The 72,089-nt window shown below is 46.5% G+C and overlaps 1 protein-coding gene across 1 annotated transcript; it reads right to left on the reverse strand.

Moving 5' to 3' along the window:
- Positions 1 to 44,838: 44,838 nt before the first annotated feature.
- LOC309601998 (dnaJ homolog subfamily A member 1-like) lies at positions 44,839 to 56,533 on the reverse strand (the record flags this gene model as incomplete). The annotated part of the gene is made up of 8 exons (XM_082335270.1): positions 44,839 to 45,151; positions 46,446 to 46,546; positions 47,104 to 47,219; positions 52,515 to 52,629; positions 54,070 to 54,297; positions 54,409 to 54,513; positions 55,773 to 55,950; positions 56,402 to 56,533. The coding sequence occupies 8 exons, from the start codon at positions 56,531 to 56,533 to the stop codon at positions 44,933 to 44,935; spliced, it is 1,194 nt and encodes a 397-aa protein (XP_082191396.1). The 3' UTR covers positions 44,839 to 44,932.
- Positions 56,534 to 72,089: the final 15,556 nt, after the last annotated feature.

Here is a 72,089-nt window from a genome sequence, read left to right on the forward strand (position 1 = left end):
AGGTCCCAAACCATTCTTTCAGGGCCTTCACCGTATTCTCCCCTGTTGCCTTAGCGCAGGCTTTAGCCTGTGCTAGGCCAGATACTATTTCAACACCCACTAATACATAGCACTTCCCTTCTGATTTACGGAACGGACCAATGTAATCAACCTGCCAGGCCTCCCACAAACCTTTTCCCTCTCTCAAATGTAGGGGACTGTCTTCCAGGGGGTGCCTGTCTAAGCGGATACGACATTGCTCACAGGCCGAAATGCAAGTTTTGCAATTTTCTCGGGTAACCGGCCAGCCTCTGGCCTGAGCCTCTCGGTAGAGGTCTTGGGCTCCAGTGTGCCCTCTCTTAAGGTGCAACCATTCCAGGAGTCGCTCCCAATCCTCCGCTACTGGATCACTTTGCAAGGGGGCAAGGCGGGCCAGCTCATCAACCCTATTGTTCCAATGACCAGACGGATCTTCTCCCGTCTGATGGGAGGCTACCCATCCTACCGCAAAGTTCCCCTGTCTGGCAATGGTTAAAATATCTTGCCACTTTTCCTTTTGCCATACAGGTATTCTGTTAACCTCCCACCCATTGTGTTCCCAAAAGGGGAGCCACTCTGTACACCCTTTAAAGACAGCAAAGGAGTCAGTGTAGATATAGATTGGAGAGGCAGATTGGGCTTCATGTTGAAAGACACTCCATACGGCCACTAATTCCCCTACTTGAGCGCTGCCTTCTCCTTCGGTAATTATTTTTTGGTCGGTCCTTATCTGTAGGGCGACAGCACGGTATTTCCAAGTTCTGCCCTCTCGTTTAGCAGAGGCATCAGTGAACCAAGCGTTCTGTAATTGTTCTGAAAATGGGGGGGCTACCTGCACAGCAGAAGGGGGCACGTCACCTTCCCAGTCTGGGGCCACTCCCTCTTGGATAACTAAATTTTTGGCAGCGCCCTCAGAAACTTCAAAAATACCACAATAATGTTCTATTTGCGCGTACCATTTCCGCACCGAAGCTCTTTGTGCCACCCCGTCAGGGGGAGGTGTCCCAGTTAAAACTGGTTTAATCACTTTGAAAGGACCTCTGAGCACTATTGGTTGCTGGCGAATGGTGCTCTCTGCTTCTCATAAAGCCAGGCTGACTACAAACAGCCCCTTTTCCCACGTGGTGTACCGTTTTTCTGCATCCTTGAAACTCCGAGAATAAAAGCCAATGGGCCGGATGGGCCCTGCCGGCCCCCGTTGCCACAAATGAATCGATAGCCCGGTTGCAGCAAACCCCCACTCGATCTGCACCGGGTCTGTCGGGTGGATAGGCCCCAGGGCTTGGTATGCATTTGCCTCGAACACCAACAGCCGTAGCGCCTCATCGTGGACCGGGGTCCACTCCCATTGCGCCCTTTTCCGTAGTAAATCATATAGGGGTCTCGCGATAATTGAGAAATCAGGGATATGCTTTCTCCAGAACACAAGCAGCCCTAACGCATGCTGTAAGTCTTTTTTTGATTCTGGTATCTTAATTTGGTCGAGGGAGGAAAGGGTGTCTGGTGGGATACGTCATCCCTCCCTTCCACCAAATTCCTAAAAATTTCACCTCACTTGAAGGGGTTTGTATTTTCTCAGGTGGGATTGTCAATCCTATGCTCTCTAGATGGGTGATGATGTCCTTCTGGACTTCCCCAACCTCTTCCACCTGATTTCCCCCTATGAGTACATCATCTATATATTGGTAAACTTCCACCCCCGCCCTTATGGGAATTGCTTCCAGCTCCTGTGCTAGAGCGTGGTGGGCTAAGGTGGGGGAGTGCTTGTATCCCTGAGGGAGCCACGTAAAGGTGTACTGTTGCCCCGCCCAGGTAAAAGCAAAGCGGTCCTGGTCCTGCGGCTGCAGGGGGACCATAAAGAACATGTCTTTAACGTCAATAGTCGCCATAATAGGGTGTGATTGCTCTTGAATGGCGGCTATAAGCTCGGCAATGTTCCGTACGGCAGCTGTTAATGGGCCTGTGTTGGCATTCAGCCTCCAGTAATCTACTGTCAACCTCCACTTGCCATTTGGTTTTCGGACAGGCCATACCGGGGAGTTAAAGGGGGAGTGGGTGGGAACTATAATCCCCCTCCCCTTTAAGTCCTCCAGCACTGGCACGATTCCATCTCTTGCTCCTATCGGTAGCGGGTAGGGTTTCACGTTTGTCAGTTTGGAAGGGGGGAGGGCAGGCGCCGCTTGCAACAGGTGCACCCCCACGCCGGGGGCTTCGGCCAGCCGCCTGATCTGCGGGACGCCGAAAGACCACGAATTTCCCTGGGCGTCGCGCCACTGTCTGCCCTTTAAAACGTCTATGCCCAAGAGGTTCATTTGAAAGGGTCCTATGGCCGCCATGGTGTTCACCGGACTCTCATCTCCTGGTAGCCATAAGGTTACCGGGGTCATGGGCACAGATTGGGTTTTCCCTAGGGCGTTTAATACTATCAGGCGCTTAGAAGGAGTTGAGATGCCGCACCGTTCTGCCTCGCTTTGTTTTATTGCTGTAATTTGGGCCCCCGTATCAATTAAAAAGGTCATGGGCCTCTTCCTCGGCCCTACTGCGACGGTAATGAGGAGGTCCCCTTTATTGTTGCAGGTGAGTTGTCTAATAAACATCCACCCCCCGCCTCCCCCCTCACCCTGAGGGGGCGGAGGTCTTAGTTTCCCGCCACCCTTTCATCCCCCTTGAACCCCTCCTCCTTATCCAGTGCCGGCACGGAGGGCGCGTTTGGTTTGGGAGAGGGTCCTTGCCCGGACCACCTCCGCACCAGGAGCTCTAATTTTTTGGTGGGGAGCCCATCCATTAGGTCTCGGGGCACACCCTTTTGCAGTCCCTTCTGCCACAATTCTTGTCGGAGCAGGGTTTTTTCCCTTTTTGTTGGGTCGGGGCTTGTCCCCGAAAAAGCCAGCGGTTTATTTGCCGGCTCCGCTGCCCGCACGGCCCTAGTTTCCACCTTGTGGTAAGTTCTGCCTACTGGCCCGTATTTCCTCCCATAGTTTATCAGTTCCTGAGCTATCTCCCCCTAGGTCCACACCTTCCTCTGCCGCTGTTCCGGTGTTACTGTTCCCTCCAGGGCAGCTGCAATTCGCTCTTCGTGAGGCACATTTTGGATTCTCCCCTGTAATTGGATCCCGATAGGTTTTAACGAATCGGGGAGTCCTCTTATTAGCGGTGTCAGCCGCTCGGGGTCTACCGGTAACAACATCGGAGAGCTTAAATTTGGTTTAAGTTCCCGGTCATACATCATTTGCAGGCATGCTGCCTTTTGTACGTTTTCTAGCAGTTGCTCAACCGAACCAGTTATAGCTAGGGGATCCCCCCTCTCTAATGGGTTCAGCCCCCCCGCCCAATATGCTGCCCTCTGGGTCAGAGACCATGGGGCCTGGCGATCGCCCGTGGTGAGGAAGACGCCGGGGCCCCAATACCCCTCTGCTTCTTTTTCCGATAGCATGATCCCGTCCCCCCCGACAGGGATATCCTCCACACATATTCGGTTTCGGACTCCCTTGCCGTCCTAGCAAAATCCTTTCGGAGTTTAGCCAGTTCGGTGGCGGTAAAAGGGATTTCTTTGGTTACAACTTGGGGACGGTTGTCGCTATCGTCCTCATATATATATTCCGTTTTTACCAGCGGGCACATATGGGGGGGGTTATCCACAGTCTCCCTTAATTGCTTTAGGTCTTTCTGGGGGTAGATTTGGCGTACCCCTTTCTCCTCCAACATTACCTCCGCCTCAGCGAGGGTGTCTGCCTCCCTCAGGAGCTGAACCCTCAGCTCCTCCTTCAAAATCATATTTTGGCGCTTCTCCTCCTCTAGCGCCCGTTTGGTCTCTAGTAGTTGCTCTCGCAGCGGCGCTATCGCCGCTTGCAACGAAGCGGCCACAGCCTCCGATTGGCAGGGCGCTCGTTTCTTGTCCTCCACCGCCGCTGCCAGACACGCTCCTAGCACAGCACAAACAATAGCCTTCCCTTTTCCCTTCTTCGCTCTAGCTTCTTTATGCAAAACCGCTATTCGGTCCATAACACTTTGCAGTTGGAACCAATGGTCCCGTGCCCAATCTCGTCCCGGGGGTGAGGGGCGAGAGCGGTATGTTTCTAAAAACTCATATAATTTCTCTGTCTCTTCACAAAAATCGCCTGCCTTTTGGGCGGCCATATCCTACAAAGGGGAGTTCGTCCCGGGAGGGTCAAACCTTAGAAAAACCACGTTTCCCCTATACGCTCCCAGGAGGCCAGTCCGCACACTACTACAAGACAAAGACGAGCCTACAAAGGGGAGATCGTCCTGAGGGGGTCACACCGTACAATCCAAACTTCCCCTATACTCCCCCAGGAGGCCAGACCATAAACTAGTGTGAGACAGAGCAGAGCCTACAAAGGGGATATCATCCTGAGGGGGTCACACTATAAAATTCAAGTCTCCCCTATACGCCCTCAGGAGCTCAAATCACAAACTGCTACGTGCGTTTCAGTGCAAAGGTCTCAACACCCACTCCTTCCTTGCGCTTCGTTCGTCTCCGGCTGCTTCCCTCGCGGGAGAGCAGAACCGCGGATCGGAACTCCGCACTCGCTTCGTACTTATTTGTACGTCTCGTTCACACACACTCGCTCAGCACACCATAAGGTTGTATGACACTCTCGTCTCAAGGGATCCTGTCCGTGACGCCAATTAAAATGTCCCGATCCGATGTCGGGAGAGGTTTCGATACGATCCCAAGGACGAGATTAAGACGCAAACGAGGTCAAATGCCGTACAACCTTTTGACTTTATTTTGGCGAATGAAGGGGCGAGGACCGGGTAGGGAGATGGGGGGAAAAAAAAAGAAAAAAAAAAAAAGAGAGAGAGGAAAAGAGAGAAAAATAGAAAGAGCGTGCTCAGGCGGGTGAGAAAAGAGCCACGTAGGGGAACTAGCTACCGCCACTCCGAGTCCGGCGTTGTCCCGTCGATCAAAGGTCCAGTCGGTCCAGTCTCTGTGTCCGCAGGAGCAGCTTCCAAGGAGGTGCGCGGGGAAGGACGAGAAGAGAAAAGAGAGAGAGAGAGAGCCTCAAAAGGCGCACGCGGTCCTTTTATAGGGCCATGCACATGCGCAGAACAGGTCTGCATACATGCAGTTTGCGCTTCTGCTTTTCGCGCCCTGGTCTCTGCGCAGGCGTGCGTGGAGTCCATGGCCCCGCCTTCCGCGTCCTGGCCTCCGCTTTTCGCGCCCTGGTGTCTGCGCAGGCGTGCGTGCAAGTTCATGGTCCCGCCTTTCGTGTCCTGGTCTCTGCATGGGCTGTGGTGGTTTCGTCGGGGGCTGGATGTCGGACCCAGAAGATGGCGGTAGAACGGCAATGTCGAGACAATTCTGGTTAGTCCTCGACACTCATCATCAAAGTACCACATTTATACAAACACCTTTATTATTGAAGATTGAGAGGGGAAAATAAAGAAAGTTTTGAAAAATCTACATGTGGTTTTCAAGTTACAGAACTGACTCCCTGTCTTAGTACTCCCTGGTCAGCTGTTTATGGATCAACACATCTGAATAACAAATAACTGGTTTGTTATTGTATAAACATGGTTTTGAGGTCACAAGATGGAACTGTTCTCAGTTGGGGGGGAGTATTTCATTTTTTTTCCCTTGATGTCTTTGTAACTTTTGAAAGTGGTTGCGTGGGTCTGTCTTCACAGAGCTCACATGGGAATTATTTATGAATGTGGCTTTTTTTAAAATGGTCTCCACTTGCCCCTGCTTGTCCCAAAAGCAAGTCATGGGCTTTGAAATGCCTGGAATTCGGAGACAGGGTAGAGAGTATCCCTGTGATTCAAAGCACTATCAGACCAGATAGCTAAAGGATCAATTAAAAATATTTTTTACCGCCTTTGTATCATGCGTAGTGTGGTTTGTTAAATCTGTCGAAGGCTGAATGAAGCTATTTAGCATGATAGGAATTACTGCTGTGCTGAGAGTTATGGAATTAGATAGAAAGAAGCTTCTGATTGTGATATAAGCACTGTCTGCGTGATATGCAAATAATTTTTAGTTAAGTTATATGCAATAACGTGGGGTTATATACTCATGTGCACATTGCTGTCATATTACTATGTGGAGGTTGTAGCATGCGTGTGTAAAAGTCAGTTCTCCGCCAGCGGAGGAGGGACACAAGGACGCTTAGCATAGAAACACTAAGGGAATTTATTCTTTTATCTGCGTGCATAGCAGTGCCCCAGCCTAATGCATGGGGGACCCCGACACAGAGGAAAGCAGGTATCGTGGTTTAACCCTGACCGGCAACTAAGCACCACACAGCCGCTCGCTCACTCCCCCCCAGTGGGATGGAGGGGAGAATCGGAAGGGTAAAGGTGAGAAAACTCATGGGCTGAGATAAAGACAGTTTAATAATTAAAAAGAAATTTTAAAAAATTGTAAGGAAAAGAAAGCAACAAAGAGAGAGGAAAATAAAACCCAAGAAAAACAAGTGATGCAAATGAAAACAATTGCTTATCACCAACCTGACTGATGCCCAGCCAGTCCCTGAGCCAAAACGAGTACAGCAGGGTTGATATATGTTACAATACAGTGGTGTAGACCAATCAAATTACTCATGTTAAGGGGTGGGCTAATCAGTTACTATTGCTCACGTAATCACTATGTGCTTGTCCCATGCAGGTGGTCAGTGGTGTGTTAATGTTCATTGTTCTAAACCCATGTCCCATGCAGGTGATGGGGATTTATACTGGATTCTGGTCAGTTGCTGTTCTGGCCATGGTTATACGCCTGGGTTTTTTTGAAAGGTAAATCTTCTATTGTTTTATTGTTGGTATGGGGTGTTCTCAGCTGGTAAGAGCTGGCTTAGGTTGGCTCACATTGATCCTGAGGTAATAGCTCATAGTCTTGGGTAGCGTTTTTTCTTCTAAGCAAGTCATATAGCAGTTAGCATCTTGCCTTTCACAGTCCCTCCTCTTCTTTTGTCCCTCAGGACCTATTTACTTAATATAATACTTGGGAGTTATAGTATCACAAACAGAAAGACAACATTTAATACTCACATAAAAGACAACAAAAGCAGATAATGTTATTAAGATCATTATAAGCTTTTGTGCCCCTTGAGCAATATTAGGAAACCATGACGTTAACCAATTTAAAGCATCAAAAGTTTGTTCTTGTCCTACTTCATGTAGGACTTGCAAATGAGTTTTAATTTGTTCAATATCTGCCTTTATTCGTTGATTTTGATTGACATAAAAGTAGCAGGTAGTATTAATTAGGGCACGTACTCCGCCTTGTGTTGCTAAAATGTAATTTAAGGCCAATCGGTTCTGAATAACTATTTGTGAAGGCACATTTTCATGAATTAGGTGTTTCTGTCGTAGGATCAGTTTTTGCCATCTGGTCCCTTTTTTACATGGGAGCGATGAATCCAGGAATCTCTACCCTCCACCTTTATTGCAGAAAAAGAGATCAGTAATACAAGATAGGGTTCTTCCCATTTTGGAGACAAACCATTTTTCCATTTATGTACCTTTATCCCTACCTTTATGTACCTTTATTCCCTGGGGAAAAGGTATGTAATGATCCCTCTAGCGGTATTGGCTGTGCCAATTGGTCCTGATTCTGATTTTGGTTTATAGTTTGTTAAATATTTAGGATATATTGTGTTACTTGTTCATCCCCAGCTAACAGGCTTGTAAGCGTCCTTTTATTTTACAAATAGAGCTGTTTTCTTGTAAGAAAACTATATTATAGCTCGAATGACCAAAGGGGAGAGCTCCTCTCCATGGATGGGATCTATGCAACGTGCAGTGGGAAAATCCGTCCGGTCTCTGTCCAGTGCTGCACGAATGGGGGATTCCCAGCATCTGAAGGGACATAAGATTTACTCACTATCTATATTCCTCTTTTTGTTCTGTCTTATTAAGCCAGCTGTTTTATTAAGCCATTTGGTTTTAGGCCTTTCTTACTGAGATCCAGAAAGAACCCTGCATACTCTCTCTCTCTCCTCAGCCCCTCCCCTGCCCTGTGCAGAACAATCCCCACATACAAAACTTACAGTGAAAGGTCAAATATGCTTTTCCTCAGAGCAGTTTCTATAAATCTAGAGAAATCACAATTTAAAAAGCATTAACCCATGAGTGATTACAGTTGCCTCTTTATAATCTCATATCTAACACCCTGAACTTCCCATCGTGTATCCCTTCCATTTTAAACCTATGCCCTCCTACAGTCTGCATACCTCTCTGACTGCCAGGATGCAAGCAATGCAGAGAAAAGCCTCCTGGTAAGTAAGATCAAGTAGGCATAAAAAAGATAAGGTACATTTTTATTAATATCATACAGTAAAAAAGATGCAAGAAATACACTGTAATTTCCAGACCTGCTGTCTGATTGGAAAAACAACTCCTCTTACAAGTGTCATACTGTCACCCAGTTCTGGATAAAATTACTGATTTTTTTAGGTCTACCCAGCTATTTGCCTATCTTTTTGATGGCTACTGTTTGTTGTGGGTGATGAATATTTCGATAGGATTAAACTCCTTTTCTCTCACCAAAGAGAAAACTTCCCCACACTTTTATTTAGAATTAACTAGAGCTTCCCTAAAACAATCGCACAAAACCACACCAGAACAAAGATGCACACGCACACACATGCACCAGAAAGCCTTTCCAAACCTTTCTTCGTTCAGCTGTAAACATTTGTAAACATTTTCTGTTATTCACACTCAGGCTAATGTGTCACTTAAACATCTGCATACTAAGGTAAAAAGAAAACGCTCTTTTTCATAGCAATATGAGGCCAAGTTAGCTACTTGCACAACTGCAGTACATGTGGCTAGGAGGAGGGGATGGGGAAATGAGATGAGGAAAGTATAGAAGAAACATGAAATGAGAGACTTGAAAAAAGGAATCTAATGAAAAGCAATCTGTTCTTAGTTTATCTCAACTGGCAAGGAACCAGTGTGAAAGATATTCTGGGAATGCATATCCCCTCTATAGCTCAAACAGAATCAGAATTTAGACTGGAAGCAGGCCAGCATGCGTTTCCTTACCATAAATTACAAAAATATAAAATACCCTGTAGGCAGAACCATCATCAAGAAAGATGATTTTTCTCCATTTCTTTTTTTTCTTCTTCACTAAGGCATTAGAAAGACATCTCCAAAACCGAAATCTCCTTGTTAGTTGCCCTGTAAATCTACTTGTGAATGACAGAAAAATGTGATTGATGGGCAGAAATTAATTTCAGAACACTGAGTCTGATTCTGAGAGCATGGCATGAATAAATTGAGTGTCCTACTGTGGTGGGTTGACCTTGGCTGGCTGCCAGACCCCCACCTAGTCGCTCTCTCACTCCCCCTCCTCAGCAGGACAGGGAGAGAAAATAAGATGGAAAAGCTTGTGGGTCGAGATAAAGACAGGGGGATCACTTACCAACTACTGTCACGAGCAAAACAGTCTCGACTTGGGGAAGATTAATTTAATTTATTGCCAATTAAAAACAGAGTAGGATGGTGAGAAACAAAAACAAAACTAAAAACACCTTCCCCCCACCCCCTTCTTTCCATGCTCAACTTTACTCCTTCACTCCCGACTCTTCTATCCCCCCCCCCCCCCCCCCCGAGTGTCACAGGGGGGATGGTTAATGGGGGATGGTTAATGGAGGATTTGCAGTCAGTTCATAACACTTTTGTCTCTGCCACTCCTTTCTCCTCACACTTTTCCCTTGCTCCAGCGTGGGTCCTTCCCATAGGCTACAGTCCTTCACAAACTGCTCCGGCATGGGTATGTTCCATGGGATACAGTCCTTCAGGAACCAACTACTCCAGTGTGAGTCCTCTATGGGTCATAGTTCCTGCCAGTAGTCTGCTCCAGCATGAGCTCTCCACAAGCTGTGGCTTCCTTCAAGGCATATCCACCTGCTACGGCTATTTATCTGTGCTTGGTGTACAGGCTTTGGTTAGGGCAATTAATTTGGCTGCTTGTGCACTTAGTCTGGAGCTAAGTGGCTTGCCTATTAACACTTCGGTTTCTGTAGTAACTGCAAAGCCCGTGATGCGATGTCCATTTAGGTAATATGAAGAGCCGTCGATGTATAGAATCAAAGCTGGATTTGCAAGAAGGGTTTCTTGGAGGTCTTCTCATTTTTTTTTGGATTCTTGTATGACTTCTATACAGTTGTGATGTGGAAGTCCTTCGTGGGGTAGTGGAAGTAAGGAAGCTGGATTTAAAGTGTTGCAAAGTTTCAGTGTAATGTTGTCAGCTGTTGAGTGTTGCTTCATATTTTTGAAGGCGTTGAGAGGACAAGGCTTGAGTTACGTGATTTGTCAAGACTGTTTCAACTTCATAGGGTACTTGAACTTCTAATCCCTCAGGGGTCCGTACTTCCCTCAGGGGTCCGTACTGGGGCCAGTGCTGTTCAATATCTTCATCAATGACATAGACAGCGGGATCGAGTGCACCCTCAGCAAGTTTGCAGATGACACCAAGCTGAGTGGTGCAGTTGACACGCCTGAGGGAAGGGATGCCATCCAGAGGGACCTTGACAGGCTTGAGCGGTGGGCCCGTGCGATCCTCATGAAGTTCCACAAGGCCAAGTGCAAGGTCCTGCGCCTGGGTCAGGGCAGTTCCTGGTATCAGTACAGGCTGGGGGGATGAAGGGATTGAGAGCAGCCCTGAGGAGAAGGACTTGGGGGTACTGGTAGATGAAAAGCTGGACATGAGCCGGCAATGTGCTCTCGCAGCCCAGAAAGCCAACTGTATCTTGGGCTGCCTCAAAAGAAGCGTGGCCAGCAGGTCGAGGGAGGTGATTCTGCCCCTCTACTCTGTTCTGGTGAGACCCCACCTGGAGTACTGCGTCCAGCTCCGGAGTCATCAGTACAAGAAGGACATAGACCTGTTGGAGCGGGTCCAGAGGAGGGCCGCAAAAATGATCAGAGGGATGGAACACCTCTTCTATGAGGAAAGGCTGAAAGAGCTGGGGTTGTTCAGCCTGGAGAAGAGAAGGATGCGGGGACACCTTATTGCAGCCTTTCAATACTTAAAGGGGGCTTATAAGAAAGATGGGGACAGACTCTTTAGCAGGGCCAATAGTGATAGGACAAGGGGTAATGGTTTTAAACTGAAAGAGAGTAGATTCAGACTAGACATAAGGAAGAAATTTTTTACAATGAGGGTAGTGAAACACTGGAACGGGTTGCCCAGAGAGGTGGTAGATGCCCCATCCTTGGAAACATTCAAGGCCAGGCTGGATGGGGCTCTGAGCAACCTGATCTAGTTGTAGATGTCCCTGCCAATTGCAGGGGGGATGGACTAGATGGCCTTTAAAGGTCCCTTCCATCCCAAACCATTCTATGATTCTATGATTCTAGGGGGTGTCCTAGGACTATATTTTTCACTTTGTCTATTAAAGTAGCAGCAGCAGCCACGGCACGCATGCAAGGGATAGATCCTCGCATGACTGGATCTAATTGCTACAGGCTTTGGTTGCCACCCCCCCCCCCCATTTCTTGTCTCAGTACCCCGGAGGTGGTTCCTTCTCTTTAATGTACGTATAAGGTGAAAGATTTATCATCATTCGGAAGGTCGAGTGCAGGGGCTGTCAACAAGGCTCGTTTAAGTTTGTCAAAGGCAGTCATCTGGTCCACATTCCATTGCAAGGGTTCTGCTTGATCCTGATGTGTACTGTTGAGGAGTGGCTTTGCTGATTCTCCAAAAGCAGCAATCCATGGTCTACAAAATCCTACAGCTCTTAAAAAGGCTCACACTTTTTTTTTTTTTTAGTTTGTGGCCAGGGTATATTTTGGATTGTTTGGATGTGATCTGGGGACAAAAGTTGAGTTCCTTCTTCTAAGATATATCCCAAATATTCCACTTTTGATTTACAAAATTGAAGTTTATAAGGAGAAACTTTGTGACCTTTATCAGCCAATGCAATCAATAATGCTAGAGTATCGATTTTGCACGTGTGGGAGTCGGGACTAGCTATAAGTAAATCATCAACATATTGTATCAGTACAGATGCCCTGGAAGTTTTACATCCTGTATATCTTTGACCAATATCTAAGAAGAAAAAAATAGTTGGTGATCCTGCAAAGCCCTGAGGTAATCGGGTCCAAGTATAACTGGTTTTGCAGATTTTAGGAGCCCTACTTCAATATGAGGCGGGTGGTTTTGCAGTTCTTTTGGTAGGGTGAAGTCTCTAGGGCTTTCCTGTAATGCGGCAACTAGTTTAGATAAATTTTTGACAGGTATCTGGAGCCGCATGCCCTGGAGGGAAGAGTTTAAATTTGCCTGCAATTTACAGAGTAAATCTCTCCCTAATTAATTAGTCAGGCTGTTTTCAAGTAGTATAAAAGAATGTGTAATTGATAAGGGCCCTATCTGGAGGGGTGTCTCTTTTAACAAGGGTATGTGTTGGGGGCTTCCTTCAATTCCCATGATATATTTTTGTCCCACTGTGTTAATGTTTTGTGGTCGTTTGTTTAGAGTCGAATGTGTAGCATCTGTATCTACTAGGCACAAGTAATGTCCCCCCCCTTAAGGGTCAGTTAGAGCTCTTGGTTTGGGTTTACAGTATTTAAAATCATGTGGGCATTACTCATGGTTGCTGCATAATAGGTTCCCAGTAATTGTCAGTCTTGGGTATAATTATGTTCTTGTGTGGGGGCAGGGGAATTGAATTCGGAAGTCACAGTTAAAACGGGCATAGCTTGTGGTGTCAGAGAAAAATGGGGTTTATAAGGGGCAATCTTTTTTCCAGTGTCCTAATCGCCCACAGTAGTTGCAGCAATCGACTCAGGGAATTTTAGGGGGGGAAAGTCCTCGCGGTTTACTGCGTCCCCATACTTGGCCCCTCCCTCTAGGGAAAAAGGGTCCTGAACCCCTAAGGGCTGTGGCCACTAAGGAAACTGTTGTTTTTCCCTCAGTTTTTCTTGTTTTTCATCCCTGCCATTAAAGACAAAAGTCGCTATACTAACAATTTCATCTATTCCTTTCCCTTGCCATGCTGGAGCATGTTTGGAGAAATATTTGCGGATGTCAGGAGTGGATTGGTCGACAAAAAGGGAAACAAGTAATGATCAATTTTCAGGGTTGGCCCCTCTGTACATTCTAATTTGCGTAGCTAATCAAGCATAGAAATCGGATGGGTGCTCTGTCAACCCTCGATGACGTTCCCTGACTTTACTCCAATTTGTTGGTTTTCGTCCTGCTCGCGCCAGGGATTCTAAAAGTCCATCTCTACATTGTCTTAAGGTGTTCCTTCCTGCTTCTGTATTATGATCCCACCCTGGGTCAGCCATCGGCCACGGTGTTCTCCCAGCAGCTTCTTTAGCCTATCTCTGATTATGTTCCCAGATTCCTATACATTCATCCAGGGTAAACACTGATTCAAATAATTGTTGGATGTCTGCCCAAGTTGTAATCATTAAATCATTAGGGTTGAAAGGAATGTGAACAGTACATAAAGAAGTCAGATGTCCGGGAACCTGCCTGGGTCCCACTACAACTTGTTTTAGAGGAGACTGGGTCTCTGGTGCACTAGGAGACCTGGGGTCCTCAAAATTGAGGGAAAACTGAGGGGGTTTAGTTTGTAAAAATTCCCCGTTCACCTGACCGTAATGATTGAGTGGAGGGGGAAATTTCTTTCACCAGGTGCAATTATTCCTAATTATCCCAGATGCACCAATAATCCATCTGTCTGGGGACTGGTCCTCTAATTGTAGACGCAACAATCGCTGTCTACCTTCATCCAGACTGCCCATCTTGGGCCACTGTTGTCTGCAGTTCCAACAAAGGTCACCTCAGGCAGGTTTAATTGTCGTAACTCTAATGCCCTTCTTTCTCGAGAGGCTATGAGTCTTGTCTATTTTTGGCCAATCCTTTAGAACTTCTTCTAAGACTGATCCCTTCACTATACTAAGTTCTCCTCCCATCATTAATGCATTTCTTTCAACACCCAAAAAGGATTCTTCTACTTGCTACCCCCTGTATTCAAGTTCCCAGGTGAATTTACCTTCTTGTCGGCAGTGGGACGTTGAATCACAGGGGAGTGTAGCAACGTGGTGAATCGGGCAAGTCGGCGGTGTCCCATCTGGGTCGCCAACTGTAAAAGTCAGTTCTTTGCCGGCCGAGGAGAGAGACAAGGACACTTAGCATAGAATTACCAAGGGAATTTATTCTCTCATATTAGCTATGCGCATAGCGGAGCCTCAGCCTAATGCATGGAGAGGAAAGCAGGGCTTATGTATGTTACAATACAGTGGTGCAGACCAATCAAATTACTCGTGTTAAGGGGTGGGCTAATCAGTTACTATTGCTCGCATAATCAGGATGTGCTTGTCCCGTGCAGGATCAGTACGTGCTTATCCCGTGCAGGTGGTGTGGACGTATGGTCAGTGGTGTGTTAATGTTCATTGTTCTGAACCCGTGTCCCATGCAGGCGTGTGGGGGGGGTTATACTGGATTCTGGTCAGTTGCTGTTCTGGCCGTGGTTATATGCCTGTTGGTGTGGGGTTTTTTTTGTTTTTTTTGTTTTTTTTTTTTTTGAAAGGCAAATCTTCTATTGTTTTATCATCAGTATGGGGTGTTCTCAGCCGGTAAGAGCTGGCTTAGGTTGGCTCATATCGACCCTGAGGTAAAAGCTCATAGTCTCAGGTAGTGTTCATTCTTCTAAGCAAGTTGTATTGCAGTTAGCATCTTGCCTTTCACACATGTAGATGAGAAGCTGTACTGGGTCTGGCTGGGATGGAGTTAACTTTCTTCATAGCAGCCTGTATGGTGCTGTGCTTTGCATTTGTGCCTAAAACAGTGTTGACAACACAGCAATGTTTTGGCTATTGCTGAACAGTGCTTGCGCAGTGTCAAGGCTTTCTCCCTCTCTCCCCTTGCCCTCCCGCACACACACACACACACCCCCCCCCCCCCCCCCCCCCGCTCCCCAGTAGAGTAGACTGGGGGTAGGCAAGGGACATAGCTGGGACAGCTGACCCAAACTGACCAAAGGGATATTCCATACCATATGACGTTATGCTCAGCAATAAAAGCTCGGGAAAAGGAAGCGGAAGAGGAGGGGTGTTCATGGTTATAGCGTTTATCTTCCCAAGCAACCACTACGCGTGCTGAGGCCCTGCATCCCAGGAAGTGGATGGGCATCTGCCTGCCAATGGAAGTAGTGAATGAATTCCTCTTTTTGCTTTGCTTGCGTGCACAGCTTTTGCATTCCCTGTTAAACTGGCATTATCTCAGTCCATGAGTCTTCTCGCCTTCCTTCTATTTTCTCCCCATCCCACAGGAGAGGGGAATGAGTGACAGGCAGGGTAGGTGTTTGGCTGATGGCTGGGGTCAACCCACCACGTTAGTCCTTTTTAGCAACAAGCTAAAAAGTTTGGGACACGAGATAACAACAGTTTTGATCTGCTCTAGCTGTTGTAGTTGTTAATTGGCAGGTTTCTGTGCAGGTCACAGAGCTTGCTTGCTTTACTGTCTGTTAGAGTCTAGGGCTTGTTACTGGCTACTTTCAGCTCTTGCTGATTGCCGCGCTGCTTATCACTCTATTTTGCTGTGCCTGGGAAAATTTTGGTAAAAGCGATGGCCATGTACTTGGGTGGCATAGGGCCCCGACACTGATGCTGTTCCTGTGCTGGGTGTGCTATTTTGCAGAGAGAAGGAAGGATTACACCTCCCTCCTCCTCTGGGCTTGATGTGGCTAGGTTTGTTGAATGGGCTCCCGAGAGGTTTTTGTACATCCTCATTGTAAGGATATGTGGAAGGAAAGTGCCTCTCCTTTAAGGGCATCTGGTCAAAGGAGCCATAAACAAGAACATACAGAGACAAACCTTACTGACACATGATAAGGGAGGTCATGATGAGAACAAACCTGGCCAGTCGCACTAATTGGTAAGGCTATGTGGAGTGAGAATGTTTATTTTCACAGCTGGGAGGATAAGGAAAGAGGGAGACAAACACACAGAGACATAAAACCTGGCCAATTAGCATTAACACAAACAATAGCCAGAAACCTGGTCAGTCACACTAATTGATGGGCTATCAAGAAAGTGCAGGCAAACCCGGGCTTTGCAACTGATAAGGATCCAGGGTCCAGGATGTTGGAGGGGGTCAGTGGGACTATGCCAACTGATGAGGCAATGTGCAGGGGAAGGGGGAGCAGGGAGGAACAAAGAGCAGGGGTAGACAGAAAAGGGTGTAAAAGCGGCCGTTCGTATCTAAAAAGGGACCAGTCAGCACGCTTGTCTGACTGAGCCCTGCACCTGATCACCTCAGTCTTTCCTATCTTCTTATATCTTCTTATTAAATCTTTTCTTAACTACCTCTCTGTGTAATATCAGTCTCTATCCCATGTGTATGTGTGCTGTGAGGACTAAGTGCCAGCTCCTGGGAGGACTGGTGTGAGTGGACTGGATGCCAGCTACTGGAGTCAGACCAAGGGTATAGGTGGCCCTGGCCTGTGGTGTGAGCTACTGGAGTGAGTGGGGTCTCAGTGCCAGCTACTGGAGAGGGTAGGTGCCTCAGCTGCCAGCCACTGGGGTGGGAACCGTGTGTGTCCCAGAAACCAGCTACTGCGGGGAATGGCATGAGTGAGGCAAGTGAGGGGCTCAGCACCAGCGGCTGCAGGGGGCCAGGGGGTCACAACCCATGTGCCTGGTGCCAGCTGGTGGGGGGGGCCAAGTGTCTGTATCTTCCCTGAACCAGGTGTGCGTGGGGGTGTGCATGTGTATTCGCTAGCAAACTTCAAGCTGGACTAGCTGGCAAGTAGGAGACCCTGGGTCCGGGCAGGGGGGTCAGGCGGGCAGGGGGGTCAGGGGGGCAGAGGTTCCATGCTGGTATCCGTGGGGACCCATGAGTGTGGAGTCGCTGTGGGATGAGTGTGTGAGTGCTGTGTGTTTGCAGCAAGCACCAAGCTGGACTTGCCAGCGAGTAGGAGACCCGTGGGGCAGGTAAAAGGGCCTGGGATCTGGTCAGGTGTAATGGGGTCTGTGGGGGTAATGGGGTTTGTGCCGGTACTCGAGGGAATCCGTAAATATGCGTGTTATTGTGAATCTAGAGAGTGTTGTGTGTGTGCCTTCTATCTTTACCAGTCAAAGAGCTGTCTATACTTTTGTTTAATGTGAGTCCTATATGTAGGTGCTGTTGAAGGCAGTGTCTTGTCTGTACAGGCAGTCTGTGTAACCAGCCACGTTAGTGTCCTGTGTGTATCCATGCATGTCCATGTGTGTCTTTGTATGTGTGTTGCTGGGATACATGCTCAACTTTGCTACTGTTTGAACCTGCAAATGGGAAAGCAGCAGCCACATCCCTCAGCCTGGGCAGAGACCCCAGGGCCCCGGGGGACCGGCTGACTCCAGCGGCCAGGCAGGAGGGGTCCTGGGCTGGAGCAGCTGGAGGCGGCAGTTGCTTCTTAACATCCCTTAACTCTTATGTAAGCTGTTTGATCCTATTACGTAACATCACTGGCTTTTTGTTGGGTGTGTGGAACCTGGTTTCATCCTGGCATAAGATTAAACAACTTCTTGGTGAGGCCACAGAGAAACATGCCCCGAGGCGGTCGGTCCCTGGTGGCAAGGTGTGTGGGAGGATTTGGGCAGGTGCCTAGGGCATTTATCACAGCTGATAGCCTGGGATTTTATGCCTGAACAGCCATGTAATCCTGTTGAATTGGCACGCCACCTGATGGAAGGGTGTCTTGCCTACCCCGATGAGACCCAGCAGCTCCTAGCACTGTTTTGGGGCTTGGTCTGTGCCTATTGAGCCTCTGTTCAGCTCCATAATAGGAGCATGGGAAGGAGGGCCTCTACATCTGACGACACTGTAGTTGAGACAGGGACCTAACCCCTATACTACAGTAATCTCTCCAGTAGTGAAAAAGAAAGACTGGACATGGAGACGAATGGGTAGGGGAGAAGGAGGAGGAGGAGGAGGAGGAGGAGGAGGAGGAGGAGGAGGAGGAAGAAGAGTCCGATCAGGAAGCTGGTCCTTTGGCAATGAAACAGGAGGAGGAAGTGACAGAAGTCACCCAAGAGGCGGAAACCAGCCAGTCCCTAACCCTGAGCAAACTTGGAGATATGTGGAGAGATTATGGCCGCCAACCAGGCAAGTGGATTGCTGCCTAGTTATTCTGATGCTGGGATAGTGGGGCCAATAGTCAGGAATCAGAGGGTAAGGAAGCCCAGCAGCTGGGATCTCTTGCTAGGGACCGGGGAATTGACAAAGAAATCAGAAGAGAGGCGACAATCCACAGCCTCTGGAGGGGGCTCCTGTTGAAGGAAAAGGCGAGGTATCCCCTCAAGGATGATCTTGCAAATTACCGAGGGAAGTGGACTACCCCGGAAGAAAGTGCCCAATATCTGAGAGAATTAGTGGCGGTGGAGGCTGTCTGCAGTGACCTGGACAACAACCAGGTCTCCAAAGATCCAGATGACATCCAGTATGCGCGGGCCATGTGGAGGACGTTGGTCCGAAATGCACCGGTGTCATGCACCAACACCCTAGCGATGATGGACTGGCCAGACCTCAAGATACCAACTGTGGAGAGACTGGCCTGCCGGCTCTGGTGTTTCAAAGAGAATCTCTCTCCCTCCTCACATGCACGCCGCGTGGCACTGTCTGGTTCTTCCTGTGTGACCAGGGGGAGGACATGAGGAAGTGGGATGGAGAGCCTGCCTCGGAGCTAGAAGCCCATATACGTGAACTGCAGGAGAAGATAGCTGCTAAGAAGGGGCCATCCAAGAAGGCTGTTGCTCCACTTGCTGTCAAGACAGTGGAAGGCAACCAGCAATCCCCCAGATGAAGAAGAAAGGCTGAGAAAGCCTCTCCTCTTGATTTTGGTGAAGGGACTTCTGGTCTGACACTGCAGGGGTCAGATAGTGAATAGTCCAGCCAGGAGTAGAGGGTCCCTGCCTCCAGTCAGGCGGAGGAAAGGGACGACCGGGTTTACTGGACTGTGTGAATTCGATGGCCTGGCACATCGGACCCAAAGGAGTCTAAGGCTTTGGTGGACACCTTACCAGCTAACAAAAAAGAAACCCAAGCTTTCCTAGGCATTGCAGGTTTCTGGAGAATGCGTATTCAGCATTACAGTCAGCTTATGAGCCTTCTCTATTGAGTGATCAAAAGAAGAACTAATTTGAGTGGAGCGCTGAGCAACAACAAGTCCTTGAACAGATCAAACAGGAGACAGTTCATGCAGTAGCCCTTGGGCCCATCCGTACAGGATCAGCTATGAGAAACGTGCTCTACACCAGAGCTAGGGAGCATGGCTTCACCTGGAGCCTCTGGCAGAAAGCACACAGAGAGGCCCAAGGTTGATCTCTAGGGTTTTGGAGCCGGGGGTATCGAGGATCCAAGGCCCACTACACAAAAACTGAAAAGGAGATACTAGCAGCATATGAGAGGGTTGGAGCCGCTTCAGAAGTAGTTGGTACAGAAGCACAGCTCCTATTGGCACTGCTGTGGGAAAATAACAGAAGATTGGCGACGAGGATTGTATACTAATTGTTCTTTGGCCTTGTGTGTTGGACAAGTAGAACATCTGTGCTTAGATAACAGGCCTGTGACAGACTTAGAGGCACCCTATCGAACATGCTTGAGATTCCTTCCCTGCTGTGGGAAAGATCCAAAGCACAGTGGTAAACTACGCCTGCGTGAATCCCTGATATACAAGCGAAAACAGCAGATTCATTGGGGCCTGTGTCCCTGCTTGTGTGCCTCTGCCCGGGTGCTGCTTCGGGGATCCCCTGGTTGGCGAGGTAACGAAAATAAATTTACCTTTTGCATTTCATCCGTGGTTTTGTGGTTGTTCCTGCGTCCTTCCTGTGCCAGCTCACACAACTGCGATTGCCCGTGCTGTACTGGATGTTCAAAGGAAATGTCCCCTCTACGCATCATGCAACCGATGCTATGTGGAGTAAGCGTGTTGATCACACAACAGTCTTGAATGGGGAAGCCCAGCCGCCCAGGAATCCTGGAAGAGGTCATGGCTGGTCAGAAGGCAGAGATTTTGGACCATCACCCAAGGCGGTGACTCATGCCCAAGATGCGCCACCGTGTAATGAGTTATCAGAAGGGGAAAGCTGCTGTGTGGAATCCCACACAACAAGTTGCAGAAACTGTTGAAGGAAAAGGCTAGTCGAGTGAGTTTGCAGAAGTGAAAGCCATCCAGCTGGCTTTGGATATTGCTGAATGAGAAAAGTGGCCAGTGCTCTATCTCTATACTGAGTCATGGATGGTGGCAAATGCCCTGTGGAGGTGGCTACAGCAATGGAAGCAGATCAACTGGCAGTGCAGAGGTAAACCCATCTGGACTGCTGCATTGTCATAAGACATTGCTGCCCAGGTAGAGAACCTTGTCATAAAGGTACGTCATGTAGATGCTCACCTCCCCAGGAACTGCGTCACCAAAGAACATCAAAACAACGAGCAGATAGACCAGGCTGCCAGAACTGAAGTGGCTCAGGTGGACCTGGATTGAGATTGTATGGGTGAGCTACTCGTAGATTGGTGGGCCCATGAAACATCGGGACTTCTAGGTAGAGATGCAACATACAGATGGGCTCGTGATTGAGAGGTGGACCTGACCATTGAGGCCATCACGCAGGTCACTCATGAATGGGAAACATGCACCACAATCAAGCGAGCCACGTGAGTAAAGCCTCCCTGGAATAGAGGGCGGTGAGATATCAATACGGGGAGGCCTGGCAAATTGACTATATCGGACCACTGCCATGAAACTGCCAAGTGTTAATTGCTATACCATGGTGGAAGTGACTACTGGGTGGCTGTAAACAGCTAGCTCATGCCACTGCCCAAAACACCATCCTGGGCCTTGAAAGCCAAGTTGTACGGTGACATGGTACCCCAGAAAGAATTGAGTCAGACAACGGGACTCATTTCCAAAATAACCTCATAGACACCTGGGCCAAGAAACACAGCATTGATTGGGTGTATCACATCCCCTATCACCCACAAGCCTCTGGAAAGATTGAGAGATATCATGGACTATGCTGAGGGGGTTGAGCGCCAGGAAATGGAAATGGAGATATAAATTTAGCAGCAGCCACTTGGCTGGTTAGCACCAGAGGACTTGCTAACTGCCGTGGCCCTGCCCAAACCATGCCCCTACATACTGTGAGAGGAGATAAAGTCCCTGTAATGCACATAGGAAAGTGGCTGGGGAAAGCAGTGTGGGTTGCTCCTCCCTTGGGAAAAGGCAAGCCCATTCGTGGGATTGTCTTCACTCAAGGACCTGGGTGGACTTGGTGGGTAATGAGGAAGGATGGGGCAATCCAATGTGTACCTCAAGGAAATTTAACCTTGGGGGAAAATAATTCATAATTTGAATTGTATGTTATAGGAAGCGATGCAGCAGGAATCACTTGAGCCTCACAAGGCGAGTACAGCAGCGACCAAACCCAAGCCTGTCTTGGCACCCAACAATCCAACTCACTGCCTCTCCTGTCCTGAGCGACCACCTTGACAGATGGGGCCCAAGTCATCGACTGTTCTTATGGACGTTTGGCAGGGTGGGGCACGGAGTGGGGGAATAATACCTGTGCATACATCAAGGGACATGTGACGACCACGGTGGAGCAGGTAGTCCCTGCAGCCTGTGGGGGACCCAATGCCGGAGCAGATGGATGTTTCTTGAAGGTACTGTGGCCCATGGAGAGCCCACGCTGGAGCAGGTTTATCCTGAAGGACTGCAGCTTGTGGAGGACCTGCACTGGAGCAGGGGAAAAGTGTGAGGAGGAAGGAGCAGTAGAGAGGAACTGTTATGTACTGCCTTTAACCCCCATTCCCCATCCTCCCTGCACCACTCGGGGCACGGGGAGGTAGAGGAGTCAGGAATGAAGGACTGAAGTTGAGTCTGGGAAAAAGGGGGTGGGGGAAGGCGTTGTTTTAATTTGTCTTTGTTTCTCACTAGCCATTCCTGTGGTCAACCCACCACACCCAAGCATACTCATATGGTGGAAACCTATTCTTGGCATTCTTGAACATCAATTGGCACAATGTGATTTGGAATAGAGGGGTCTACCCAAGGAGAAATCAAAGCATGGGTCTAAAGCCTTCCAGCCAAAATAACAGATAGAATGATTCCTCAAACATATTGGGTCCATGTAGGCTTCAGTCTGTGATTTTTCCACCCCTTGGACTGTGTTGACCCGCTGTAATGGGGTTAATGTGGTTAATTTGATGACTATACATAGAGCAATATCTCAAACCTCCTGTAAGTGCAGTAGTTGGCCCCACAGATGCTCCTAACTCAGTCACAGTGACTGACCATTCACTGATGAGGCCATGTTGAGGCAACATCTGCTCGTGCCTCACAGGTGTTCTGGAGCAGGTGGGTCAGTCCCCCAATAGTGTGTTGTAATCAGCAGAACATACACTACATGCAACTACATGAAGTTAGACAGCACTTAACACAATTCATATAAACAACAGTACATTTGGATATGTTTTCACATGTAGCAGCCCTGTGGCCTTAAGGGAGATTCAAAGGAGAACATTTTCTTTTTATATGTACAATAGGCTCACGATTGGGTGGTTTTCGATTGTTCATAATCTTGGTGATAGATAACCTATGATCGTTTAGCTCTTTACTCATTTGTTGACTGTTTTACAAATCCCTCATTAGTCTTACTGGTGAAATGGTGAAGAGGGTAGTGTTAGAGGAAAACATACCACGCTGGATCTAACGGTCCGAGATAGGCGAGGCTGCCACCACTCCATGTCTCCAGGTCCAACCAGCAGCGAGGCTGAAGATGTACTTCCAGCAGGCACACACACACACAGCACACAGATACACTACATACATACATATGTATATACATGGCTGGCCACACAAATCACAGACAGACAATCAGAGCACCCACATGAACATAGCACCAACAACCTCACCCTGCTCCCTTCTCTGGCTGAGCAGGATGGAAGTCCACTAGTGAGAATATATATATACACACATATGTATAAGATGGATCCCTCCAGCAGCTAGGCTCAGACACTCAGTCTGCCCAGTACCTGGTCCCTGGATCCCAGCCTCCCCAGTTGCTGGCACCTGGATATCCAAGCCCCTGGGACCACAGCCCAGCTCCAGTTGCTGGTACAGACCATCGCGTACACACACACAGAGATGGCCAGGCCTTTCCAGGTCCCCATAGACAATCCCCCTGCACTCTTGCCCTTAGAGATACACAGGAGGTCTCACAGCCAGAGCTGGTGCCTAGAGACCCACTCACCCCCTTACTCCCAGGCCACTCTGCCTTAAACATCCCATAATAAATTCTGTGCAATCCCGGACAGCTTTTTCCCTGAATCCCATAATATGTTCCATCCCTTGGTAGCAACTGCCTTAGTCCAAAAGGTGATTTGGAGAGCTGCTCCCAATGACTCCTTGTGATAGGTTTCACACCTGGACAACGGGCTGATGGCTCTGCTGGGACAGCCCTGGGAGGGGCCTGGACAAAGGTGTGTTCCTCTGGAGTCCTTGATTTGGGTTCCTGCCTGCCACTGTGTGCCCCTGTGCTCCTCTGGACTTGTGTAGATGGGCCTTTGATGGGCTGATGGCCCCTGTGATGGGCCTGGGAGTAGCCTGGCAGAGTATTGTTTGGGCTCCCACTCCTGCCATTGTCTCTCTGAGCTCCTTTGTGGGTGTGCAGATGAGCTTTATAACAACCTAAGAGGTAGCAGAGATATCAAAGGCCTTGTAGTTAGGTCCAAATCTCACAGGAGGGTTTATGCGACTCTGTCAGCAATTTATCTCTCTCCACATTGTGCAGCACATAAAGTGATACTCATAAGTACACACACATAATGTACATAGATCAGTATCTATAAGGTTGGGATGAGTAAGTTTTCTGTGTTACCTACTGAAGATAAGGTTACCAAAAGATTGTTGTTAATAGTTATTTTTGCTCCCCAAGCTGGAATATTTCCCTTCATAGCAGCTTTTGGTATGAAATCACTTTTTTTTTCTCATCCATCTCCCTGTCTTCTCTATACTAAACAGGCAAACTTTACACTTTAGCTAAAATCAGCAGTTGTTATATTTGTGCATAGATTTTACTGTCCTCTTTCTTTCCTTTCAAGGGAAGGTGTTAGCGCCTTACTTAGGATCATGCAGTATACAGGGTAAACTCCTAGAAACACTAGAATACATCTGTTAAACTTGGTTATCAGACAGGTATGATTATCCTCTAAAATTTATCTGTGCCGTCTTCCTTTAATGTTACTTCTATTCTGGTTCCTAGATGCATTCTGTTACACTTGCCTAAAAAAACCAGACAATTCTATCGTTATGTCTGGCTGCTTCTTTTCAAGTTGTTGTTCTTCAGAGGCTCACTCTGTAAAACAAAACAGAGACCTACTAAGGCCATTAGGGTGCTATAGCTTGCCTTTTGACTGTTGCTGATGAAACCATTTCTCTTAAGATTATAGTTAGGGAATTTTTATTGTACCCATTGAGGTGAATTAAACACACGTTTGTGCTTAAATATAAAAAGATTTAATGAACAATGCATTGGACAGAGTCTTACCGCCATAAGCGTCTCCACAAGGAGTCCACAAAGATGTGTCATGAGTCGATGCCTTCAATCATGTGAGTGTCATCAGGCATCAGGTGCCTTAGCATGGGTTGGGTTCGGTTCAGCCAGCTCTGTTGACCAAAAGTGTCCCCTGGGCACTCATTCCACGATTGCTACAAGACAATACTGCAACGTTTCTTATCTCATCACCAAGGGAAACTTCACTCCCTTGCAAAGAGTCATTAGGTCTCTGGCATTCCTGCTTCCAGCCAGTTTAACCTCTTCTGCAGTTGGGCCTTCTTGCCCTCCGTGCCAGATCATTCCTTGGTCACGAACTGCCATTGCTGAGCAGTTAAAATTTGAATTTCTCCTTCATTGCTCAAGGTTGCATCCCTCTTTTACTTGAGTTTGAACTGTTTCTTTACATTGAATTTTCCTTATAATCAGAGATATATACTGCATCTTGGGCCATTTCCCAGCCCTTTCTGGTTTTCACTGTTGGTAATTAAAGATGCTGGCTCTTCACGTTATAGGCCTTCTTTTGTTTTGCAACTGTGCTCCTGGGGCTCTTATCTGTTTCTCCCATTCTTGTGATTAGCCTCTGCACCAGGACAGCATGCATCAGCTATCACTTCTCCAGGAACTTTGACTGCCACCCCTCAACATTTAACTCTTCCATCTCTGTTCACTGTTCCTGTAAGCAACTCTTTATCACTTCATTTTCTTTCTGCGTTCACCCCCTTAAGTGAAGGATGCTACTTTCTTTCGTAGGATAATGGGGTTAAGATTTGTACCTTTTTCCTCCCAGAGGTATGGTTTTCAACACAAATGGGAGTTTTGATGTCTTGACCCATATAGGTTGATTTTTCTTTTTAAGTGAGGAAATCCTTTTGCAATTGTTTATTTCTTAAGTAACTGTTTTTCCAACTTCCAGGGAGCAGAGCATAGAGGGCCTATTTTCTTGGGCCTTTGTCTCCTCTATGACCAATACAGTTTGCTGGTTCAATAGTTGGGGTGTTCCTGAATATACTCCTTAAGTGAGTTATACAGTTTGATCATCAGTTGTAACACATGACCTGCACAGAGGCGATATTGAATTGTCTTTGAGGAGGATGGCTCTTTTCCAAGCTGATCCATCCACCATTGCTCTACAGGTTTCTCATCAAGGAGAAATAATAATGGCAACTGGATTGCTCTGTCCTCAAGAAAGGATCATGACACGGTGTCACAGGCAAAACAGTCTCGACTTGGGGAATTTCACTGAATTTTAGTTTATTGCTGTGGTAGGTTGGCCCTAGCTAGCAGCCAAGAACACACACAGCCACTCACACACACTGCCCCACCCCCCCACCCCCGGGGGAGAAAATGGGAGGAACAGGATCAGAAAAAAAATCATGTGTTGAAATAAAGACAGGGAAATCACTTGCCAAGTACTGTTGCAGGCAAAACAGACTCAACTGGGGGAATTTAACTTAATTTATTGCCAATTAGCGTAAATATTTGAGTACTGATTTGGGTATTGGGAAACAAAGAAAGATGACAAACATTTAAACACTTAAGGAAAACACCTTCCCTCCCACTTTCCCAGGCTCAACTTCACTCCAGACACCTCTCCCCCCCACCTTGTTATGACCGCAGGTTACACTCAGTTGCTTTAGTAAGGCAATGAGCAACTCAGGGTGGGGGGTTGCAGTCAGGGTGTAGCGTTTCTCTCTGGTGCTCTTTCCTTCTCACTTTTTTCCTGTGTTCCAGAGTGGGATTATCCACAGGCTGCAGTCCCTTTGGGGAAGTATCTGCTCTGCCACCAGCACCTCCTACTCCTCTGACCTTTTTGTTTCCCTCCTCCCTCTCTCTCTCTCTCTCTCTGTCTCTGTTCCCTCCTTCTCTCCAGTGTTCTCTCCCCCTCGGTGTTTACTGCCCTTTCTTAAACTGATAGCAACACATAGGCAGGACATGATGGACAGAGAGGTATAAAGGTCATTATGCAGCCATTATCACCTGCAGCTTGCTGTCTCCTGCAGCCATCATCCTTGCATATTGATTGTCTGGCATTTTCTTCAGAATCCACTAACTTATGGAAATGGTATAGGCCAAACTTCCAAGCTGGAAGGTACAAATACCTCAGCTTACCCAAAAAGCTTTTGAAGTGGATCCAACAGCAGCCAGACTGCTGAAGCTTTTGTGCTTCCCGGTGTGATACAGGGGACGCCCGCACCATGACCAAGGAGAAAGAATGAGCACTCTCACTGTCAGATAGGTAGCTATTTTCCTCATAGGCACATGAGTTACGAGTTATGAGCTGCGAGTTACAAGTTATGAATTAGAGAACTTGTGAGTTAGAAACTTCATGAATTAATGAAGTGATGAATTGGTGCTTTCACATGCACTGTACAAAGGGGATTGAGCCCTTGTTTGACATGTACATTTGTTTTCTTTCCTAGTGAGCTTGTAAAATAAAGTTAAATTTACAGAGTACATTGTCCTGTAAATTTGAGAGATCCGAATGGACCGTGACAGTTGGTCTGGGTGGTAGCCATTGCTCAGAGACTGACTGGGCATCAGTCTGCTTGTGGGAGGTGGTGACTGCCTTTGCATCACTTCAGGGTTTTGGTTTTTTCCCCTCCCCCTTTCCTTCATTTATTAAATTGTCTTTATCTCAACGCACGAGCTTTCAGCTTTTGCTCTTCTGATTCTCTCTCCTGTTCCGCTGTGAGCAAGTGGCTGTGTGGTGCTTAGCTGCTGGCCGGGGTCAACCCACCACATACATTTATGAAAATCATTACAAAAGATGCAGGTCTGGTTCTTGTGAAAGATAGTTTGAGTAGCCCCAGTAACGGGGAAAGCTCCGTATTCGTATTTTACAAAATGCATCACCAGCTGGTCATTTTGTACTAAATTGTTAGAATACAGTTTTAAAAGCTGTTCAACAGTCCCTTGTTATGGTGATGTAGGAAAAAGGCACAGTGGTAAACGCAGGCCATAGAGAGGGGATGCTGCAGTTGCTTCTTCTGGAAAGTGATGTCCATAGCATTGCATTTTAAAAAGGACATGATTCTTACAGGAAAGAGTGCTGTTGGAGGGTAGCCCTACGAACCAATAGACTGTGCAATTCTGATCTACCAGGAAATTTGCTAGCCAGTGCTCTCTATTAAGGGTTGTTAAGAGAGGCCACCTCCTCCAGCCCAGGACCCCTCCTGCCCAGCTGCTGGAGCCCAGCCTGGCACACCTGGGGACCAGAGGTCTCTGCCCAGGCTGAGGGACACTGCGGCTGCTTTCCCATTTGCATGTTCAGCCAGTAGCAAAGCTGAGTACATACATTCCCAGAAAGACACACAGAGACACTTAAAGGACACACACAGAGGACACTGACACAGATAGTTTCACAGATCGCCACAGACAAGGCACTGCCTTCAACAGCACCTACATAGAGGACTCACATTAAACAAAAGTATAGACAGCTCTTCAGCAAGTAGAGACAGAAGTTCACTAGTGAAGGCACACACACACCACTCTAGATTCACAAGCACGTGCACATTCGCAGATCCCCCGAGTATCGATACATCCCCCTCTGTCTGTCTGGTACCACTGCCTGGAACCCAGGCCCTTTTACCCGCCCCACGGGTCTCCTACTCACTGGCTAGTCCAGCTTGATGCTTGCTGCAAACACGCAGCACTCACACACTCATCCCACAGCGACTCCACACTCATGGGTCCCCACGGATACCAGCATGGACCCTCCGCCCGCCTGATCCCCCTGCCCGGACCCAGGGTCTCCAACTCGCCGACTGGTCCAGCTTGAAGTTTGCTAGCGAATACACATGTGCACCCCCACACACAACTGGTTCAGGGAAGATACAGACACTTGGCCCCCCCCACCAGCTGGCACCAGGCACATGGGCTGTGACCCCCTGGCCCCGCTGCAGCCACTGGTGCTGAGCCCCTCACTCGCCTCACTCATGCCATTCCCCCCAGTAGCTGTTTTTTGGGACACACACTGTTCCCGCCCCAGTGGCTGGCAGCTGAGACACCCACCCTCTCCAGTAGGTGGTACTGGGACCCCACTCACTCCAGTAGCTGACACCAAAGGCTCGGGGCACCTACACCCCTGGTCTGACTCCAGTAACTGGCACAAAATCCACTCACACCAGTCCCTCCAGTAGCTGACACTCCGGGCACAAAGTCTGTAGGACCCGCAACGATCCAGAGAGCTATGGCCCCTCCAACTACTGATGCTGAGACCCTCACTCACTCCAGTAGCTGACACCACAGGCCAGGGGCACCTATACTCCCCGGTCTGACTCCAGTAGCTGGCACTAAACTCACTCATACTGGCCTCGCTAGTTGCTGGCACTTACTCCTTGCAGCACACATACACATGGGCTAGAGAGTGAGATTACGCAGCGAGATAGTTAAGAAAGGATTTGATAAGATAGGAAAGACTGTGGTGATCAAGTGCAGGTCTCAGCTAGGCAAGCGTACTGACCAGCCCCTTCGTCTTCGTTAAGGCTAATTGGTCGGGTTTTATGTCTCTTCCTGTTTGTCTCCCTCCCTTTCCTTATCCTCCCAATTTGGCAAGGTCCTTAGTCAGATAACCTTACTGAAAAAATAAACATTCTCACAATCCACCTATCCTTGCTGATTTGTGGGACTGAACAGGTTTGTTCTTATCAGGATCTCCTTTATCATTTGTCAGTCAGGTTTGTGTCTCTCTATTTTCTTGTTTATGTCTTCTTTCTTTACTTATTATCCCTTTTTGCATTGAAAAAGGTCCTTGACCAGATAGCCTTAAAGGAGCAGACACTCTCCTTCCACATACCCTTACACGCTCCAGGTTGGTTATGTGGATGCCTATTCATAATCATGATTGCTGGTCTTAGAGAAACAGGGCCCTAGGGAGTCAGTTGCTTGGGTACATGCCTAGAAATGCTTCTCTGGCATTAGGGTCTGCTGAAAAGAAACAGGAAAGCTGTTCGATGTACATCCTCACATGTGGTTGAAAAGCACGTCTCCTCTGGTTTATTTCTGTGATTTTGTCAAATTCACCATACACAGTTATATTGATGGCAATGGTCCAGGCCCTGCAAACTATATTTCTTCTCTCAGGTTTCCTGTTTTAATCAGGGAATCGTGATCAGCACATTCCTGGTGTGGAAGGCGAACAGAGTATAGCAAACTCTTCCCTGTCAGCCAGCAGGGAATGGCCTTTCATATGGCTGCCAATCGTCTGAACAAGCTGCATGTGTTCTCTCACACAGCAGCCATTCTCAAAATCAGGCTGCAGCGGTTTCACCAGGTTCATTCACTATCCACATAGAGGGCCACAAAATTTATATCATTATGTTTAAAGTGGAAAGGGTTCTTAGCATAATTGCTGCTAAAAGTGTCGTTATCTATGAACCCAATAACAACAAGCTTGCACAGTTGTCCCAGAAACAAATTTTCCTGGTTTCTGACAGGGCCGACAGTTGGTATGCTGAACACTTTCATGCCCATCTGGTTCACTGGGTATTTAGCATTGGCCATAAGTAAAGCCTCAGCATGTCCCAAACGCACCCTGGGTGCCACCTGCACCACCTTCACAAACAGCGAGGCAGAGGTAATAACCAGCTTGCAGGCTCCTGCTGCCGGGGAGCTCATCAAACAAAAGCTGCCTTTGCTGCGTGTCAGCTTAATTTTTATATCTATGTTCATATAATCATAGAATCATAGAATGGTTTGGGTTGGAAGGGACCTTAAAGATCATCTAGTTCCAACCCCCCTGCCATGGGCAGAGACACCTTTCACTAGACCAGGTTGCTCAAAGCCCCATCCAACCTGGCCTTGAACACTTCCAGGGAGGGGGCATCCACAACTTCTCTGGGCAACCTGTTCCAGTGCCTCACCACCCTCATAGTAAAGAACTTCTTCCTTCTATCTAATCTAAATCTACCCTCTCTCAGTTTGTAGCCATTACCCCTTGTCCTATCACTATGCGCCCTTGTAAAAAGTCCCTCTCCAGCTTTCTTGTAGGCCCCCTTCAGGTACTGGAAGGCTGCTATAAGGTCTCCCTGGAGCCTTCTCTTCTCCAGGCTGAACAACCCCAGCTCTCTCAGCCCGTCTTCATAGGAGAAGTGCTCCAGCCCTATGATCATCTTCATGGCCCTCCTCTGGACTCGCTCCAACAGGTCCATGTCCTTCTTGTGTTGGGGGCCCTAAGATGGATCCCTGCGGAACCACGCTAGTGACTGGTTGCCAGCACAATGTAACCCCATTTACTATATCCCTTTGAGCCCGACCCGTCAGCCAATTGCTCACCCATTGCATTATGTGTTTATCCAGCTGTATGCTGGACATTTTGTCCAGGAGGATACTGTGAGAGACAGTATCGAAGGCTTTACTGAAGTGCAAAAAGATTACATCGACTGGCTTCCCTTGGTCAACTAGGTGGGTAACCTTGTCATAGAAGGAAATCAAGTTGGTCAAGCAGGACTTTCTCCTCATGAACCTGTGCTGGCTGGGACCAATGACTGCGTTGTCTTTCAGGTGTTTTTCAATAACTCCCAGAATAATCTTCTCCAAGATTTTGCCGGGCACAGAGGTGAGACTGACAGGCCTGTAGTTACCGGGGTCATCCCTGTTGCCCTTCTTGAAGATTGGGACAACGTTTGCCAGCTTCCAGTCAACTGGGACCTCCCCAGATTCCCAAGAGCATTGAAAAATCATTGAGAGAGGTCTCGCTATGAGATCAGCCAGCTCTTTCAGTACCCTCGGATGAATCCCATTGGGCCCCATTGACTTATAGGGATCCAGCTGGAGCAGCAATTCCCGCACAAGTTTGGGGTTCGTTGGGAGTTTATCATTCTCGCAGTCATGGTTCTCTAGCTCAGGGCTCTGGGACCCCCAGAGCCCATCATCGGTGTTGAAGACCGAGGCGAAGAAAGCATCAAACGTCTCTGCTTTGTCTATATCCCTGTTTGTGAGGTGACCATGCTCGTCAGGTAACAGGCCAATGTTATTTCTGGCCTGCCTTTTGCTATTTACATATTTTTAAAAGCCCTTTTTATTGTCCTTCACAGTGCTGGCCAGCTTCAGCTCTAGTTGAGCTTTGGCCGTGTGTATTTCCTCCCTGCAGTGGCGAACAGCATCTCTGTAGTCCTCCCATGTCGCCTGACCTTGCTTCCACTGGCCATACATTTTCTTTTTTTGTCTTAGTTCTAGCATAAGATCCCTGCTCAGCCAAGCCGGCCTTCTACCTCGCCTGCTTGACTTCCGACATTTTGGAATTGCCTGCTCCTGTGCTCTTAGGAGGTGGTACTTAAAAAGTGACCAGCACTGATGGACCCCGGCACCTTCAAAAGCTTTTTCCCAGGGGACCTTACGAAGTAGTTCCCTGAGCAGCCTGAAGTCAGCTCTCCTCATATCCAGAGTTGAGGTCTTGCTGGCAGTTTTCCTCCTGTTACCACAGAGTTTAAACTTGACTGCTTCGTGGTCGCTGTGACCAAGGCATCCACCAATCGCCACTTCACCCGCGAGACCCTCTCTGTTAATAAGCAACAAATCGAGGAAGGCACCTTTCCTGGTCGGTTCTCTTAGTACCAAGTACTTGTACCAAGAAGTTATCATCCAGATGCTTTAAGAATCTTCTGGACCTGCTTGTCACCTTGACCAGGGAGATCATTGCTGGCCTGGGCTCTCTAATAATTCATGTACAAGGACAGGTCCCCATAATTCTTCACCACTACCATTTTGACGCAATTTCTTAAAATATCAGAGGCTTCCTGGGCCAAAGATGCAGCTTCACAATCACCTTCCCAAAGTGAAATGAGACATGCTTGTTCTGGTCAGTCTTTGTTTCAGTGCTGATGGTGTCAATGTGCTGGTAGTTTACTGGCATGTAGTGTGGCTTATGATACGTCACCATAATGATCTCATAGTTATTACCACTGGTCAGGACACAGCACAATAATGGAACCAAAATGTCCTCAACAAGCTGGTGCTGTACAAAAGCTGTGTAGAGGTAGAGCGCGTTAAACCCTTTGGTAGTCTGCACCATAAAAGGAATTTTTTTAGCAACAACCCCTGGAGAAGCCACCAAAATGTGTGCCAGAACCTCTGTTCTAGAAAAACTGTAAGGGTTTTCATCCATTTTGAGCTTTGTTTTCCTTATGACAGGGTTGTAGACCAGGCCTGTGCCTGGAGAGTCAACAGCTGAAGCTTTGGTGTGGGGGTTAATAACATGTTTCATATGTTCCATCAACATGGGGAGGGATGGATAATAGCCTTTCCACAAAGTATACTGCCCTGCAGTGCTATTTGAAAGGCTGTGTCTTCATTGATGTTATTCCAGCTGTGTGGGTAACTGTATTTCTGCCAGCCCCCACCTCCCCACCACCCTCCAGCCTGAGAGCTCCAGGAGCCTCACCAGATATATGGTGAAGTTTGAGCTGGTGTTTTGTGGGAAGATTCTGGTGCTGGCATTGCTGGCATTGCTGTCATTGCTGGGTAGTGTGATGTAGAAACCCCCATCTGCCATCCCTCTTTTTTTCCCTACTCCACTTCTAGTCACTAGATGTCCTGGACTTGGGAGATTTTTATCCAACTGCTAAATTTCTGGGGTCAGCCAGGCCACTTCACCAGCAGCTGTTTATTTCTTCCTTTCCCTTTTGCAGCAAAGAGCTTCTCAGTTTTGTAGATTCTATCCTTGTCCGTATTGACTTTTTCAAGTTCTTTAGGGTAAAATGTCCTCTCGATCGCTTCACGATCATAGTCTCTTAAGCGGTACACAAGTATCTGTCCCCTTCTCACAATTTCAGCTATTATGAAAATTTTATCTGTGAACATCTGCTCATAACCTTTCTCAAATCTTTCTTTTGCTCTAGACACTCTGACATGGCCTCCCTTTTTGAGCAGAGGTGCAGACTCTTTAATTTTAAACACATCTCCATATATGGTTTTCCAAACCCTTGCAGAGTTTCCAGTGTTCACGTCCACAGGCCTGGCTCTGATAGTTCTGTAGAAGCTATGGTTATAGCTTCTTATAAACTCTGACACATCAATGTAGAGAAAAGTGTTGCACACTATAAAATACCTCCACATCTTGGTTTTGAGCATCCTGTCAAATGCTCTATGATGGATGCTTTTGCTCATTATTAGTAACAAAATGGTGAACATCATTACGCTGCTTTAACAAATTGTTTAAAGGCTGATTTAAAAATTCTTTTTTCCAGTCAGTCTGTAATTTGAGGCATGCACCCCATGCTAAAAACAGTTTTAAAGGCCACAGGTTTAACCCTGGTAGGCAGCTAAGCACTACACAGCCACTCGCTCACTCTTCCCCAGTGGGAAGTGAAAAAACTTGAGAGTTGAGATAAAAACAGTTTAATAAGTAAAAAACCAAACAAACGAAAAGAAACAAAGAAAAACAAAACCAAGACAGACAAGCAAGCCCAGCAAGTCCCCGAGAAACGTCAACCCTGGCAAACTTCCCCCCCAGTTTTATTGCTGAGCATGACGTCATGTGGTATGGAATATCCCTTTGGTTAGCTAGGGTCAGCTGTACTGACTGTGTCCCCTCCCAGCTTCTTGTGCACCCCCAGCCTACTCACGGGCAGGGCAGTGAGAGAAGCATAAAAGGCCTTGACACCATGTAAGCACTGTTCAGCAATAGCTAAAACATCAGTGTGTAAACCAACACTGTTTCCAGCACAAATCCAAAACATAGCCCCATGCAAGCTACTATGAAGAAAATTAACTCTATCCCACCCAAAGCAGTACAATCTCCACCCCTTCTTCCACACTATGCAATACATCCTCATTAGCCACCTCCCCCCTTCCCATCCTTTGATATAGACACAGATATTATTCCCTTAGTCTATGGGCCACCCCTGTAAAATGTCCACAAAATGTCCTTTGAGTTTGTTTAGTCTATGACTTTGGGCTCCATCTGTTGCAATGCTCGTTCAGGACAGGAGAGATGGTGTGGTATGTTGGATTATTGCACACCGAAGCTAGCTCAGGTTGCGTCATCGCTGCACTTGCCCAGTTCCTTATGAGATTCATTCTTCATTGGTTCAGGTGACTCCTGCTGTGATACCGTTGACATATAGCAGACACAGCAGTGGCAACATACAACATCATATAACACTGGCATCATACAGCAATGGCATCATACAACTCAAATCATGGATTATTTTCACCCAAGGTTAAATCTCCTTGAGGTACACATCGGACCTCCCCATCCTTCAGCATTACCCACCAAGTACACCCAGGTCCTTGAGCAAAAGCAATCCCATGAATGGGTTTGCCTTTTCCCAAGGAAGGACTAAATCAGACCGTCTTTCCCAGTCAGTTCCTTATGTGTACTATGGGGACTTGAGGACACCAAGCTGGGTGGTGCAGTTGATTCGCTAGAGGGAAGGGATGCCATCCAGAGGGACCTTGACAGGCTTGAGGGGTGGGCCCATGCGATCCTCATGAAGTTCCACAAGGCCAAGTGCAAGGTCCTGCACCTGGGTCGGGGCAGTCCCCAATATCAGTACAGACTGGGTGATGAATGGATTGAGAGCAGTCCTGCAGAGAAGGACTTGGGGATACTGGTGGATGAAAAATTGGACATGAGCCGGCACTGTGCGCTTGCAGCCCAGAAAGCGTGGTGGTGTATCCCCCACCACCCTTTCCTCTGGACCACCTTACGACCACAAGGACCCCTGCCAAGGCTTGGCCTCTGAGCAATGAGTCTGGTGATCAGGCGCCCCTTGGTCGTACCAGGCACTCTTGCATGGTTGAGCTGGGGAACAAGAATGCCTTGATCCCACCTGGCATAATCAGTCACCCCTTGACAGCTTGGGAACACCTCATTGTGGATCGTAACTCAGGCGGATAGGTACGGGAGGATGGTACCTGCCTTGCTGAGATTAATGAGAACTCAGCAATAACTGACCACAGCTGTGGCCAGAATGGAAATTTACTGATGCCTAAATTCAATCGTCTCGCAACCCTATAAACAGCAGTACCACGGGAGACCCTTTGAGCTCTTCTGGACCGCTGCGCCAGTTATCTCCGAGTGGGACGCCTCTCAGAGCTGCGAACTCTTAAGTTTGCATACGGAGGCCTGGCAACAGGACCTGGGCTGATCTCCAGTGCCCTTCACTCCTTGAGGTTCAACCCTTTGCCTGTTGAGACAATCATTGAAGTGAGTATTTCACTGAACTCGAGGGGAATTTTTGATGGGTATCTTTATCTGCGCATATCAAACTCGCGAGGGATTTTAAGAGGTATTCTTTTATTAGGCCTATTGTGTGATTGTGTGTGTGTGTATTATACAAATATTGTAGTAAGCTTTATTTAATCACTTTGTAGATGCTAGAGTAACCAATGATTAGTTACTACTAAATTCTTGTGATTCTTTCCTTACTGTGAATAAACCTAAGTTGCTGCTAAATACATATAATCCTTAGACATAAACCGTTGACCAAGTCTGAGACTAGGATTGGATCCAGCCGCACCTAGGCTCCTCTCTGAGAAGGAGTTTAGAAAGCAAGGGGGTCCATTCTGAACCTCGTGACTCAACGGGAGGGCCTCCTTTACCCCCCCCTTGTATTCCCTTTTTTTTCTCTCTCTCTCTCTCTCTCCATATATTCCATTCATTTAATAAGTAATAGAGTGAACCTTGCCATCGAACTCTGTTAAATCACCCTTTTATAAATTTCTATTAAAATCACTATTTACAAATATCTGTGGCGGTGATTATTTAAGCGACCTAACCGCTCATTTGCGACAGAAAGCCAATCGAATTCTGGGCCGCGTAAACAGAAGCATGGCCAGCAGGTCAAGGGAGGTGATTCTCCCCCTCTACTCCGCTCTCGTGAGACCCCACCTGGAGTGCTGCGCCCAGCTCTGGGGTCCCCAGTACAAGACAGACATGGACCTGTTAGAGCGGGTCCAGAGGAGGGCCACGAAAATGGTCAGAGGGCTGGAACACCTCTCCTATGACGAAAGGCTGAGGAGAAGAGAAGGCTCCGGGGAGACCTTATTGCGGCCTTTCAATACTTGAAGGGGGCTTATAAGAAAGATGGAGAGAGACTTTTTTACCAGGGCCTGTAGTGACAGGACAAGGGCCAACAGTTTTAAACAACTGAAAGAGGGTAGGTTTCGGTTGGAAATAAGGAAGAATATTTTTTACGAGGAGGGTGGTGAGACACTGGAAAACAGGTTGCCCAGAGAAGCTGTGGATGCCCCATCATTGGAAGTGTTCAAGGTCAGGTTGGACGGGGCTTTGAGCAACCTGATCGAGTGAAAGATGTGCCTGCCCATTGCAGAGGGGTTGGAACTAGATGATCTTTAAAGGTCCCTTCCAACCCAAACTCTTCTATGATTCGATGATCTATGACTTTATCTCCTTCCACAGTACATAGGGGTTTCAACTGGGCAGGGCCAGGTCGACTGGCAGATTGTGTTAACTTGCCAAGTGGCTTCCGCTAAATTTGTATCCCAGTGCTTGAATATACCAGCACCCATTGTTCCCAGTATAGCTTTTAACAGTCCATTGTATCATTCAATTTTCCCGGAGGCTGGTGCGTAATAGGGGATGTGATACACCCACTCAGTGCCATGCTCCTGCTGCCATGCAGTCTGGATCAGTCCATGGCAAATGGTAGGGCTGTGCTTCAACCCCTGGGGCAGTCGGTTCCAGGTGTATTGGACGCCCCTCCACCATGTAAAAGCAAACTATGGCCTGCACTCTGCTGCCAAAGGGATCAAGAAAAATGCTTTGGCAATATCAGTTGTGGCATACCACTTGCCTGTCTTTGACTCCAATTCATATTGGAGTTCTAGCATGTCCAGTACGGCAGCACTCAGCGGTGGTGTGACTTCATTCAGGCTACAATAGTCCACTGTTAACCTCCACTCTCCGTCAGACTCTTGCATTGGCCATATGGGACTATTAAAGGGTGAGCAAGTCTTGCTGATCACTCCTTGGCTCTCGAGTTGATGAATCAGCTCATGAATGGGAACCAGGGAGTCTTGGTTTGTGTGATATTGCCAACCGTCATGGCAGTGCATAGTGCACTGTCATGGTAGCAATCGGCACCTGCTGTTCTTCGACATACAGCAACCCCACAACAGAAGGATCCTCTGAGAGACCAGGCAAGCTAGACAGCTGTTTAATCTTCTCAGTTCCCACAGCGGCTACACCAAAGTCCCATCGGTACCCCTTTGGATCCTTGAAGAACCCATTTTGAGATAGTCAATGCCAAGGATACACGGGGCCTCCAGACTGGTCACAATAGGATGCTTCTCCCACTTGTTTCCTGTTAGGCTCATCTCAGCTTCTAACACAGACAACTGTTAGGATCCCCCTGTCACTCCAGAAATCCAGATGTGTTCCGCCCCCTGTACCCTGATGGCATTAGGGTGTACTGTGCACTGGGGTCTACCAAAACCTTATACTCCTGTGGGTCTGATGTGCCAGGCCATCAAATCCATACAGTCCAGTAAAGCCAATTGTCCCTTCCCTTCACCTGGCTGGAGGCAGGGCCCCCCTATTCCTGATCAGAACACTCATTATCTGACTCCTGTAATTGCAAACCGGAAGTCTTTTCACCATGAAAGGAGCCCAAGCCTCTCTATGTGTTGCCCAGGCTACACTGAAATGACTTTTCACAGGTGTGATCCCACTACTGACCGGCATGGTCCTTTCATGGTACCAGGCATGGGGTTCGAACCCACGTGGACATACGTCCATTGGATCAGTATCAGAAGGAGAAGAGGTGTCCTCAGCCCATCTACTGTGTCTGGGGAATTGCTCGACAGCAACCGGAGCAGCAATCTTCTTGGATGGACCCTTATTAGCTGCTGTTTTTTCCCACAATTCCCATACACCGGCTTCCAGGTCCGAGGCAGGTACACCGTCCCACTTCCTCATGTCCTCCCCATGGTCACGCAGATAGATAGAACCACAGGGTGGCACGTGGCATGTGCCCACGGTTCCCTTTCCTTTGAGCAGGGAAAAGCCAACTTTGGCCTGTAGAGAAGGACTTGGGGATATTGGTGGACAAGAAATTGGACATGAGCCAGCAGTGTGCGCTTGAAGCCCAGAAAGCCAATCGTATCCTGGGCCGCGTAAAAAGAAGCATGGCCAGCAGGTCAAGGGAGGTGATAAACAAAAACATACAGAGATACAAACGTGAACAACAAATGATAAAGGAGAGCCTGATAAGAACAAACCTGTTCAGTCCCACAAATCAGCAAGGATAGGTGGATTGTGAGAATGTTTATTTTTTCAGTAAGGTTATCTGACTAAGGACCTTGCCAATTTGGGAGGATAAGGAAAGGGAGGGAGACAAACACGCAGAGACATAAAACCTGACCAATTAGCCTTAACGAAGACAATAACCAGAAACAAACCTGATTAGTGGCACTAGTGGATGGGTTATCAAGAAACAGCAGGCAAACCAGGACTTTGCAACTGATAAGGATGCAAACCTGAGGGTCCAGGATGTTGGAGGGGGCCAGTGGGACTATGCCAACTGATGAGGGAATGTGCAGGGGAAGGGAATTGGGGAGGAAAAAAGCAGGGGTAGACAGAAAAGGGTGTAAAAGGGACCAGTCAGTATGCTTTTCTGGATGAGCCCTGTGCCCAATCACCAGTCTGTCCTATCTTCTTATTAAATCCTTTCTTAACTATCTTCCTGTGTAATCTCAGTCTGTCCCATGTGTGTGTGTGCTGCAAGGACTGGTTGCCAGCTATTGGGGAGACTGGTGCGAGTGGACTGGGTGCCAGCTACTGCAGTCAAACCAGGGGTGTAGTCACCCCAGGCCTGTGGTGTCAGCTACTGGAGCAAGTAGGGTCTCAGTGCCAGCTACCTGAGCAGGTGAGTGTCTCTGCCACCAGCCACTGGGGCGGGAACAGTGCGTGTCCCAAAAAACAGCTACTGGGAGGACTGGTGTGAGACAAGTGAGGGGCTCAGCACCAGTGGCTGCAGTGGGACTGTGGGTCACAGTCTGTTTGCCTGGTGCTGGCTGCTGTGGGGTCAAAGTGTCTCTATCTTCCCCAAACCAGGTGTGCATTAGGGTGTGCATGTGTATTTGCTAGCAAACTTCAGGCTGGAATAGCCAGCAAGTAGGGGACCCGTGGGACAGGTAAGAGGGCCTGGGATACAGGCAGGGATATCAGATGAACAGAGAGGCCTTGCCAGTACTCTGGGGATCCACAAACATGTGTGTGCTTGTGAATCTAGAAAGTGTCATGTGTGTGCCTTCACTAGTGACCTGTTTCTGCCAGCCAAAGAAGAAGGGGAGTTGGCTGTCTGTGTTATGTGGTTTATGTGAGTCCTATATGTAGGTGCTGTTGAAGGCAGTGACTTGTCTCTGGCAGTCTTTGTAGCCAGCCATGTCAGTGTCTGGATGTGTGTGTCTCTGGGGTACGTGCTCAGCTTCACTACTGGTTGAACCTGCAAATAGGAAAGCGGCAGCCACGTCCCTCAGTCTGGGCAGAGACCCCAGGCCCCCAGGCTGGGCTCCAGCATCTAGACAGGAGGAATCCCCAGGCCCTAGAGCTCCTGGAGGTGGTGGCTGCCTATAACATTCCTGAACAGTACTAACATTTACCATAATACCATAAAAATCTTTATCTTCTTAGCTACAGTTGTAAGTTGTAAAATTGTTGGCATTCAACACAATTACAATACTATTTTGGAAAATGTTACTAAATTTCTTATATAATCTAGGAAGAAGTTTTACCCCTGGCAAGTGTCGTGGTTTAACCCCAGCCAGCAACTAAGCACCACGCAGCCGCTCACTCACTCCCCACCAGTGGGATGGGGGAGAGAATCAGAAGGGCAAAAGGGAGAAAACTCGTGGGTTGAGATAAGAACAGTTTAATAATTGAAGTAAAATAAATTAGAACAGTTAAACAGGCAAAGCAAAAACCGTGCACGCAAACAAAGCAAAACAAGGAATTCATTCACTACTTCCCATCGGCAGGCAGGTGTTCAGCCATCCCCAGGAAAGCAGGGCTCCATCACGCGTAACGGTTACTTGGGAAGACAAACACCATCATACCCAATGTCCCCCCTTCCTTCTTCTTCCCCCAGCTTATATACTGAGCATGATGTCATATGGTATGGAATAGCCCTTGGGCCAGTCTGGGTCAGCCCTCCCCCCGGCTGTGCCCCCTCCCAGCTTCTTGTGCACCCGGCAGAGCAGGGGAAGCTGAAAAGTCCTTGACCAGTGTGAGCGCCACTTAGCACCTATTCAGAGACAGCTTAGCACTACTTAGCAAGAACCAAAGCATCGGTGTATCATCGACATTGTTCTCATCCTAAACCCAAAACACAGCCCCATACCGGCTACCAAGACGAAAATTAACTCTATCCCAGCTGAAACCAGGACAGCAAGTCTTCCATATACCACGCAGTTTTACCTGTAAGAGCTGAAGGCGGCTCAATTTAGTGCTTTAATTAACATTTAAAAGGTATTGTACACTGTTGGCCCATGTGAATTACTTTATTCATGAATTGGCTGTACTGAAAATAGCTAGCTGTGTCCTATCTACAGGCACAGGAAATGTGCGTGAGGGGTACCATTTAATTAAAGTCTTGTTTGTCAGTTCCAGCATATTACATAGTGATTTAATCCTCCTACTTCTGCAGTAGGAACTAATGAATTTCAGCCTGGCTTGTGTGTCAACAGCCTATCTATCTACACGCGCAAAATGAATGTGCAAGAACTATAGTCCCCTGCAGCAAAAAATATACAATCTCAGGTTTCTGTACAGTTGTGCAAGAATGGGCTTAACTTGCTTTTTTATGTTCCTAGGGAAATACCCCTACCTAAGTAGCACGTATGTGCCCATTGTTATCAAGTACAATCCTGCTCTGACACCATAACCATCTTACTACCTGCAAAGGAGAAAAACAAACACACACACACAAAAAACCCCAAACCAAGCCATCAGCCAATTTCTCTACATCCTATTAGAAACTGAGGGATGACTTGCACAGAAATCTAATTGCTTACAGAACAACTCCTTTACAAACAGCTTCTAAAGTAGATTAAGTCCTCATGAGGTCAGAAAGAAAACCTTTACTGAAGTTCAGGGACATCATGAAACAGAAAGCAGTAGAAATGTGTCACTAGCTTCTTGTGACTAGTAACAATAGCATCCCACTAGTAACAAATTCCTATTGGTTCCACTTCCATTGGAAGATGTGGTGACATGCACAGATGTCACAGTTAGTGGCCTGACTGTGCCATCATTGGGGTCACTGTTTTGTCATTAGGAGGCGAGGTGGCTGATCACCAGGTTGCTGTCACTTAATTACGAGCAGATCACAGTTCAGACATTAAAGGGGGTTTTGGAGGCCTAGGACAAAAGGTGATGCTCTTAAATATGGCTCTCACACTCTGATGCAGACCCATGTCTCATTAATTTCTCAGTATCAGGATTGGCTGAAGTCCTTAGGCCTCCAGTAGACCAATTCATAGCCTTCCCCCTCCTGACATACTGAGGGTAGAGGATGTAGCTGTTTCTGCAGCAGCAGCTGTTGCTGGTAGACAGCTCAAGTTGTCCAAGCAGCCCTCGTAGATTACAAGGCTCTTGGTGTGTCCAGGCAACCTATGGGGTCAATGCTTTTTCCAAGCTGCAAGTAGCAAAGTTAGCACTGTTGACACAAGTCATTAGGGCAGTAGGATTAACACCTTATCTCCTGACTTGAGTATGACTCACATAGCAGTATGGGCACAGGCTAGGTACTAAGTTTTCACATTTATGGCATTTACTAAAATGAGTTTGCATATCTGGGTTGAGGCACTTTTCCAAAGCATTTTTAGCTTAAGTCTGTAACCATGTAGCCCTGTAATACAGTATTGCAATTGCTAGTAACAGGCCATAAGCTTTATACTGAGTTTGCAAGGCCTCAGGACAGGTGTGTCAGGCCTCCTCTGTCTGAAATTTTCTTGACCTGGCTGCAGCTTTTTTTTACTTAGTTTAGCTGTGACAGCCATTTCTCTAATTGACCACGTGTCTATGACCAAGTTGTTTTATCTTTGTGTGATACAACCATAGTTTTATATAGATAGCAATAAGAAGCAGTTGTTCTGGATAGAATGAGATATTTACAACTAACACAATGATGTAGAGAAATATAGGCCTAGTATGACAGCAGAGGCCTCCAAGAAGTGGAGACAGAGGATACGGTTGTAGAGGTATACACGCATGGGATGATAAAACACGGGGCACATGCTGGCACTGGAGATCCCACAGCTATAAACAACTCACCCATGGTCACTTAAAAAACCTGCAGACCTGGAGCTGGACAAAACTAGCTTCAGGGGTAACAAAGAGAACAAAGAAATAATATCTAACATATATAAGTGTCAAGATATATAGTAATTTTAGATGTAACCTGGAGCTGCAGAGCAATGAAGAAGGAGTAGGGTATAAAAACATGTTAGCAAATGTATAAAAGTGACCATGAGGGGATACTAGAGGGAGGAAGAAGAAACCATCAACATGAACATCATATTTCTCCTGGCAAAGGACTCCAGCTGCTGACAACTCGCTGTAACATCCCCCTCCCACCAGCAACACCAGCATCTGACCTCAGGGCTCAGAGAAGCAGTGAAAGGGTAAGCATAACACCAAGAAGAGGTGTAGAAACTGTGTGTATGTGTGTGTGTGTTGCACTTAATTCTATTATTACAACTTTTTCCTATATAAGTACTCTAGCTGCATTATTATTCTCTGTTTTTTTCCCAGTAATAATTAGATCTAGACTAATGATAATGGTTCAATTAGACTGTTAAGATTTCCATGATACTAAAAATGTTATTGCATTCACATAATTTAAATGAAAATATGTTATATATTAAACATATATAAAAACAATATATATAAATATATGAAAATAAAAGTTGTGCTTCCTCTTTAGCCATAAACAAGATTTTCAATGTAGCAAGTCCAAGAGCTAGAAATTGCATTCTATTCCTTCCCCTGCCTGAAGAGAATTGTCCCACTGATAAGGCAAATGCTCCTATCAGTCACATGGGCGTAGCTGACTATAAACTCATCAATGGTAATTTGGAAAAGGAATTTGGCTTGCAAAATTTCATTCTGACCAGGTGGAATATGCAGAGTTCTTTTGAACTCATTTATATTTTGACCTCTAATCTGTAAGAACCCAAAATAATAATTCCACTTGAGACAAGGATCATGTAAATAGTTGCCTTCATAAAATAAAGGCCGTAACACTTATGGGAAGAACTAGCCCAAGGAGCCTGCTCCAAGAGCTCCTTTCTTGACTAATCCATTTTTCCCAATTTTCAGGGATTCTCAAAGGGGAGGGAAGCATTATAACAGGAAAGCAGACACTGCTTCCCAGGACCGATGGTAGACCAGGACTAAACTACTGTGCTTGAGGTTAAGACTGGACCAGTCTTCTCAGCATGGTCTATAAAATAGCATATTTGTACTAGGATTAGCAGTCTAGAACTGAGTTTTCTTAAACTGAAAACTGGTCTAAGAAAAGCAACATTGAAAAATGTTAGAATTACATTGAAATTTTTCATCTACAATGATTAGAACATTCAGACAGAACCAAGTTAAAATAATACCTCTCTGCTTTTCTCCTCTGCAGGCTCACCTATTCCTATGACCACATCTGCTACTGCTTTACTTAACACATCACTATAGATTACATGATTTCAATAATGAAGGTGGAAGTCAAGCTTCACATGGCAGTAGGTCAACACAGATTCTGTATTTTAGTCATGAACAACCTACATTGGCTATACACAGCATAGCACAGAACAATATTTAAGTAGCAGCTGGTTAGAAACAAAAAGTTTTACGACTAGCTCACTCCATCAGGACTAATGCTGGCAGACCAAGAAACCATTAATTCTTAAATAAACTGGTAAATCACACAAGTTTAATGGACGTGAAAAAAATTAAACAAATTTGTGTCAGGTTCACATATTACACATTTGCATTATAGAGCAAGTTCTGATTTGACAAACAGCAGTGCAAATCCAAAAACTGTAGATATATCTTGATAATATTCTATTATATTAGAAGTACTTGTGCATCCTTCAGTAAACTGCAGCTCTACAGAGCATCAAGAACACTACAGACCAGGCACCTGAACACAGATAAAAGAATTGCAGATTTAGTCAAGAAAACTATTCCAGACTGCTTGTCTGACAGACAGTGTTTGTGATCAACTTGATCTGCACTTGCATCCTGGAGCTTTATCCAAATTGCAAAGTCAGTTTTCACATTACCACCTTAATTTATTTATGCTTTTAGAATGAACTATAGCTGAATTTAACAGCAACAACAAAAAAATATATCAGGAAGTGAGGGTGAATTACCTGTAGTCCTTCACTTGTCTACTGACACATATAAAAGTGGCATCACAGTGGTTATTAACTGTCCCTTTTAAGAAGTCTGACATTCAACACCACCTCCAGGGTGATGCTCATCATCTTCATAGGCTTCTCCATTATAGCAATGTCTTCTGTCTTGAGCTGGATCAAAGTCCATTAAATCCACTTGTTCCATTTCCTCAGTTTCTTCTACTTCCTGCCTTGCAGGTAGCAGTTTTTCCAGCAAATACAACTTATCTGAGGAGAAGAAGCCACTACCTGGGAAGTTCACCTGAAATAAAGAGCTGCACTTACTGAATTTGGCTTTAACTGGCCTCTATCTCACTTACTACAGATCAATTATCTGCCAGCATCAGCTTTATAATTACAGAAGACTTGAAAACCCATTGCTAAGGAAATAATTAGGTCACTTGCCAGTCTTTCACAGCTGCCAAAAGTGCATTTCTACTATATTTGGCAACTTCACTGTCTTGGCTAGTTCAGTCTTTTTTCTGCCCCAGACTGCCATGTTGAAAGGGCTAAAAGATATCCTCAGCTAAAGCCAGAGTAGGGGGACATAGCAGTTAGAGCTTACCCTGATTCCCCTCCCATCAGTACTAATGAAACTCTTCAGCAATTACAATTGACTAGCTGATCCCCTTGCTCCAATACAAGGTCAGTTATATTTCAGTTCTTCCTAAGACACGTTGGAGGCCAAAAAACATGTCAAACATGAAAATTCACAGGATATCCAAACAAGTTATTTCAGTACTTAGTATATTTTCAGTAAAGAGCTATTTAGAAATGTCGCGATTTAACCCCGGCCAGCAGCTAAGCACCACACAGCCACTAACTCACTCCCCCACACTCAGAGGGATGGGAGAGAGAATCGGAAGATTAAAAGTGAAAGAACTTGTGGGTTGAGATAAGGATAGTTTAATAAGTAAAGCAAAAACTGCGTGCGCAAGCAAAGCAAAATAAGGAATTTGTTCACGATTTCCCATCGGCAGGCAGGCATGTAGCCATTTCCAGGAAAGCAGGGCCTCAGCACGCATAATGGTTACTTGGGAAGACAAACGCCATAACTCCGAACGTCCCCCCCTTCCTCCTTCTCCCCCCCAGCTTTTATTGCTGAGCATGACATCATATAGTATGGAATATCCCTTTTGTCAGTTGGGGTCAGCTGTCCTGGCCGTGTCCCCTCCCAAGTTCTCGGGCACCCCCACCCTACTTGCTGGTGGGGCAGTGAGAGAAGCAAAAAAGGCCTTGACTCTGTGTAAGCACTGCTCAGCAATAACGAAAACATCCCTGTATTATCAACACTGTTTTCAGCACAAATCCAAAACATAGCCCCATACAGGCTGCTATGAAGAAAATTAACTCTATCCCAGCCAAAACCAGTACAAGAAAGAATTGGATACCTTCTGTCTATAGCCTTGTGCATTGCATTAGGTTATCTGACCACACTGCAAGAAACGCACTAAACAAGACACTTGATTAGCGTCTCTTCTTGCTTGAGTTATTACTTAAGGTTGAAGTTTTGCATGTTCAGTGTTAAGCTGTGTCATGGAAGCTGATTCGCTTACCTTGAACTCTATGATTAGACGTCCTTTTTCATATGGCCTACAATATACTGGCATGCCTTCATTCAGCACACATTTAATATCCCCATGTTTGACAGTCTGGCCTTAAGTAAATAAAAAAATAAGAAAAAAAAATCCAGGCAGGCAAAACAAGCAATTTTAGTTTCAATTCCTTTCAGTATGCATTTGTGCAGCCTTGTAAGCTGTGTTTCAACAACTATACTGATATCCTGTAGTCTAATAGGGACCTACTGCCCCATAGCTTTTGTGTAGGAGAACAGGTACACATCTATGCTATATTCTACCATTTTGTATGCTTCTCAAAGGGAGCATACCTATGAATGTCAAGTATTCCATGAGTTCCAAGTCTGAAAAATTTATCTTCAGAGACCTTGAGTATCCTCAGGATATCAGCACATCCATGAAGTAAAGTTTGTTACTGTGTCATACGAAGAAACATGTAGTTACTGTTGCCCACTAAGGAAAACTTTTATTTGTTTAAAGCTCTCTGCTGTAAAGACTTGGGGGTGGGGGGTGGGGTGAGGAAGAAGTAGTATTTTAAGGATCAATCCTTTCTGCTCCCCTATGCTAATTGCTTGCTTTTCAGCTTACATTTGCTGGATGTACAGATTTTTTTAGCACAAAGCAAACCAACACTTACCAGGATGAGAAGTAATGATTATAGTTCTATTATCCAGTGTTGTGATAGGTTTTTGAAAGCCACACAGTGCTTCAACCAGCTGTATATCCATGCACATAACAAGGTCTTCCCCTTGCCTATGGTAGAACCAAGCAACAATAGTCAGGGGTGTGGGAATAGGAAGAGTGAGAAGGACCATGCCTAACTCAGGTATTAAATTTGGTAAAGACAATAAAGTTGGAATCTTAATACTAAGAAGCCTGACCAGTAAAATAGAGAACATCATTAACTATTAACTAAACCAACTACTTCAGGGATAATACCTGTGATAAGAGCCATTTACTACTCAAGGACAGTTATTCAAAAGCTAACCCCACCGAACCATATCACACTCAACAGCATTCAGTTTCATTTCACTATGCTTTCCCCCTTCTGGGAAAAGGTTTGTCTCAGCCTCCAAACTTCTACTGCTGGGACAATTAATCCCTTCTTTAGCATTGTCCAAATTGGACAAAAATTTGCACAATACTGTCATATATTAGCACAATCATCTAAAGAAACAAGACGCAGCAACACTTTTTTAATCAATCTATCTGTTTTATTCTTCTCCAACATAATTTCTGGCTTTCAGATGTTGTGGGCAACACTAGGGATCTAATATGATTTTGTACCTTCTTCTTCCTTCTACTTAGTTACATCATTAGGGGAGACCAACTTCCCTGAGATCAGGCTGCTGCCCTAATCTGGTAAAGCTGATCTTTGACTAATTTAAATATCCTCACTTAAAGGGCAGATGCCTAGGGAAGAGTACAAGAGCAAGGCAAGCACACAACACTGCCCCAGAATACACTCAGCTTCCAGCCCTTATCAGGACATCTCAAGGACTTTAACCTGGAAGTGTAGTTTTATTTTTTCCCTCCCTTTCATGAAATCTATTGATGGCTATCAACCATTGACAGCATCTTATGCCAAAGATTTCCATAACCACATACAAAGCGTCACTTCCAGTTCTGAACCTCACAGAACCACAGAACGGTTGAGGTTGGAAGGAACCTCTGGAGGTCACCTGGTCCAGCTCCTCTGCTCAAGCAGAGTCACCTGGAGCAGGCTGCCCAGGACCATGTCCAGACAGCTTTTGAATATCTCCAAGGAGGGAGATTCCATGACCTCTCTGGGCAACCTGTTCCAATGCTTGATCACCCTCACAGTGAAAAAGTGTTTCCTTACATTCAGACAGAACCTCCTGTGCTTAAGTTTGTGCCCACTGCCTCTTGTCCTGTTGGTAATAGTAACTGTAATATCTCAAGTGATACTAAGAGACAGACAACAGTTGGTCCTACACAAATTCTCCCTCTTCCTTCCTCCCCTCTTTTCTACAAGGAAGGATCTACTTAAAACAAACAAAAAAAAATATCACTCTCCACACAGAAGCTATTCTATCTTTTCCTCATTACCCTTCTTTAAGATTCTCCAGTTCTACTGTATCTTTGTGTACTGGGTTTGGCTGGGATGGAGATAACTTTCTTCATAGCAGCCCATGCGGTGCTGCATTTTAGATTTGTGACTTACTTTCACCTATTAAACTGTCTTTATCTTGAACCACAAGTTTTCTTGCTTTTGCTCTTCCTATTCTCTCCCTCAGGATGCGGGGGGGGGGGGGGGGGGGGGGAGTAAGCAAGCAACTCTGTGGGTGCTTGGCTGCTGGCTGGGGTCAACCCACCACACTTTACAATGTAAAATCTGCATTACATGCAGTATTCAAGGTGCAGTCACACCACAGATTTTATATATACAGCAATTGGTTTTGTTGTCGTCGTCCCATGTCCCCCCCCCCGGAATTCCTAACATTTTACTTGCTTCTTAGCATTGAGATGATCTATTCATAGATCTGTTACAACCAACATTTTGGTACTGCTGAGATCCCACTATTGTGCAAGTATTTAAGTTTATGCACTTCATTTTACATTTAACATTCAACTTAAATTGTCATGTTTGTTGCATTATATCATGCAATCATTCTGCAACTCTAACCAACTTCCATCTTCCTTACCCTGTAAAAAGTTCTGTATCATCAACAAGTCACCACCTCAGAGTTTAAATGAAATTAAAGGTTCCCCAGTGCAGCTCTTTTTAGGACTCATTCGGGGTCCCATCACGTTTCTTTATCAGACGGAATTATATTCTTACCTGGTTTCCTACTTCTTATCCAGTCATTTATCCATGTAATATTCCCTTCCACTCCTCAGTGGTTTAGTATATTCAAAAACCCTTTGCTGAAGAATTTCATTCAATGCCATTTTAGGAATTCAACGGATCACCTGGATCTCCCTAGTCTGCAGTAAACACCACTGCAAGTGTGAAAGCTTGAGCATTTCTCCTTAAAGAAATCTTAATTTGAAACAATTCAGCCAAACAAAGAGTTAATAATTTCTGCTATTAAAAATAATAACCTGAAGGTTACTGTAGATGAAGTAGATACAGTAATTTTAGTGAGACTGAAAACAAAACACAGGGAGCTCAGAACTAAACTTTTATTTCAAGAGACGTCAGAAACAACTCTTGACTTCACTAACCAGTTTAAAAAGAGAAATTTTAACATGGAGAAGGGGACAGCCTGAACACTTAAGAACACTCAATCCTGTGTTGTAAGTAAGGGGGCCTTTTAAATGCAGCTGGATAAACTATCAAAGAATCATGGAATAGGTGAGGTTGGAAGGGACCCTTTGGAGGTCTCTAGTCCAACCCCCCTGCTCAAAGCAGGGTCAACTAGAGCAGGTTGGTCAGGGCCACGTCCAGTCGGGTTTTGAATAACTATAAGGATGGAAACCCCACAGATTTTCTGGGCAATCCATTCTAGTGTTTGACGCCACCACTCCCAAGTAAAAAAAAGTTTCTTTTTAAGTGGAATTTCCTGTATTTCATTTCATGTCCATATGTACCTTAGATGCTAAATACTTTGCAATGATTTTTAAATTAAGATAGCTGTGGGACAGTATTCTCATCTGGACTACAGTAAACAAAGATATGGAGCAAGAAGTTAGTTAACCAGTTGGCCTTGAAGGCTGATGTCCAACTGGGGATTTATCAATACAAAATTCTAGGTCACATGAAGACTAAAACCTTAATATATGCAGCAAGCTCAGCTGGAGATGATTAAGTGTAAAGGTAGCAATGAAATTACTAGGTCAAGTGTTCCAGTCACAAAAATTATTTCCAGCAGAAATAGGAAAGTATTTGTGCCACTGAACAAGATGGTAGCAAAATTCCAAGTCTCATACATTTCTATTCAGCTACATTAGATGACAACTCAAGTGAAACTCCCTCCTCAACACTAGAAGAGCTTGATTTGCAAAATGGGGTGAATGCAATTGCTTATAGATACTGTAGTATAAATATTAAGGAAGACAGTTGTATACGTTTATTGTATACATTGATGTACACAGGCAGGTACAAGTTAGTTGCAAGAAGTTAAGCTTGATATTTAACTTGAATATATTTAGGTATCAGCATCCTCAAAGAGCCTTCCAAATGGAATCACAAGAACAAAATAGGACTTAGCTTTATGAGCAGTGTAAAGCCAGAGGCTTGAAATTGTCATAAGGTAGTAACTGCAACACCTACTACCAACTAAACAACAAAATATATCTAGTAACAACCAGCTAGGTTTTAAGACAGGATTGAAAGAAGTCTGTAAGGGAATCATCTCTCCTATGCCTCATTTGCCTCCTTCAGAGTCTCCTACACTCCCTCTGAAGGTCTGGTGGTAAGGAAGTTTAGAAAGCAACTCTGAGTCACTCTGAAAGGAGCTTCTAGATGAAACCAGGATGCATCTAGTTAAGTCAGAACTGAAAATTAAAGAAATTACATTAAAGTCAGCACAAATGATGTCTGCATGTGCTGGGATGTTCAGGAGTCGTTTAGTTTAAGGGCATCTCAAACCTATTAAAAGGACTTGGACCTGTTAAAAAGGATGAATTTAAAGGTGTCTATAAAGAGACTTGCCTGGAAAGTTTTAGACCCTGAAGGGACAGGAGGTACATTCCATCTGCTCCAGAAGCGGCATTACCTCAGCATAACCCCACAAAACTACTGATATCAAGGAACATCTAAGGACATTAAAGCTAAAGCCAGTGCAGGGGGATGGACATCAACACTCCAGTACAGTCAGAACTTCAAGTCCCAGGTAACATAATAAATGCATGGACCAGACATACCCTTTGACACAACTGATTCATCACCTCGTTTCACTGGAAGCTGGGTAGAGAAAATTGCTCATCACTAGCCTGCCAAATGCCATGAAGGTTCCTATTCTTTAATCTGTGAGCTCAATGCTGGAAGCTGCTAACAGTAGTATTCCATCTGTCCTGCCTCAGCACAAAGTTTTGGCACCAGCTTCTGGAGTTAAGCACCATACAAGACTGCTGATCGGATTGACTACAGGCTACACTAGAGCCTTTGACCTGTCATTTCTACTTACAGGGACAAAGGGATGAGCTGTTAGACTAAGTGCCCCCACATTAAGAGACCAACCCATTGTTCCCCTCATGAATGCTCTGAGCAGCAGTTAGTTGCACTTGGTACCTACTGCTCATCTTCTAGAGGTGGCCAAAGTGCTGCTTTTTCCAGAAGAGAAGCTACTACATGACAGACTCATTCCACAAAGTAACTTGAAACAATGGACTTTAACACAAAGCAACATTGTTAGGCAATATGTGAAGTACTTGACTAACATAGTTGACACTACCCAGTTCAGTTTCACTTCTGCAAATTATCAGTCCTCTCCATTCCTCATGTTACCCAATGCATTCAGGCAAGGAAAACGCATAGGAGGCAGATCACCTTGATATTATGCATATAGGATGCACACTTCTGACCATAATGCGGCCATAAACAGGATCCTGAGAAATAGCACAAGCACTGAAGCTTGGCTTCAAGGCAAAAGAAACTACATAACAAGCAGTTGCCTATGCTAGATCAGAGTTTGGTATTGTAAGACTTTCACAGAAGGAGGCAAGAACAAGGAATTAGTAAGACAACAACTGCTAAAGATATTCACAGTTATTAAGAAACAATTATTTTCCAACATTGGTAGTCCTTAGAAGTTTGTGAATTCCCAGTATCCATAACTCCCTTAGGTTTGTCTTACTTCCTCTCCCACCCTCAGAGAAAGAAAAAAACTCACTCCAAACAACCCAAAAAATAAACCATATAACCACAAACCTTGTACGTTTAGAGCACCAACTGCTTTGACTAGTTCTACCAGTACTTCTATAAATATGTCAATATCTGACAGCCCAAACCGACTCACAAGTGAGCTCTAGACATATAGTCCTATCTGACAACATTTCCAGTTACTAAAAACAGCCAGTGGTAACAGAGGAAGCTTGAAGACAAGCATCTCAGGAGCATGCATAAAGACTCATGGAGTTTACCTTGTAAGCGTAGGGTGATCTTTTTGATCTAAGACGATAATTATGTCCCCTGGCTTTAGTCCTGGCTCTTGGTCCCCTTCACCATGGAATGTTATTTTCTGACCATCCTTCATTCCTATTGCAGAGACCACATATTTCAGCTTTTTCTTTTTTCTTTCCTCTCAAATGTAACAATGTGAAATATTTTAATAGGCACTAGCTTGTACTTAGGATATTACTGAACCTTGAGATTGCAACATTAGGACCTTTGCTTGAAGCAAGTATCTTACCAACTTATCTTTCCAAAACATGTTAGTACTGCCAACTTGAGCTACGTTTCATAAGCATGAAATCCCATTCTAGTAGAAATTAGTCACCTGCCAAGATAAAAATCCTTGAGGGAACTATTATCAAGATGGCTTCTGTCATATGCACAACCACTACAGAAGAGGCGTAGAAGAAACACTGCACACAAAGCTTGCTTTAAGAAGCTGATAAGTCTCTTAAGTCTGTAGCAGAACTACTTGAGAGAAAAGATCTCAATGCCTTCAGTTTAGGAAGCACTCTTCCTAGGAGCGTGACTGTCACTCAAGAAAGCAACTTCACCTACAGAAGGGTTATTGCACTATTAATTCTAGCAGCCTCATGCTACCTGGTAGAAAACCAGGATGACTACAATAGTCAAAATTTTGCTCTTTTCAGTAACTTTTAAAACAGTGGTTAAAAATATCAGTGATATACTCTTGCCAAGCTTCAAGTTTAGTGTTACTGTCATATTCCTCCTCTTAAAGATGAGACATTACATAAAGCACGCTTAAGTAGAGATGCAAAACAGTTACTCATTACTGTTAGGTACGAGTCTATTGTAAGCCACATGCTTGCCAATGCATTTTATCTTTCAACTCCAACTCCTCCAAAGACCGCTCCCACCTACTTTTGAGCAGCCTACTGTGAAGAAAAGTGTTTGTTGCTAAATAGCCTCACGTTCCCTTATCATTCTGGGGATTTAAATTCTGAATTAAGTTTTGCCAGACATAAAGGACACAATGTCATCAGGGTGACATAACAAAATAAATTCTAAGCATTATAGGCTTAGCAATGTCTTCACACTTCAGAAGACCTGGTCCTCCCCTTCACAGTAAAATGCCATAAAAGTGATCAGATTCTGTAGGGTCTCCAAAATGTCAAGATAATAGTTAAACTTGCTTAATAAGCTAAGTGATGTATTTGCTTTTTATCAATCCAATTAACTGGTCAGCATTTTTGCTTCTGAACCTACTCTTATGGAGATTAGTTTACTACTTGCATCATTACAAGCTTTGGGATTAACACTTAGTAATGTATATAGTAAGTGGGCACTAATACACAAGTAATCACTCTTGCTTAAAGGCAAGTCTACCTTTAAAGAGTAGGAACAGGCTATTGTACTGAATTGCATATCCAACTGTTACTCATCATAACGAGTGATCAACACCATGCATGAAGGTCCTGTTTTAGTGCTAAAAAACCCCCACAAACCACCAGCCCCAATGACAATCTATTTAAATATAATACTCCAAGTTAGTAAAACCCTTACCTTTGTCAATGTGAACTTCTAGAATCTTCTTCTCTCTAACAATTTTTCTGCCAGTGCAGCTCTTGCACCGGTCCTTGGGGCTAATACGCTCCCCATGCCCCTGACACTCCATACATACAGACTGAATCTGTTGCACCATTCCTGGACCAATCTGGTGAATTCTGATTTGCATGCCTGTGCCTCTGCAATTAGGACAGCATTCTATTGCACCCTTCCTACCACCACGACCTGACGACAGAGTGAAAAATCAAACAGTTATATTTCCAGAAGAAACCAGAAGGTCAAAATACATTTGGAGCTTCAGAAATAACTAATGTCTAGTTTTAGTGTTTAAATTACCTTCACATTTGTCACAGATCACATTCTTCTGCAAAGCCAGCTTTCTTGTTGCACCATTATACAGATCTTCTAAGCTTATCGACAACTGATGAACAACATTTTTGCCTATAAGGGAAAGGGAGGGAAGGGAGAGTATATTTATTTAAATGTGATAGCTTGAATCCAAAATTATAAGTTTCCCATGTTACTATGTTCAAATTGCATTAGAATAAGCCTTTAAAAGCTTTAACACTTCCTATTTATCTACTGCTGTTATCAATAGCTTTTTCCTATTTAATCTTACAATTATGTAACAATTCTCATTGCTTTCTTAGTAATCTTTTTCAGAAGGAGCCAGAAGACTCCTCCATGAAAGTATAAGCAATAATAATAAGAACAAAATACACTGAGATTTAGGTTTCAGATTTTAACTTTGTCTAAAGCGTGAAAATAGACAAGTATGTTTGGATAACCACAGGAAAGTAGGAGATAGATAGTTCCTACAGCCAATGAAATACTACTGCCACCCCTACTCCCCCCTTCCCCCTGGAAGTTTCCCAAAACAGTTGGGCAATTGGATTTTTACAATAAGGAACTGGTTTTGCCGAGTAAAGTTCTAATCAAATCCATGGTAAGGCTAACGAGTTCTTGCTTACTGAAAATGTTTTGCTGTATGACATTTTGATATAAGACCTTCTTTTCTTTCATTTATCAGCACTGCATATAAACTAAGAAGTGATATAGTCAGCACTACTCTTAAACATAGTTTTTAAATTAATATTGACATCTTTGCTGATACTATTGGTCTGAACTTCAATTTGGATCGGCATTTTAGCTTTACTGCAGCTTTAACCCAATTCCACTGGACAGTACAGAAGAACAATGAGATCTCATAAATGAAAAATGCTTTGTTCACTTTATTTATATGTTGCTACTTTTAACTAAGGTCTTTCAGCTAGAAGTGATTTAAAAACTCAGATTTTGACAGTACACTTGCAGTACCTTAGTTACCAAGTAAGATACTTTACCATCCCATTCCTGTTCTATTTTATTAAAAGGTAGGCTTATCCTTAGAAAAAGGCTTCCCAAATGCAGAGTCTAGCTAGGTATTAAATTAACATAAGACAACTCACAGATCTGAACTACCAGTGTATAAAATATGCGTACCCTTCTCATTACACAGGTACTCCTTTCCCTACTCATTTTAGGCTTTAAAGGCTAACAACAGTTTTATATGGTTTCCAGAATACAGCTATAAGATCATTTTAATAGCCTTGATGCAGTCTTGCAAGCCACACTATTCACCCAAGGCAAACTTCAGCACTCTCTCACGTACAATGGTCATACTGTTAAGTCTAGAGCAGCATCAGAAGTAGGAACATTACCTCGTCTCTCCCTTTGCATCCTCCCACCACCTCCAAAGAACAAGTCAAATATGTCCATGGGTGACCCAAAACTACTACTGGAGCCACCCTCTTTGACAGCCTGCTCGCCACCTTTATCATACAGATCTCTCTTCTTCTGGTCAGACAGTATCTCATAGGCTTGGGAAATCTGTTTGAACTGTGAAAGATGCACATTAAGCCTCAGACCCCAATCTTTAAGCAGCAGCTCCCTCAGGAGTCCATTCCCCCTGCCCCCAACCTGACAATCCTCCCTCAAGTGCCCATTCCCCCCCCCCCCCCCCCCCCATCAGGTCCAGCCAGAACCCCTCTCTCCACCAGGGGCTCTCATTCCTACCGACCTCCCCCACAGGGTCCCTCAATTTACCATTAGACCCCTCCCCACTCCAACCAGGCCCCTGGCAAGAGAACACTTCCCTCCCCACAGGCAGCAGGGTCCCCCCCAAACCAAACCGCTCCCCTCCAAAAGCAGCAACAATATCTGGAAGGGTCTTTATAATCTCCCCATCCAAGTCCCTCGCTTCAGTCAGCCCCTAGGCAAAAATCAGGGACGACTCCCCCCCCCAGTCCCTCAGCAGCTTCGGTCCAGATCCCGCTCCCTCAACACTAACCTTCTCACCCTCGTTGGGGTTCTTATCAGGGTGATATTTTAAGGCCAGCTTACGGTACGCCTTCTTCAGCTCCTCAGCAGAAGCACTGGGCTTCACCCCCAGCACATCATAATACAGAGTCTCCTTCACCATGGCAACAGACCTACAAGAACACTAAGCAATTAATCCCAACATACGGACACACCAACCCCCTCATCAAAGGAAAGAATCAAACCGCACTACACAAAATCTAGAACTTACAACCTTTCTGGAAAATTCCAAACTAATGTCCACATACGGGGAATTCTGAACCGACAAAAACCCACCCCCGGAAACCCCACCCTCTTAGTTGTTCGGGAGGTGGGGAATCAAAGGGAGGAGACCCAGTAACAGGCTACGAGTCGGTCATGCTGCGATTACCTCACTAGACTACAGTTCCCGGCGAGCACTGCAGTCCACCCAAAACCGCAATTCCCAAAACACACTGGCCCTCAGCCGCGTCCTGGGCCGTGCGCAAAACTATGAATGGTTCCCTAGGCTATTTGCGGACTATAGCTCCCAGCATGCACGGGGAGCAGCCTCGTCGCAACGCTCGCTCTATTCATGTCTTAGTGACTTATTTCCAGGGCGTGGTAGCAGTTCAGTTCTGATTCTCTCTATTAAATGTCCTTTTTTGTTGGTTTGAAAATTCAGTGAATGGATACCAACACTGGGCTTTAAGCCCAGTTTTATATAAAACAAACCAGTTTTAAATATAATATTGATGGGTATGAAAACTTTCACCTTTAATGTTTGTCCAGTTGTCATCCTGCAACTTAGCTATCTCACCAGTTTGTGCCTGTTTGGACAAAAGGGGATTTTTTTTCTATCAATCAGTTGATGACAGTATGACTAAAAACTCACTTTGGTATTTGTGCAAGACTAGGCAACTAGTAAACAGTTTATGTGGGCTATAAGACAGATAGGAGTCACTCCTGATATTCCCATTCAACTGAAAACAATAATTCTTGTCTTAATGAAGGCAAGGAGAGAAGGAAGTTATATTAGCCTGTTTTAATTGTCAACATGGAAGGAAGTGCACAACCATAAGTGACCAGTATAGTTGGTAAAACAAGCTAAACTTTCAAAATTCTTTCCCTTCAAAAATTACATCTGTTCTTCAATTATCTCTGCTTTTACAAAATTATCAGAGAAATATCTTTAAAAAATGAAATAAATAACAGCCCTCTACAATTATATCTACTTTAAGGGTATGTGGAAGGAGAGTGCCTGCTCCTTTAACGGTATCTGGTCAAAAAAGCCATAAACAAGAACATACAGAGACAAATCTGTGTGAGGTGCGACCAGGTGGAGGATCTGCTCAGCCTGGTGGCAGAGCTGAAAGAAGAAGTAGAAAGATTGAGGAGTATCAGGGAGTGTGAGAGGGAGATAGACTGGTGGAGCCACTCCCTGCCATCCCTGAGACAAGCATGCCAGATGGAAACATCAAGAGAAGCAGAGGCTCCCCTACCCTCTTGCCACCAGGCAGAAGGAGGGGACCTAAGAGACGGAGGGGGATGGAAACAGATCCCTGCTCGGCGCAGCAGGCGAATCCTCTCCCAGCCTACCTTGCCTTCCCAGGTGCCCTTACACAATAGGTATGAGGCTCTGGAACTTGAGGGCCAGGAGGATGATGATGCGGACAGTGATCCATCCAGGAGGTTGACTAGGGGGAGCCAGTCAGCCCTATGCATTACAACTGCCGCTGGTAAGAAAAAAAGAAGGGTAATTGTCATAGGCGACTCCCTTCTGAGGGGAACAGAGGGCCCGATATGCCAACCGGACCCATCCCATAGGGAAGTCTGCTGCCTCCCTGGGGCCCGGGTCAGAGACATTACTAGGAAGCTCCCTAGGCTGGTACAATCATCTGATTATTACCCGCTATTGGTTGTTCAGGTTGGCAGCAATGAGGTAGCCGAGAGAAGTCCAAAGACGATCGAAAGGGATTTCAGAGAACTGAGGCGATTGCTTGAAGGATCAGGACTGCAGGTAGTGTTTTCCTCCATCCCTTCAATAGCCGGGAGGAATACGGAAAGGAGCAGGAAGACCCATCTCATTAACACGTGGCTCAGAGGCTGGTGCCAGCGGTGGAATTTTGGGTTTTTCAATCATGGGGCAGTTTGCATGGCACCAGGCCTGCTGGAGACAGAAGGGGTTCACCTGTCTCAAAGGGGGAAAAGGATTCTGGCTCAACAGTTAGCAGGCCTCACTGAGAGAGCTTTAAACTAGATTCAAAGGGGGAAGGGGATAAAACCAGGCTTGCTAGGGATGAGCCTAGGGGTGGCATGCCTGTGTTGGAGACGAGATCAATAGGCCAACTGAAGTGCATTTACACCAATGCACGCAGCATGGGCAATAAGCAGGAGGAGCTGGAACCCATTGTGCGGCAGGAAAACTATGACATAGTTGCCATCATGGAAACATGACTGGAGTGCTGCAATGGATGGCTATAAGCTCATCAGAAGGGATAGGCAAGGAAGGAGAGGCGGTGGGGTAGCTCTATATGTTAGAGAGTGTTTTGATTGTCTAGAGCTCAGTGATGGTAATGATAAGGTCGAGTGCTTATGGGTAAAGATCAGGGGGAAGGCCAACAAGGCAGATATCCTGGTGGGAGTCTGTTATAGACCACCCAACCAGGATGAGGAAACAGATGAAGTATTCTACAAGCGGCTGGCTGAAGTCTCACAATCCCTAGCCCTTGTTCTTGTGGGAGACTTCAACTTACCAGATATCTGCTGGAAATACAACACGGCAGAGAGAAAGCAGTCTCGGAGGTTCCTGGAGTGTGTGGAAGATAACTTCCTGACACAGCTGGTAAGCGAGCCAACCAGGGGAGGTGCCCCGCTGGACCTGCTGTTTACAAACAGAAAAGGACTGGTGGGTGATGTGATGGTCGGAGGCTGTCTTGGGCTCAGCGACCATGAAATGATAGAGTTTTCGATTCTTGGAGAAGTAAGGAGAGGGGGTCAGCAGAACTGCTACCTTGGACTTCCAGAGGGCAGACTTTGGCCTGTTTAGGGGCCTGGTTGACAGAGTCCCTTGGGAGGCAGTCCTGAAGGGCAAAGGAGTCCAGGAAGGCTGGACGTTTTTCAAGAAGGAAGTCTTAAGGGCGCAGGAGCAGGCCGTCCCCATGTGCCGAAAGATGAGCAGGCGGGGAAGAAGACCGGCCTGGCTGAACAGGGAGCTTTTGCTGGGACTCAGGAATAAAAGGAGAGTTTACGACCTTTGGAAGAAGGGGCAGGGAACTCAGGAAGACTACAAGGATATTGTTAGGCTATGCAGGGAGAAAATTAGAAAGGCGAAGGCCCAGCTAGAACTTAAACTGGCCACCGCCGTTAAGGATAACAAAAAATGTTTTTAGAAACATATCAGCAACAAAAGGAGGGCCAAGGAGAATCTCCCTCCTTTATTGGATGTGGAGGGAAACATTGCCACGAAGGATGAGGAGAAGGCTGAGGTACTTAATGCCTTCTTTGCCTCGGTCTTTAATAGTCAGACCGGTCATCGTCAGGGTATTCAGGCCCCTGAGCTGGGAGATGGAGATAGGATGCAGAGTGAAGCCCCAGTTGTCGAAGAGGTGGCAGTCACCGACCTGCTCCTCCACCTGAATGCCCTCAAGTCTATGGGGCCAGACGGGATCCACCCGAGGATACTGAGGGAGCTGGCAGAGGAGCTTGCCAAGCCACTTTCCATCATTTACCAGCAGTCCTGGTTAACCGGGGAGGTCCCAGCTGACTGGAAGTTAGCTAATGTGACACCCATCTACAAGAAGGGTCGGAAGGAGGATCCCGGGAACTACAGGCCTGTCAGCCTGACCTCGGTGCCGGGGAAGGTCATGGAACAAATCATCTTGAGTGCCATCACGTTGCACGTGCGGGACAACCAGGGGATCAGGCCCAGCCAGCATGGGTTCATGAAAGGGAGATCCTGTTTCACTAACCTGGTCTCCTTCTATGACAAGGTGACCCGCTTAGTGGATGAGGGGAAGGCTGTGCATGTTGTCTACCTGGACGTTAGTAAGGCCTTTGACACGGTCTCCCACAGACTTCTCCTGGAGAAACTGGCTGCTCACGGCTTGGATAAGTGCACTCTACGCTGGGTTAAAAACTGGCTGGACGGCCGAGCCCGGAGAGTGGTGGTGAATGGAGTTAAATCCAGTTGGCGGCCGGTCATGAGTGGTGTTCTCCAGGGCTCAGTAGTGGGGCCAGTTCTGTGTAATATCTTCATTGATGATATGGACGAGGGGATTGAGCGCATCCTCAGGAAATTTGCAGATGACACACCAAGCTGGGTGGAAGTGTTGATCCGCCTGAAGGTAGGAAGGCCCTACAGAGGGATCTGGACAGGCTGGATCGTTGGGCTGGGGCCAACTGTATGAGGTTCAACAAGGCTAAGTGCTGGGTCCTGCACTTGAGCCACAACAACCCCAGGCAACGCTACAGGCTTGGGGAAGAGTGGCTGGAGAGCTGCCTGGCAGAAAAGGACCTGGGGGTGTTGGTTGACAGCCGCCTGAACATGAGCCAGCAGTGTGCTCAGGTGGCCAAGAGGGCCAATGGCATCCTGGCCTGTATCAGGAATAGTGTGGCCAGCAGGACCAGGGAGGTGATAGTGCCCCTGTACTCGGCACTGGTGAGGCCCCACATCGAGTACTGTGTTCATTTTTGGGCCCCTCACTACAAGAAGGACATTGAGGTGCTGGAGCAAGTCCAAAGAAGGGCAACGAAGCTGGTGAAGGGTTTGGAGAACAAGTCTTACGAGGAGCGGCTGAGGGAGCTGAGGTTGTTTAGCCTGGAGAAAAGGAGGCTGAGGGGAGACCTTATTGCTCTCTGCAACTACCTGAAAGGAGGTTGTAGCGAGGTGGAGGTCGGTCTCTTCTCCCAAGTAACAAGCGATAGGACGAGAGGAAATGGCCTCAAGTTGTGCCAGGGGAGATTTAGATCGGATATTAGGAAAAATTTCTTCACGGAGAGAGTGGTTAGGCATTGGAACAGACTGCCCAGGGAAGTGGTGCAATCATGGTCCCCGGAAGTGTTCAAAAAACATGTGGTGCTTAGGGACATGGAGGTGGACCTGGCAGTTAGGTTAACAGTTGGGCTCGATGATCTCAGAGGTCCTTTCCAACCTTAACGATTCTATGATTCTATGAGGGGATGGAGTTTTTAGTAACAATAGAGAAGAGCTAGGGGCTGCTGATGTATTAGGAACCAACGGGGAAATAAATACCTGTGAAATGCCTCAAAGGAATTGGGGCATGTTCCTCCAAAAAGGTGACAAGGTCGATAGCCCAGCTGAAGTGCCTCTATCCCAATGCATGCAGCATGGGCAGTAAACAGGAGGAGCTGGAAGCCACTGTGCAGCTAGACAGGTATGATCTGATAGCTATCACTGAAACATGGTGGGATGAATCACATGACTGGAGCGCTGCAATCAATGACTATAAACTGTTCAGAAGGGACAGGTAAGGAAGGAGGGGTGGGGGGTTTTCCCTCTATGTAAAAGAATGGGTTGACTGCACAGAGCTGTCTTTGAAAGACAGCGATGAACAGGTTGAGAGCTAATGCGTGAAAATTAGAGGCCAAGTCAACAAAGGAAACCTCGTGGCTGGTGTCTACTGTAGGCTGCCTGACCAACGGGAGCCTGTAGAGGAAGCGCTCTTACTTCAACTATAGGAAGCATCAAGCTCACAGGTGCTGATCCTGCTGGGGGACTTCAACCACGCTAACATATGCTGGAAAAGCAGCACAGCAAGCTGTAAGCAGTCAAGGAGACTCTTGGAGTGTGTTGAGGATAAATTTTAATCCAGGTGGTAGAAAGCCCAACCAGAGGAGAAGTGTTACTGGACCTGTTGCTTACCAACACAGATGAACTAATTGGAGAGGTCAAGATTGGTGGCACCCTGGGCTGCAGTGATCATGCCCTGGTGGAATTCACTATCTCAAGGCATATAGGCCAGGTGAAGAGTAGAGTCAGGACCCTGAATTTTAGGAGAGCGAACTTTCAGTTGTTTAAAGAACTAGTGGATGGGACCCCCTGGGAAACTGCCCTCAGGTATAAAGGAGCTGAACAGCGCTGGCAGCTCTTTAAGGACATTGTTCTTAGAGCACAAGAGCTCTCAATTCCCATGCGTAAGAGACCAGGCAAGGAAGGCAGGAGACCAGCATGGCTGAGTAAGGACCTTCTGGTCGAGCTGAAGCGCAAGAAAGAAATGCATAGGCAGTGGAAGCAGGGGCACGCATCCTGGGAAGAATATAGGGACACTGCCCAGATGTGTAGGGGTGGGCTCAGGAAAGCTAAGGCACAGTTGGAGCTGAATTTGGCAAGGAATGTGAAGAATCACAAGAAGGGCTTCTATAGGTGCGTTGGTCAGAAAAGGAAGATTAAAGAAAATGTACCCCCCCATCCATAAAGAAGACAGGAGAACTGGTGACAACTGACATAGAGAAGGCTGAGGTACTCAATTTTTTTGCCTCCCTTTTCACTGGCAATCACTGTTCCCACATCTCTCAAGTCCCTGAACCTCAAGGCAGGGACTGGAGGAACAATGTCCCTCCCATCGTAGGAGAAGATCAGGTTCGAGACCACCTGAGAAACCTGAACATACACGAGTTCATGGAGAAGAGATGCATTCCAGGGTCCTGAGGGAATTATCTGATGTTGTTGCCAAGCCACTCTCCATGATATTTGAAAAGTTGTGGCAGTCAGGTGAAGTTCCTGGGGACTGGAGAAAAGAGAATATTGCATCCATTTTTGAAAAGGGTAATAAGGAGGACCCTGGGAACTACCGACCTGTCAGCCTCACCTCTGTGCCCAGTATAATCATGGAGCAGATCCTTCTGGAAGACATGTCGAAACATATGGAAGACAGCAAGGTGATTAGAGACAGCCAAGGCGGCTCCACCAAGGGCAAATTGTGCCTGACTACTCTAGTGGCCTTCTACAATGGAGTGACTGCATCGGTGGACAAGGGAAGAGCTACAGATGTCATCTATTTGGACTTGTGTAAGGCCTTTGACATGGTCCCACACACCATTCTTGCCTCTGAATTGGAGAGATATGGGTTTGATGGGTGCACTGTTAGATGGATAAGGAACTGGCTGGATGGCTGCATCCAAAGAGTTACAGTCAACAGCTCAATGTCCAAGTAGAAACGAGTAACGAGTACTGGGACCAATACTGTTTAATATCATCTTCATCAATGACATAGCTAGCGGGACTGAGTGCACCCTCAGCAAGGTTGCGGATGACACCAAGATGAGTGGTGCAGCTGATACTCTAGAGGGAAGGGATGCCATCCAGAGGGGCCTTGACAGGCTTGAGGGGTGGGCCCGTGTGATCCTCATGAAGTTCCACAAGGCCAAGTGCAAGGTCCTGCACCTGGGTCGGGGCAGTCCCCAATATCAGTACAGACTGGGTGATGAAGGGAATGAGAGCAACCCTGCAGAGAAGGACTTGGGGATACTGGTGGATGAAAAATTGGACATGAGCCTCCAATGTGTGCTTGCAGCCCAGAAAGCCAATTATATCCTGGGCTGCATCAAAAGAAGCGTGGCCAGCAGGTCGAGGGAGGTGATTTTCCCCCTCTACTCCGCTATTGTTAGACCTTGGAGTACTGCATCAAGTTCTGTGGCCCTCAGCATGAGAAAGACATGGACCTGTTGGAGCGGGTCCAGAGGAGAGCCAAAAAAAATGATAAGAGGGCTGGAATACCTCTCCTCTGAATAAAGGCTGAGAGAGTTGGGATTGTTCAGCCCGGAGAAGAGAAGGCTCCAGGGAGACCTTATTGCAGCCTTTCAATACTTAAAGGGGGCTTGTAAGAATGACGAAGAGAGACTTTTTTACCAGGGCCTGTAGTGACAGGACAAGGGGCAATGGTTTTAAACTGAAAGAGGGTAGGTTCAGACTAGATATAAGGAAGAAATTTTTTACAATGAGGGTGGTGAAACACTGGAACGGGTTGCCCAGAGAGGTGGTAGATGCCCCATCATTGGAAGTGTTCAAGGTCAGGTTGGACAGGGCTTTGAGCAACCTGATCTAGTGAAAGATGTCCCTGCCCATGGCAGAGGGGTTGGAACTAGATGATCTTTAAAAGGTTCCTTCCAACCCAAACCATTCTGTGATTCTATGGTGATCTGGCTGCAACATGATCATGTAGCCCAGAGCCATTTTCAGGAAAGCTCTCTTCTTTCCATATGAAGCACTTTCTTGCAGTTGTGATATTGTGGTGGATTAACGTGTGCTGGCTGCCAGGTGCCCACCAATCTGCTCTCTCACTCCCTCTCCTCAGCAGGACGGGGTCAGGAAATAAGATGAAAAAGCTCATTGGTCAAGATAAGGACAGGGAGCTTACTCACCAATTACCGCCATGTGTAAAACAGACTCATCTTGGGGAAAATTAATTTAATTTTTTGTCAATTAAAAAATAGAGTAGGATAATGAGAAATAAAACCAAAACTAAAAACATCTTCCCCTCATCCCCCTCCTTTTTCCCAGGCTCAATCTCACTCCTGACTCTTCTACCTCCTTCCCCCAAAGTGGCACAGGGGAACGGGGAACGGGGATTGCGCTCAGTTCATAACAGTTCCTCTCTGCCGCTCCTTCCTCTTCACGCTTTCCTCCTGCTCCAGTGTGAGGTCCCTCCCACAGGCTGCAGTCCTTCAAGAACTGCCAGGAGCATGCTCCAGTGTGGGCTCTCTATGGGCTGCAGCTTCCTTCAGGGCATATCCACCTGCTCTAGTGTGGGGTCCTCCATGGCCTGCAATGTGGATATCTGCTCTGGCATGGTCCTTTCCATGGGCTGCAGAGGAATCTCTGCTCCCACGCCTGGAGCACTTCCTTCCCTTCCTTCTTCACTGACCTTGGTGCCTGCAAGGTTGTTTCTCTCACATTTTCTCACTCCCCTTCCTCACAGCTGCTGTGCAGCATTTTTTACCTTTTCTTAAATATGTTTTCACAGAGGCATCACCAGCGTCGCTGATTGGCTCAGCTTTGGCCAGCGGTGGGTCTGTTTTGGAGCTGGCTGAAACTGGCTCTTTGCGACATGGGGGCAGCCCTTGATTTCTTCTCACAAAAAGTCCACTGTTGCAGCTCCCCCCGCTACCAAAACCTTGCCACGTAAACCCAATACATGCCTTAAAAGCTTCTGTATTAGGTTACTCTGGTTTGAGCCTTGGTGCCATGTTCTACTAGGTTGTATTGGGTTTGCATGGCAAGGTTTTGGTAGCAGGGGTGGGCTGCAGGGGTGGCTTCTGTGAGAAGATGCCAGAAGCTGCCCCCATGTCAGTCAGAGCCAGTTCCAGCCGGCTCCAAGATGGACCCACGGCTGGCCAAGGCTGAGCCAATCAGCGAGGGTGGTAGCGCCTCTGTGATAACATATTTAAGAAGGGGAAAAACTGCTGCACAACAGCAGCTGGGAGAGAGGAGTGAGAATATGTGAGAGAAACAACTCTGCAGACACCAAGGTCAGTGAAGAAGGAGGGGGAGGAGGTGCTCCAGGCACCAGAGCAGAGATTCCCCTGCAGCCTGTGGTGAAGACCATGGTGAAGCAGGCTGTCCCCCTGCAGCCCATGGAGGACCCCACGCTGGAGCAGGTGGATGTGCCTGAAGGAGGCTGTGACCCCATGGACAGCCCATGCTGGAGCAGGCTCCTGGCAGGACCTGTGGCCCCATGGAGAGGAGCTGACGCTGGAGCAGGTTTTCTGGCAGTACTTGTGACCCCGTGAAGGGACCCATGCTGGAGCAGTTAATGAAGAACTGCAGCCCATGGGAAGGACCCATGTTGGAGAAGTTCGTGGAGGACTGTCTCCCGTGGGAGGGACCCCACGCTGAAGCAGGAGAAGAGTGTGAGGAGGAAAGAGCAGCAGAGACAACGTGTGATGAACTGACCACAACCCCCATTCCCCATTCCCCTGCGCCGCTCAGGGGGAGGAGGTAGAGAAATCGGGAGTAAAGAAGTTAAGCCTGGGAAGAAGGGAGGGGTTGGAGGAAGGCGTTTTAAGATTTGTTCTTATTTCTCATTATCCTACTCTGATTTGATTGGTAATAAATTAAAATAAGTTTCCCAAGTTGACTCTGTTTTGCCTGTGACGGTAATTGCTGAGTGATCTCTCCCTTTCCTTATCTCAACTCACGAGCCTTTCGTTATATTTTCTCTCTCCTGTCCAGTTGTGGAGGGGGAGTGATAGAGTGGCTTGGTGGGCACCTGGCAGCCAGCCAAGGTCAACTCACCGCACACTTCTATGTGTGTGTTAGATTGAGTGTACAGGGCTTTTTAAAGATGGCATGTGACTAGTAGATTATTCTGTAACAATTTCATGTTAGTGATTGTGCAAGTTCAGGGATCTTGCACAGGCCATGGGTGGAACTGTTAGTTTTCAGGGGCTTCTTAAACAAGACTTTTGCCTTAGCTGGTTAAGTGAGGAGTTTAGATCTGCTGCATGCTTTCCTTTACGACAGAAACTGCATTATTGATGATGTTCATTATATCCTGAAGGATGTGCAGTCCATAGAGAGGAGCCTGTAAGACTCCTTGAACGTGCAGTACACACTGTTATGAAATGCAGGATGCCTTTTTAGGTTTTGTGAATGTGATGTTGATCACCTGGCTGAAATTAAATGCTTAGGAAGAGCATACAGGTAGAAACTGATACATTATTCACACTTTAAGTAAAGGCGGCTTGTTGCTTAGCACGTCAACTGTAGAAATGTTGCAAGGAGTACAAACTCGTGTCTGTTTTGTCTTATCCTGTAGTGAAATGGCATCATAGTTGTCTTTAAAGCAGAGCTCACTATCTCTGTGCACCCAAAAGTGTCAAGTAACAACATAGCTTAAGCACTTGTCGATGCTCATCTTGCAGTCTGGTTATGGGAAGGCAGGACAGTGCTGAAGAGGGGACATGGAGCATGAAGATGTATCAACTTCGCTGTAGGATGGGGTTTGTATAGAGCAGGGACTGGCCTGTGGTCTCCTGCAGCCCAGTGTCATGGGGGTAAATTGGGATGAGATAGCTGCAAGAACAGAACTATGCAACTCAGTTACATATACTTTAAAATTTATTTACTAGGATGGGTATAGCAGGTGGATAGTAGTGATTTCTATTCTAATGCACACTCTATACAGACACATTCATGCCAATCAAGGCCCCTGTCCGTCTGGTCCAATTGTGTCTGGTACCATGGACCCAGGGGAATAGGACACTTGGACCACTCAGTGTGTCCAAGTCCTGAGTGGCAGCCTGGCCCCTACACATAGCGGTTCCACCTTGAGCTCAGCCTTTTATATGGTGTTGGACAAATGTGTAGGTCATTGTGTCCATCCATCCCCCTGGAGGTATTCTTTTCACTATTTATTGCTTTCTAATTTAGATTGTCAGCATAAGCCATTAATGGCCTTAACAATTATGTAGTCTTAGACCAATGTCTTTGACTTTCTCCATATCTAAGGTGGTTATTACTAGGGTTTCTATCACGTTCTGGGCTCCTGCTGCAAATGTGTTGCAAGGGTATGAAGTTGACAACAGTTACATAACCAAGTTCATCTGTGCTTCTTTGTTTTCCAGTACATATTGGATTAATTTAGTTAGAGCTGGGTAGATGTAGTCTAGGCTTCACTTAACCGAGCAGTGCTTTTGAGTAGGCTTCACCCCCTGACACCCAGCTATGACTCTAGCAATCCTTCCTTGCATTGAGAGAAGCCATAGGTTTCTAACAGCAGCTGCTTGCACATTCAGTTCATTGAGACACAAGTTTGGACATGGTGTGTAGCAGTCTGAGGACACCTGGGGATTCCCTGGTAGCTGTGAAGTCACTGTGAGGGCTGGGACCCTGTGTGAAAGGTGGCTGGATCTAGTTGGGGAGATGCAAGTTCAGCATTCTGCTCTGAAGGTCTGTGCTGCCTCCACATATATGAATGCTTCTCCTGACTGACAGTTACTTTTCCTCAGTGCATTGCCACTCCCCTGATCATGCAGGTAAACCAAGGGTTGGCATAGCATCACCAGAGAGTGGCAATCCTAGTGGGAACATTTACCCTGCTCCTGGGAGCACGGAGGGCTCAGGAGCACATCTGAAATGCTTGTACACCAACACACACAGTATGAGAAACAAACAGGATGAACTTAGAAGCATTGGTCAGCTCCCAGAGCTATGATATCATTGGTATTAGCGAGACTTTGTGGAATGAGTGAGTCCCACGATTGGAGTGCTGGGATGGAGGGCTACAGGCTGTTCAGGAGGGATAGGCAGGGCAGGTGGGGTGGAGGTGTTGCACTATACATAAGGGAGAGGTTTGACTGTACAGCCCTTACAGTTAGGGATGATATGGTTGAGAGCCTCTGGGTGAGGATTAGGGGGATGGAAAACAAAGGAGATGTAGTGGGTGTCTGCTACCAGTTGCCCAGCCAGGATGATAGCACTGATGAGTTATTTTATAGGCAATTAGGAGAAATCTCTGGATTGGTAGCCCTTGTCTTTATTTCAACTTCATACACATCAGCTGGGAATATCGTACTGCTGTGACGAGCAGGTCTTGGAAATTCTTGAAGTTTGGAGGAGATAACTTCTTGTCACAAGTATTTGGTGAGCCAACTAGGAAAGATGCCCTCCTAGACTTCTTGTTTATGACTAGAGAAGGACTCATGGGGGATGTGATGGTAGATGGCTGTCTTGGCCACAGTGATCGTGAAATGGTTGAGTTTAAAATTTTCAGTGTAATGAGAAAAAAAGGACAGCAAAGTTGCTACCCTGGACTTCAGGAGAGCAAATTTTAAGCTATTCAGAGAGCTATTTAGCAGAGTACCCTGGGAATCTGTTTTTGAGGGCTTAGGAGTCCACGAGTGCTGGTCAGTCTTTAAGAAGCACCTTTTAGAAGCACAGGAGCAGGCAATTCCACTGTGTTGAAAGTCAAGCAAGCAGGGCAGAAGACCGGCTTGGCTGAAGAGGGAACTCCTCGTGGAGCTCAAGGGGAAAAAGAAATTGTATGATCTCTGGAAGCAAGGTCAGGCTTCACAGGAAGATTACAGAGCTGTGGTTCATATATGCAGGGAGAAGACACAAAAGGCCAAAGCTCAATTAGAGTTGAAACTGGCCAGTGCTGTGTCAGACAACAAGAAGGGCTTTTTTTAAGTATGTTAATAGCAAGAGGAGGTCTAAAGAAAACATTGGACTGATACTTGTTGAAGATGGTCATCTGACTAATAGGGATGAAGAAAAATTGGAGGCATTCAATGCTTTCTTTGCCTCAGTCTTTACTAATACTGATAGACCTTGGGCTGCCCGGTCCCCTGAGTTGGAGGACCACAAGTGTGGGAACAATGACTTTCCATCTGTGGACACTGAAATTGTAAGGGTCCAGCTGTACCAGATGAATGTTCACAAGTCCATGGGGCCTGATGGGATTCATCCCAGAGTACTGAAGGAGCTAGCGGATGTCATGGCAGGACCCTTCTCAATCATCTACCAAAGGTCTTGGGAGTCTGGGGAGGTCCCTGCTGACTGGAAGCTAGCCAATGTTATTCCATTCTACAAGAAGGGCAAGAGGGAAGACCCAGGGAACTATAGACCTGTTAGTCTAACCTCAGTTCCTGGGAAAATTATGGAGAAGATCATACTGGGTACTAATGAAATGCATTTAAAGAATAATGCAATCCTCAGGCACAGTCAACATGGGTTCACAAAGGGAAAGTCCTGTTTAATTAATCTGATCTCCTTCTACGATAAGGTCACCCGCCTGGTGGATGAAGGGAAGGCGGTGGATGTAGTCTTTCTGGATTTTAGTAAGGCTTTTGATACTGTCCCTCACAGCATCCTTCTGGACAAGTTGTCCAACTGTGGGACGAGTGGGTTCACAGTGCGCTGGCTGAATGGCAGAGCTCAAAGGGTTGTAGTGAATGGGGTTACATCTGACTGGCAACCAGTCACCAGCAATGTTCCTCCAGGCACAGTTCTAAGGCCATTTCTGTTCAATATATTTGTCAATGATCTGGATGCAGGAGTTGAATGCGCCATTAGCAAGTTTGCTGATGATACCAAACTGGGAGGTGCTGTTGACTCTCTTGAGGGACAAGAGGCCTTGCAGAGGGATCTAGATAGATTGGAGCATTGGGCTACGATTTATGGCATGAAATTTAACAAGTCCAAATGCTGGATTCTGCACCTGGGACGAAGTAACGCTGGGCACGAGTATAGACTGGGAGAGGAGTGGCTGGAGAGCAGCCCTGCAGAAAGGGATCTGGGGGTGCTGGTTGACGGTAGGCTCAATAGGAGTCAGCAGTGTGCCCTGGCAGCCAAGAGGGCAAGTCGCATCCTGGGGTGCATCAAACACAGCATAACCAGCCAGTCAAGAGAGGTGATGATCCCACTGTATTCAGCATTGGTGTGGCCTCACCTTGAGTCTTGCATGCAGTTTTGGGCCCCACCATTTAAGAACGATGTGAAGGCCCTTGAATGCATCCAGAGGAGGGCAACAAAGCTGGTGAAAGGGCTGGAAGGCACGTCCTATGAGGAGCGGCTGAGGACTCTGGGTTTGTCTAGTTTGGAGAAAAGGAGACCTGAGGGATGACCTCATTGCTCTCTACAGCTTCCTGAGGAGGGGAAGTGGAGAGGGAAGTGCTGATCTCTTCTCCCTGGTATCCAGTGACAGGACATGTGGGAGTGGCTCAAAGCTGTGCCAGGGGAGGTTTAGACTGGACATTAGAAAGCATTTCTTTACCGAGAGGGTGGTCAAACACTGGAACAGGCTTCCTAGAGAGGTGGTCAATGCCCCATGCCTGTCAATGTTTAAGAGGCATTTGGACAATGCCCTTAACGACATGCTTTAACTTGGGCAGCCCTGAATTGGTCAGGGAGTTGGACTAGATGATCATTTTAGGTCCCTTCCAACTGAAGTAGTCTGTTCTATTCCATTCTATGTCCAGAATGGACATTTTAAGTACATTAGCTGATTTCCTGGGTTGGCTGATGAGTTGAGACTTCCAAGAGGAGGATGTTAGCTGGTGGACAGAATCTGTTCCCTCACCTCTCCATTCCCACGTTGTCGTGGTTTAACCCCAGCCAGCAACTAAGCACCACGCAGCCGCTCGCTCACTCCCCCCCAGTGGGATGGGGGAGAGAATCAGAAGGGTAAAAGGGAGGAAACTCGTGGGTTGAGATAAGAACAGTTTAATAATTGAAGTAAAATAAATTAGAACAGTTAAATAGGCAAAGCAAAAACCGTGCACGCAAACAAAACAGAACAAGGAATTCATTCACTACTTCCCATCGGCAGGCAGGTGTTCAGCCATCTCCAGGAAAACAGGGCTCCATCACGCGTAACGGTTACTTAGGAAGACAAGCGCCATCATACCCAATGTCCCCCCTTCCTTCTTCTTCCCCCAGCTTATATACTGAGCATGACGTCATATGGTATGGAATAGCCCTTGGGCCAGTCTGGGTCAGCCCTCCCCCCGGCTGTGCCCCCTCCCAGCTTCTTGTGCACCCGGCAGAGCAGGGGAAGCTGAAAAGTCCTTGACCAGTGTGAGCGCCATTTAGCACCTATTCAGCAACAGCTTAGCACTACTTAGCAAGAACCAAAGCATCAGTGTATCATCGACATTGTTCTCATTCTAAACCCAAAACACAGCCCCATACCGGCTACTAAGATGAAAATTAACTCTATCCCAGCTGAAACCAGGACAGT

The sequence above is a fragment of the Platalea leucorodia genome, assembly GCF_965183815.1.
Source record: "Platalea leucorodia genome assembly, chromosome: W".
Lineage (NCBI taxonomy): Eukaryota > Metazoa > Chordata > Aves > Pelecaniformes > Threskiornithidae > Platalea > Platalea leucorodia.